Source organism: Heloderma suspectum, chromosome 6 (genome assembly GCF_057233095.1).
Source record: "Heloderma suspectum isolate Gila_16-S chromosome 6, 16-S_ref, whole genome shotgun sequence".
Lineage (NCBI taxonomy): Eukaryota > Metazoa > Chordata > Lepidosauria > Squamata > Helodermatidae > Heloderma > Heloderma suspectum.
In genome coordinates, this window is record NC_139463.1 from 31,245,926 (window position 1) to 31,318,014 (window position 72,089).

The 72,089-nt window shown below is 47.4% G+C and overlaps 1 protein-coding gene across 1 annotated transcript; it reads right to left on the bottom strand.

Moving 5' to 3' along the window:
• Positions 1–28,784: 28,784 nt before the first annotated feature.
• Positions 28,785–44,988, bottom strand: LOC146340611 (prolactin-releasing peptide receptor-like). Its single transcript, XM_084808175.1, has 2 exons — positions 44,570–44,988; positions 28,785–29,418 (listed from the first exon to the last, which is right to left on the bottom strand). The coding sequence occupies exons 1-2, from the start codon at positions 44,986–44,988 to the stop codon at positions 28,785–28,787; spliced, it is 1,053 nt and encodes a 350-aa protein (XP_084664301.1).
• Between the last annotated feature and the right edge of the window lie 27,101 nt (positions 44,989–72,089).

Sequence of the window (72,089 nt, forward strand, 5' to 3'; positions counted from 1 at the left end):
CCCTACCCTTCCTCTAAATACAAGATGCTCAAGTTCAAATCTGCCTGCAGTCCACACCCTCTGACTTTGCCAGATGTTTGGAAGTAAGCTGAAGGAGTGGACTGTCATCCCCCAAAAGCATATGCCTGAACAGATTTGTCAGTTGTTAAGGTGCCACAAGACTCTTTGTTGTGGTACAACATAGCTCACCCTTCGGGAAACCAGTGCTGCAGGAATTGCACTCTGTACATGCTCTGATACATAGCTTTTCACTTTTCACAGATGGAAATAGATGCCATCGTTGCCCAAGTCTTGCCTTCCAATATTAAGCATTGCAGAAAGCTCTATTTCAGTTTTCTCTAACCTGGGCCCTCCAGATGTTTTGGCTTGGAATGATGGGAGTTGCAGTCCAACGCATCTGGAGAGCACCAGGTTGCAGAAGGCTGTCGTGTTCTGTCTGCCCTGTTCCATATTCACTGTTTTGCAGTAGCCTACTCTCCATTAATTTCAAAGCCGAGCAAGTGTTTGCTTTTCTGGTTACAGATATATTTGACAAAAATGTATTGTTCCACAATATGCTATTAGCAGTTCAAACTCTAACCATACCATCTGCAGTCTGTGAAATGGCAGTTTGTGCATGGCATGGCCCCTTAGTGTTCATACACATACATTGATATGCACACACACTACAGACAAGATGTGTCCAGCCTTCATTCTGAGATTTAGCCTCTGGAGATCCTAAGGAAGGACCTTTGAGCTAGCTGCACCACTCCTCAGAGGAAGAGACCAAGGAAAATGGTCTCCTCCTCCTTCCTGCCACTGCTTACCTTCTTAGAAAGGGCAGGTTAAAGGCAGCAACAGCAAGGAGAAGTAGCAAAGTCAGGGGACTTTGGGGGCTGGCAAAGGGACCCCTACTGGGTCATGGGCCTCAGCAGACACCCAACTACACTGACCTCTGACATTAAGCCTGGGATGTGGGGAGGACACTCAGCCAAGGATCCTCAGTTTGAGGATGTGCTGTGTTAGTATTACAAATATATAAGCCTGACCCTATTTTCATTGCTGAAAATGTTGGAGAGGTGATACAATGAGCTCCCCAAACCCTGGTAAACACAGCAATGTGTGATCTGATGAACACTAAAGCTATGTCGCTTCAGGTGCTGTGATGTTCTTTTGGGTCAGTTTGTTTGAAATAAAGTTCCAGCAAAAACATCTTGTCTTCAAACAACCTGGAAGGATGTGAGGAAATGGCTGTGTTTACTAGAGCGCTTGCTATTTGGCTTCGAGCTTTGTCCCAGGAATCAAGATTGCTTGCCAGCAATGACAAACCCCCGCAAGGGACTTTCTATATGTTGTCAAATCTCCCAGCTTTGTTGAAAGAGAAATGGCAAACATGGGTTACGTGATAAAGGCAAATTAGTATCAATAGACCCCCTCCCCCCTGCCCCTTGTCTAGCTGATACTTTAGCACCAGGAGGCCCTGTTCTTTCTGGAGAAAAGATTAGACGGGTGGAAAGAGTGCTGGGGAGTTTCGGTATTTGTTGGCTCATGGCTGTGCTATGCTTTGAAGGGTGTGGTGCACCTTGATTCAAGAATGAGGAGAGGTAATAGTCATTGGAGGCTGGTGGCTCCCATTTCGGCAGGGCTATAAATCCATTCTGGGTTTCAGTCAGAACCAGCCACTCTAAAGGAGCTATCTGAGATAATAAACCCCAGCTCCCAAATAGGTTGATAGCTCCTTTATTGTTCTGGCTGGTTCAGGCTGAAACCCAGAGTGGATTTGCGGCCCCACTGAAATTGAAGCCACCAGCCTCCACTGGAGTAGTTATTCATTTGCACATGGGTTGGTAAACAGTGATGCAAACTCACCTGTTTCCTTTCCCTCCTGGCAGTTGACCAATAAGAACCTTCTGTGCAGTGTCCACCTGGCATACAAAAGCTGTATACGTCTGCCGGACAGGCCCAGGAGACAGTGGGGTGTAGTCGGCAGAGTGTTGAGTTGGGACCACTTGGGTTCCATTCACTACTTGGCCATGAGGTTCAGGGCAGAATGACATGTCATCTCTGGAAACACGTGTGGGGTGAAACCTGCAGTGTTTGTAGAGGAGAATTAACAGGAGGGAGGAGTTCTGGCAATTCACCCCTGAATATGGCCATCTGAGGTAATGTGAATGGAGGAACATCTGAAGTGTGTTATAGTGAGTCAAATCATTGGTCCATTTAGCCCAGCATTGTTGACCCTGATTGGCAGCAGCTCTCCAGGGTTTCATGCAGGAAACATTTTCTAGCCCTACCTGGAGATGCCAGAGATTGAATTTGGGGCCTTCTACATGCAAAGCAGGTGCTCTTACACTGAGCTACAGTCCCAATTCTTTCTTGCGGGAATCAACAGGAAGGGTGCTTAACCCTTCCTGCACCTGCCACTTCTCCCCGGCAAATGCCCCTTTGGGGTGATTTTTTTCCCCGCCCCAGCAGAACTTACATCTGGTTTCATAGCCCAGCTGGCAGGGGAAGGGATGTTTTAAAATGACATTGGGGCACTCGTAGGGGAGAATTGATAGATGGGAGAAGGATCAAGTATTTAAGGATTAAGAATTATTTCACCACCACCACCACCACCACCACTTCCTTCCCCGCGTCTTGACAAAAGACCTGCTCCTGGCGGGGATGAAACGTGCTAGAATTGGTTTGATGATACGGATCCACACAGCTGTCTGAATTTTTGGACTCTCCTTGGTGTGTATGGCTGTGGGGACTGTCGTGATGAGTGTTTCCACTTCAAAATGTACCATTGCAGCACTGTTTGTGTGAACCCCCTAAGGCAGCATTCCCCAACCTGGTACCTTTCAGATATTTTGTATGACAACTCACAGCATTCCTGACTATTGGACCTGCTATGAGGGCTAATGGGAGTTGAAGTCCAAAACATTTGTAGAGCACCGAGTTGGCGAAGGCTGCTCTAAGGTCTCTCATAAGAGCAGAACTTATAACTCCTTCTTTTTCTTTTTCTTTTTTAAAAAATGTTTTATTGTAAATTTAAAAAAAAACCCACTCAAAACCATAAAAGAAAAAATGTAAATACATAATTAAATGTATCAATCTCAATTGATGTATATTTATTTATTTCATTTCATTTCTATACTGCCCGATAGCCGAAGCTCTCTGTATGTGTATACACACACAAATACACACACACTGATGTGGTTAAAGGTGCAGTCCTATGCATGTTTAGACAGAAAAATATCCTACAATTCCTAGCATTCCACAGCCAGCATGGCTGGCTGGGGGAATACTGGGAGTTGTAGGACTTTTTTCTGTCTAAACATGCATAGGATTGCATCCTTATTTAACTGAATGTAAAAAAAAAAAAAAGGATGTCGTATGCAACATGTAGAGAAAACTACAACTGACCTAAAAACAAGATTTCATAACCACAAATCTGCGATTCTTACCACCACCACCACCCCACAGCAGCCTGTTGCTGAAAGACATTTCAGTTCACCTTCACATAGTCTGTGGGATTTACAGTTGCTTCCAACAGAGCAAACAAAAGACAATGACATGCTTGACAAAGGGGAACATCCATTTCTGGATCTATAGACTGAGAACTCTTAGGCCCAATGACCTTAATCTGGAGGACAATTCATAGGCATTATACCACTCATACCTCCGCTTTTTCCTCCTAAGGAACTTTCATCTCCAGGCATTCCAAACTGCGACTCCCGATATCCATTTAACAGCTCAGCTACCAATGAGGGCAGAAGCTAAAACCTTTAAAAACCTTTAGCTTTTTAAAAATACTCTGAGTATTAAAAAAAAAGTACTCTGAGTATTCAGAGATTTTTTTGAATACTCTGTTGTTAGTCTTTCTGTCTTTCATATATAAAGTAAAGCTTTCTAGAAGAAAAAGAAATTATACATAAACTTCAACAAAAGCAATCCAAAAAACCACGTATGTATCCATTGGTGAGTGGCGCTTAGATACCACTTGTTCAAATGCTGACAGCATTGATAGGTCTTCAGTCCATTGTGTTATAAACAGTGGGCATTTATCCCCCCAATGCTGTAATATCAGTCTTTTAGCTGTCAAAAGAATGTATATTTCTTGATTTCACCCAGATTCAATTTCAGTGCCACATTCTGACTAAACCATATAATGACACTGTTCACACACTGCTTTATACCAAGTCAAACTATTTGTTCATCTAGCTCAGTATTGTCTCCCTGAGTTTCAAATACAAGTCTTTCCTATACCTAGGGCATCTCTACACCAGCCTAAAATCCTGAATTTAAAACGGGGCTTTCTGCTTCCATTTTAAATGCAGGATCACAACGACTCTCTTTTTCACATGCTTCCTTCTCCCCAACCTGCTTCCTGCTCCTTCTCCCCGTATCTGAGTCTTCCATTGTCTTTCATGGATCTCGCTCCTCTTTTTGCCGCTTTTACTCTTTTCAGGGAGGAAACTAAAGCGGAACACAGTGGGGTGATTTGATAGCTCATTATCTGGAATCTATTTAAAAATGGAACAAAGGGCATTTAGTCCAGGAGATGCCTTGAATGATCACAGCGTCATGTAAAGAGCCCGCAAACTTCCGTGAAGGAGCAATCTCAGTCACAGGATAAAAGCTCAGTGTGAAGCAGCCCCTACTCAGGGATTGTAACTGAGACCTTCTGCATGCAAACCTTATGCTCTTCCACAAGGATGGCCATGTGTCTTCTTTTACAGAGAAGAGTCCTCTATTTGAAGGGCTGCCAGAGGACTTCCCTTTGTTGTGAAGGGCTAACCAATCGTATTCCAGTATAACGATAAAGAACCATAAGAAGGGGGATCAGAGGCCTTTTTGTGTTTGGACCCTCCTCTGCCTTGTACTTAGGTTCTTGGACAAGTTTTCTTTTAGTCTCACGAGTTTGGCCTCTGGGAAATGAGTGTTTTGTGACCAGCCAAGGCAGCCATTTTATGAACCATCCCCCTATAGCAGCCATTTTGTAAGAGCACCGGGGGGACACTCTCAAAATTCCAAATGTGCCGACCCAATACATGTGGGTACCCCTGGAATAGATAATACTGGGGAAGATAAACCAATGACTAAGTCAATATAACGCACCTTCATATATGTTTGGTGATTTCACATTCTCCCTTTAAATCCTCCATTTTCAACATCATGTTTAGCTGGACACCTAAAGCCTTCAAACATATTTTCTCTCATGCATCACTCAGGTTCTCACATTATTAAGCATTTCATGTAATGCTATCTTCCCTCAAGGGCCTGCATCCTGTCAAACAGGAGTCATCCAACCAAAGCATGAAAAGTGTTTAGCATGATTTACAAGTCAGGCATGTGGCTGATGATCACCAGATGAAGTGATGGTGCGAAGCTAATTACGAGCGCAAGGAGGAAGGAGCTTTGTTTGTTGATGACTTCTCTCAAAAAGAAGAAAGAAGGTCCTCTGATATGGGTTTTAGGAAATTACTCTAAATTAATGGAAGCTGTTCAGCTAGGTGTTAAGTCCTGCAGAGTGACACCACTGGTGGGTTTGAAGGCAGGATGCCTCTCTGAGGGCTAAACTACATGCTATGTTAAATGCGTAATGTGCAGCCAGTCCTCACAATTTTCTTTACCTTCATGTAAGTGCAGGGGAGGCTGATCTGGATTTGGATCACCACGCATGGGTAGGGGAGGTTTAAACCTTTCCACCCAGCCACTTCTCCCCTCCCTTCTCAGGGGCTTAAAAAGCAGGGGGGGTCTCCATTGGTGCCATGGACCCCCCTGTTTTTTTTAGCTCTGGTGGCTTCCAGGTGTTATTGCTGTTATTGGATTGCCACTCAATCACCCCTGACCATTGGCCATGCTGGCAGGGGATGATGGGAGTTGGAGCCCAACAGCATCAGGAGGGCCTCAGGATCCCCATCTTTAGACCAGCCAAATCTTTGGTCAAATCCAGCAGGGCTCTTCTTAGGTTCACCTGATATACAGCGTAATCCTATACATATCTACGTAGGGGTTCATCACACAGGATCAGAAATCTGCATCAATACCAGGGCTTTCTCCATATGGTTTCATTTAGGGATGTACGAAATGACTTACCTGTTTTGATTCGTGACATCCGTGGGGGGGGGAGGCGCTCCGTCCCTCCCCCCGAAATCCTCGCCGGCTGGCTCCGCTCTGCGGCGACTCCGTGGAGCCACCGCCCAGGGCCGCCCACAGCAACATCCGGCCGCTGCTGGGCTGCGCAGGGATGCAAATGGCGGCCGCCATAGCCGCCGCCATTTGCGTTCCCTTTTTTTCCCATGATAGGCTACGTAAATATTTACATAGCCTATCACGGCCTCCGCAGGGATGCAAATGGCGTCCCCGCGTTAGCCGTGATAGGCTACGTAAGTATTTACGTAGCCTATCATGGGAAAAATCGTGAAGCGAATGGCAGCCACAGACGCGGCCGCCATTCGCAAAGCAGCGCAAACGGCACCGGGTAGGTGCTCCGTTTCGCGCGCCTTTCGCGGGGTGGTGGGGTGGGGGGACTTCTTTCCTCCACAGATTTCAGGGGGCTGAATGCACTGGCATTCGGCCTCACCGAGATCCGTGGCGGAACTCTCCACCATCCCTAGTTTCATTGCAGGATTAGATCAGGCTCCTTTATGCAGTCATTTCTATCTCATTATATTCTGTTCCTTCCATTTTCATGGGGTGGCTGCTTACGCACACTGGAGGCATCCCAAAATTTCCTCCCTGGTTCCTGCCCCTTTCCCTCCCCTAGCAGATTACTGGTGGTTTGATTGTGATTGACACACAATGCAAGTGGACAGCAACGTCCACCGAATGACCCGAACCTTGCCCCTGCAGGCACTGGTTTCCCAGCGAACTACTGGAAGCCAGCAGTGCAGCAAGCTGGCAGGTCAGTATACCGACATGCCCACCACCCCGAAGTCACTGCCATTGTCATCATGACCACGCCACCAACAACCGCAAACAAGCGGGTTTTCGCACTATGGGAGAAGTACACGTGCAGGCCATGACGCTTCTTTTGCGCAGGCTGAAAAAATACTGCATTGTTTTCCATTTGGGGATCACACGGGATAGGCAGGGGGAAATGGCGGGGAAATCCCTGGAGGATTACGACATCGTGTAATGGACCTGCAAACTTTTGTGAGTGGCCAATCATGAATGTAAGATAAATTGCAGGTATAGAGATACCCTTAGCAGTAAGTCCTATTGAGTTCAGCGTGTTTTCCTTCAAGGGACGTGGATATAGGATTGCAGCCACATGTATATATATGTTATAGGATATATGTAATGATATCATTGGTGTGATGCATTCATTTGTTATGTAACACGTCATGCACTAAATTGCCTGACTGAGCGTCAACAAAGCAATTTCTTATGCAGATTTGGATGCTTTAGTTTTCCAACCACTGAGCTACCTTTGGAGCCAGTGCCGGCTCCAGGTTTTGGAGGGCCCTTGGGTGAGTCACCCTCAACAGGCCACCTCCCTCAGTGAGTCTGCATTCTCACCACTATTGTCACCAGCTGCTATTGTTCCTCCTTCTCATCGCTGCTGCCACTTGGTTGCTTGACAGGCAGAGCGCCACGGAGCGAGTAGGCAGTGACATCTGCTCCTCATCCTCACCACCACTGTTATCTGGGCCAAAGCAAGAGGCACGTGAACCAGCAGCTTGCAATGGTGAAGGGGTGGAGCAAGTCCAAGGGCAAGGGCTCTTGTCACTAGGCCCCTGCTGGGGCATGGGCCCTCAGTAGGTGCCTGAGCATGCCTACCCAGACACCAGCCCTGCTTGGAGTTTATTTCAACAATGCAAATATCTGAAGTCCATCAACCCCAGTATTGCCCCCAGGAGAGGCTCTCTGCAGTTTGGGGGCTGGGGGGGGGCGCTTTCTGTGTCCTGCTGCTGCTTCCTTCTTAATTGGAGATGCCGGTATTTGAATCTGCGACCTCCTGCATGCAAAGCATGTGTAGGGGGTTCTGGCTTTAATTGCATAGAGCAGTGGCCAGCTGGGGGGGGGGGGCACTGGGCAAAGTCCTCTTTGATGGTCCCTCTCTTCTGACATTGGTCCCTGGAATGCTGCTCTGTATTTAGCTAAAATGGCACCACTTATGAACAAGAGTAAGATATGCTCAGGGGAGACCCAAGATTTGTGGAAGTACAACAAGTCTTTAGGGGTGGGGGGAATCCTTAAGGGCCAAAGCTCTCAAAATGGCCCAATGAGGACTGAGCATAGAGTAGGACCATGGCTCAGTGGGTAGAGCACATACTTTGCATGTAGAAAGTCCCAGATTCAATCCCTGGCATCTCTAGGTAGAGCTGGAAAAATTCCTGCCTGAAACTCTGGAAAGCCTCTGCCAGTCAGTGTCGGCAATACTGGGCTAGATGGACCAACGGTCTGACTTAGTACAAGGCACCTTCCTATGTTCCATGCTTCATGTTGACTGTCTGATGAGAGGTGGGGGAAAACAAAACCGGCTGTGTATGTGTGATGGAATGGAGTATTCTAGAAAAAGGCATGGCTGGCTGACACCCTGAACAAGAGCACTTCACTGCAGCATTATAAGTTTTTCTACACGAGGCTGATAATGGCTGTATCTACTTTCGGTTTCGTCACAGAATTGAGATTGGAGCTCTGCACAAAGAGCTGTTCCTTCCTGCTTTTCTGCTACATAACCTGTAGGTGGAGCTATGCTATAGCGGAATAGAGCAAATACATAAGTAGAAACAGCGCTTTCAGAAATAATACTCCATTTTCCCCTCTTTAAAAAAACCTGGGAAAGTGCTCTGAAAAAGCAGAAGTGAAACTAGAGGACCATGATGTTGTCTAAAGAATCTATAAACAACCGTGAGTCGTGATTCCATGAGGAATCAGAGCGCATAATAAATGTGTCATGTAGAAAAATTCTATGTTGCTACTCCCACTTGTCTAACTTAAGATCATTGCACAAAACCTAACCTTCTGTGCCCCTGTCCCTGCATCATTATGTGTAGATGGGATAGCTGAAAAGCTTCATGGGAGTATCACCGAAAGACGACAATTTTTGATGAGAAAAACCACTGGGACGCTGGCCCCAAATGAGACCTTTTCCGAAGCCCCTCGAGATCATGCTGTAGTACAGTATTACAGCTGATCAACCATCTCTTTTGCAATTAGATGGCTTCAGGTTGCAAAGTCCAGATGTGCCGTTCACAGCCACCGTGGAAAATGTCTGGACTCAATAATAAACTTGCGGGACACACAGCTTCTGCAATCAACTGCCATTGTTCAGGGAGTTCTGCAAAATCATTTCATGACTCAGAGGAAATTGTGAGCCTCCTTCTCTGCAGAATAGTTTCCCATTTCCTCCTTTGTGCCATGGACTGTGCTTTGCTTGTAAGTCACCTGTTCACACAACTCTCCCTCCCTCCCTCCCTCCCTTCTCTCACCCATCAAGTTCCCTACTTGCCAACAAGTTATATGAGGCTCAGTTATATGTGCAAGGTGCTCTATAGATTTAAAGTACTGCAAAATACTGTCATCATTTCTTTATTCTTCAGAGCCCAACTGTCATCTTCCTTCATCTCTGAAAGCTTCAGAAATCATGTACTGGTGCCTTCCGTTGTGGAAGTGGTGTTGCAGCTGAAACAGAACAATCCCTCCCCCAGCCCTGGTTGGATTTTATTCAGAAAATCAGTGGTTTATTGAGAACCAGTGTAATTGAGGGGGGGGGGGGCAGAGAACTCAGACTCTGATAATAAAAGAGGATGTGTGCCTATTTGTCTGTCAGCAGCATAGCACCAAGACCATGAAATCTAGACACCAGAAATCTGGCACGTATACTAAGGGAAACCCAGGGGTGTAGACCTTGTGGTTATTTAGTTTTTTAAATGCATTAATTGATTTAAATGTGTCAGCATGCAGTAGCATCTTCAGTCACTAGGTGGCAAACATCCCTTACCAGCACATAGCTTTGCTGTCAACATAGTTAGAAGCCAGGGGGAGTAGCCCAAGGGACAGAGTTATACGGCTTCCCCTCCGCATTACTCTGGGGCATCTCCCCCTCTCAGGAGAATGGAGTGCACACACCCCTCCCTCAGGGGCTATAGGGATGCACCAAGCCTAGGGGTGCCAGCGGGCATGGCTTCACCCAGGCAGGGTGGGCATGATGTGTCCAACTCTGACAGCTACGCAACTGTGCTTGAAGGCATTGCTGTATCAAACTAAGGGCAATTTCAGGCCTTGAGAAACTGGGCCTATATGCTACTGGGTTACATCGCTCAGTGGCAGGGCAGACGCTTTGGGTACTGGATGTTCCAGGTTCAACCCCTGGCATCTCCAATAATAGGAAATGGTGTCAAAAAAGACCCCTCTCTGCCAGAGCTGTGGAGAACGACTGCATCAGAATGACAGATAGACCAGTGGTCTAATTCAGTTTAAGTTTGTTTCATATGCTCATTGAAATGTGCAGTGGAGGAACGTAGGAAAATGCCCTAGAACATAAGAACATAAGGAGAGCCATGCTGGATCAGGCCAAGGGTCCATCTAGTCCAGCATTCTGTTCACATAGTGGCCAACCAGCTGCCTACGGGAAACCCACAAGCAGAACATGAGTGCAACATCCTCCCGCCCATGTTCCCCAGCAACTGGTGTACATCAGCACACTACCTCTGATACTGGATGTGCCATAAAGCCATCAGGACTAGCAGCCACTGATAGCCTTCTCCTTCAGGATTTTGTCCAATTCCCTTGGAAATCCATCCAAATTAGATGCCATCACAGCATCTTGTGGAAGTGAATTCCATATTTAACTATGCGCTGTGTGGAGAAGTCCTTCCTTTTATCTGTACTGAATGTCCCACCAATCAGCTTCATAGGATGACCCCGGGTTCTAGTATTATGAGAGAGGGAGAAAAATGTATTTCTAACCACTTTCTCCGCACCATGCATAATTCTGTATACCTCTCTCATGTCTCCCCCTTACTTGCCTTTTCTCCAAGCTAAATAATCCCAGCTGTTGTAACCTCCCTTAAACTGAATCGGACCATTGGCCCATCTATCTCAATTTTGTCTACACTGACAGGCAGCAGCTCCCCAGGGTTTATGACAAGAGTATTTTCCAGCCCTACCTGGAGATGCAAGGGACTGAACTTGGATCCTTACGCATGCAAAGCAGGTGCTCTACCACTGAGCCACGCCCCTTCTTTGTAATCATAAACTCAGGGTCACTTTGAGAGAGACCTTTGCAAAGGGTCCTCTGGCAGGTCCCCTCCTATGTCAGTCCCCCCCCCCAAGCAGGTTGACCTTCAAAGAACACTGGGTCAAGGAACTGATGCCGTTTAAATTTCCCACAGCGCCTGATACGGCGTGACTCTGGGCCAATGCGGTAAATTAAAATGGTGCCATCTCCCAGACCAGGTGACCTGGCAGCCATCGGAAAGCCAGGAAAAACAAATGCATTATTTTAAAACAGGGTCCAGGACAAGTGTCAGAGGTATTCCTTGGAGTGGTTTTTTTTTTGGGGGGGGGAGGATAAATCTGTGCGAACTCCATGTTTTTGAGGGCCCTTGTGCAAGACACCTTCAATGGGCCCCCTCCCTAACTGAGTCTACCTTCTCACCACCATTGTCAGCAGCGTCTTCAGAGTATAGGTCCAAAAAAATGTTATTCCTCCTCTTTCTCATCACTTGCTTTCTTGACAGGCAGAGAGACAGGAAGCAAGTAGGCAATGGCATCTTCTGATCCTCCTCACCACTACCATTGTTTGGGCTAGAGCAAGAGGCGGGTGAAGAAGCAGGTTGTAATGGTGAAGAGGAGAAGCAAATCCCGGGGGTTCTTGTCAGTGGGCCTCTTCTGTGGTGTAGGCCCTGGGCAGGTGCCCAACCTTGATACCAGCCCTGGTATAAGTACAGTTTTTTGTGGCCAAACCATCCACATTCATATGCAGGCCAACCTATTGCAGAATAAATGAATACTGTGTATGGTGAGAAGAGAGAATCTTCAGCATCTTTAATGGGGAGGGCGCCATAGGCAGTGGACTGATATTAAGTTTTGAATATTAAGTTTTGAAGATCAAAGGACATACGACAACATTACACCACCAATTAAAAAGAAAAAAGCTTTTGGATCTATATTCTGAAGATGCCATCCCCTCTGAAGTTGCCATCCCCTGGTGGTCCAAACAAAGATTGCAACTGAATAACTGCTTTGAAAGGGAGCCATGAAGAATAGAATCCATGAATCCAAAAGTTGTCTTTGATCCAGAAAGACGCAGGCTCTCATGGTTAAACATTTCAGAGACTCTGATCAGGATGAAAAGGATGTAAAGTTTTTGATAATAGAGAAGATTAAAGGATATGGGGCAATATTGCACCACCAGTTAAGAAGAATAGATGCTTTTGGGATCTATATTTGCAAGTCATTGTTCTGTAATGGTCAGGAGAAGGTGTGTGTAACAGTGTCTCTCTTTTCACCTGTAAACTGTGAAAGTGCAGGCATCCATTCCTGTGCAACGTTTGTAGCATGCATGGTAGTCAACAGGTTAACATTGCTAGCTTGCGCACAAGTGCTTTTAACATTGCAAAACAAAGCAATTAGCCATGCCTCCCTGGTTAGCTGTTGATGTTTCTGCCACCATCTGTCTGAGGCTCAGCTCCTCCATCCGGAAACATCAGAGACCACAAAACAATTTAGCTTTCACAGGGCTCCTCCATCATCATGCACTGATCATGCCTCAAGGCTTCCTGGTGCGGGAAACTTTGGCCACATGGCAGAAGGCCTGTGGTGACATGATGTTGCAAACCGTAAGAGTCATGGCAGAATAAGGCTGAGGAGCCCAAGCTGGAAAGGCTATTATTTGATAAGGAATGCATTAATGTGTCTACATATCTCCCCATGAACCTGGGGGAAGTTAACATGCATATATGCATAGACTACATTCATAAATACGGATCCTTGTTTCTGAAGAGTTCACACTCTAATTCAAAGAAGAATGAAGAGAGAATTCTAACATGAAATATAAAAATGTAGCAATAGAGCTCCGCCCCCCCCCAATACTTGGGGGAAATATAAAAGCGGCAACAGTTTTTGTAGCTATATATATAATTGGAAATCATAAGACCTAGAAAGAGTGAGCTGATAAGGAAGAACATCAGAAAAGGGGAGACCAACCTGGCCCCATAACCAGTTAGAGAGGGAGCAACTGCAGGGTTCTAGCCAATGTTAGCCCTACTTAGAGTAGACCCATTAAAATGAATGGGAATTAAGTTAGGCTAACATTGGGTAAAACCCCTAATGTTGAAGACTTGGTCGAAAGCCACCAAGCACAGGGGTCTCACTGAATGTATGTCTAGGGTCTGTGTCACCATCGTAGGCATATATCATACCTATATATCAGAATAAAATGGCTGTGTCTGGTGTGCTGTTTTTATGTCTTATTCTTTTCCTCTTTTTAGTGGTGTATTGGGGGATAGTCAATGTTAATGTTGGAGACTTGGGGCCGATCTACATTGCGCCCACCACTGCACTGAATTCGGTGTCCCGTCGGGTTAAACGCTCTTGCATTTTTATATGATTATCCTCACTCACCCATTTTCTCCGCTCCACTCCCTCCTCAAATGCAGGAGCTTGGTTCACACTCCGGAGACTCATAGTCCCTCAGCTCCAAAGCAGGGCCACCCTGATTGGAGGAGCAGCAACTCCTCCCGCCTCCGCCGATAAACTGCCCACCCTCCCATCAACTCCCCTCCCCTCCCCTCCCCTGTGTCCTTCCTCAGCCGTTCGCTGGAAACCTCACCGCGCCTGCATCACCGCGCCCCATTGATCCCCCGTTAGCTCTTTCTGGACACATTCTATCTTCTTTGGTGTCTGAATCCTGGCTGGAGCCATGGGTCCAGAACTGGCAATGTTTTACAGGCTGCTGTTTCTCTCTGCAAATGCCCTGATACGTACTCTCCAGGTACTGATCGCTCTGGAGAGGCTGTCATCCCAGTGGCAGAGGGCTTGTCTCTGGGTACTGCGCTGGTACCGCCATCACCATCAGAACTTGTGTTCGAGGATGCTTCGAAACACGTTGACCATGGTGCACAACGTGGCTCTTCTCCCCATGCCTTGGGTTTTCCGGAGGTATTGGGTGCGCCTGAGCAGCCAGGACTGGTGGGAGAGGCTTGTTCTGCAGATGTGGAATGACGAGCGCTGGATCAAGCACTTCAGGATGCCTCGTCGCACCTTCTTTCGGGTGGTGGGTGAGGTGGCCCTGCTCTTGGCCAGATGCTCGACAAAACTGTGCAGAGCGATCCCTGTGGAGAAGAGGGTGGCCAGCACCATTTGGAAGCTCGCCAATCATGCCTTGTACAAGAGTGCAGCGGAGCAGTTCGGGGTGGGGAAATCCACGGTCGCAGGAATCTTTGTGGAGGTGTGCCTTGCTCTGGAGCATGCTGTACTGTGGAGAACGGTGGCCCTTGGTGACGTGGATGCGGTGAGTGCGGCTCGGGGGTGGTTGGGGGGGTGCGCGGCTTTGGGGGGGGGGGAGGGAACTTCTTCAATACTTCAAATATTTGAAGAATTGAAGACCCGTCTAATGTGTTGGTTTTGAGATTGGGTTCACATCTTCGAAGAATCGAAGCTGCACTCACTGCAGCACAGTATAGGCAAGTTTCATGTCGGGGCGGGGATCTTGTCTGCGCGGTTTTTGAGCAGTACTCCCCCGTTCATGGTGATCATGTACCCCTGGACGTGTGTGTGTGTGTCAGGAGCGCGTCACACAACCCTCGCAGCAGGTGCTGTGTGCTTTGTGCTTGACAGGGCTTGTCCGGGCAAGTGTGTGGGGAGATGGGGGCACGAGCAGGATGCATCTGTTGCTTGGCAATGGCCAGTCATGCTTTGGCTGCCTCCCACCAAATATGGTCCCTCCTCTCTCCAGGCAATGCTCCGCTTCTCCGCCCTTGGTTTTCCTGGGGCATTCGCGGCTTGCGACGGGATGCATATCTCGATCGTATCCCGGTTAGACAGGGCAGCGAGTTTATCAGTCGGAAGCACTCAATGCTTCTGCAGGGCAAAACGGACAACACAGGACGATTCATCAATGTCGAGATGGGGTAGAGTGACTGAAACCACGACACCTATGTCTTTTGTAACTCCGCTCTGTGCGAAGCGATGGATGCAAGGAAGTTTGTGCCTGGGAACCCGATGTGGAGATCGGGCAGTGTGCTTATCTGATACTGGCCGACGGAGCTTACCCCATGCGACATTGGCTGATGAAGCCTTTTGGGGGACACCTCTCACCAGAGGAGGCTCACTTCAACCAGCGCCTCAGCAGAGCTAGAAACGTGGTGAAGCGCACTCTTGGCAGACTGAAGAGAAGGTGGAGATGTCTCGCGGAACAACTGGAGGTGGCGGAGGAAAATGTCCCATCGGTGATTTCTGCCTGTGTCATTCTCCACAACATCTGCGAGACTAACAGGGCTGCTTTGACAGAGGCATCTGGGGACAGTAACGGCGTTGTGTTGGACACCCTGGGGTTTCCCTACGTGAAACAATGTAGGGAAACGATGACCAGCTGCATAATGAGCAGGGGAACGAGGTCTGTAGGGCCCTGTGCAACTTCATGTGGGAGAACAGGGGAGGATCACGTTGAGGGGATATGTCCTGGGAAACCCATTGGGGCAGGTCGTGTGGTGGCGGTGGGTCAGGTTGTTGTTTCTAAGTCTGCCTTGTTGTTAATTCGCCCCGATTGCTTCCCCATTTTTGTTCATGCCTTTTCCTCTCTGATTAAAAGTGTTCAAACAACCATAATTGGCTCCCGCCCCTCTCTTATTCGTGCGTGCGAGAGACGGCGGCCGCCCCACCCACTTCCCAAACAGCTGCTTCGAAGAATCGGCGATTCGGAGCTTCATCAACAGGTGGCACTGTGAGGAAATAGTGGAGGTGGAATGCTCTATGGTCTTGCCAAAACTGCCCCACTATCATTCTCCTGCCAGAGAAATGGTGCCTAGGCGGCTCACCTACTGGCAGGAGAGGGAGGTGGAGCTGATGCTCCAGATACTGCTCCAGGTTCACTGCGCGGAGATGGTTATGAGGAGCTCCACCAGGGGGAACGAGGCGGTCTACAGAGCAGTAGCAAGGGGGCCTTGAAGGCCTGTTTCTTCGAGGCCCTGGAGCAGCACTCTGGGATACCTCCTCCTGTGGCGCAGCCTCCCCACTACAGGGAGATGCATGCACTGTGGGTGCGCGCTGGGCAGCCGAGCCCTGCCGATAGGAGCAGTGCAGGTCAGCCATGGGGTGTCTCCGCCACTGTGTCTTGGGTGCTGCGCCTGTGGAGTGTGTTGCATGGTGGTGTCTGGGAAGGGGTGGGTGGTGGCCCTCCCAGGGGGAGGGCTGGTGAGGGGCCCAAGCAGGAAGATGATGCCCGAGGTTAAGCCCCGCTGGTGACTCTGGCCGGGCCTGGTGCTGGTAGGCCCCCCTTGCTCATGTCTGCCACAGTGGTGCCCCCTTGCCCACGCTGAACATGCGGCGCACGCCAATACGCAACAGCCCGAATGGTACCCCCAACTGCACTGTCCCCAATGGGGGGGGCGGTGCTTTTCCCGGGGCCACCTGGGAAAGCGGTGGGCGAGCGATGGGGTGTGGCCTGGGCATGTGAGGACAATACCTGGGATTGCCCCTCTCAAGGGCCCCTCTGGACAGGGGCACAACACTCCTCACCTCAGTGCCACATTTCCGGGCAGCTGTGGCAGCACAAGCCAAGGAAACTGCGCACTCGCTCAAGCGTGTCGGAGCGCCAACGCCCTTGTGCATGTGCCCGTTTCCCCGTGCGTGTGCCTGTGGGGTGACTTGTGGGTAGATTGTTGTGGGGCTGGCAGGAATGCCACCAGGCCTGCGTGTGAGCTCAGTTGGGGCACCCCCCCAACCCTTGGGGCCACCCTGGTCCTTAGCACAAACCTCTCTTTTCCAGGACTGCAGAGAGCGCTGGCCGGGCAGCAAGTGATGCTGTCGGCGGCTCTGGGGGGGGGCAGTGCCATCCTCCTCCAGCAGTGGAGGTGGACCTGGGGCTGGGAGCCAACCAGCCCCTGCAGTGGCCACCATGGGTCAGGTCATACCCAGGAGGAGGACCACAGGTGAGCCTTGAAAGAGCGTGGTGGAGGCCCTTCCGGCATGTCGTTGTCCTGGGGACACCACTCCTGGAGTGGCATATGGCCCCTGTGGGTCCACGGAGAGTGGAATTTGGGTGGAGGAACAGCCAGCTGTCCGGGAGCAGCCCACTGCCACACAGCGAGGGAATGAGTGGAAAAGGTGAACAGGTTCCTTGCCCGCCGCAGGGCGAGCCCTCCTTCCCATGGGTGGACCTACGCTCTCTTCCCCGCTCCACTTACATGCGAAATTACTCCAAGAGCAGCCCACCAGTGTGGTATCACCTCCTCCGCAGGCATCCCATCACTGGAGTTGCGCTGACACCACTCCCCCTTCCACCAGCGCAGGTGCAGCCACTCCAGGGACGTTGGGGCAGCCCGGCCAAGGCTCAGCAGGGGCTGCAGTCGCAGGGCCCAGCGGAATGTCTTCGGGGCAGGTGGGGACAACCACTACTGTCCTCGGAGCCATCATCCGCCTGGAGGGCTCCGTGAAGAAGACCAGTGAGTATCTAAGGCTGGCAGCTTCCGTGTTTGGGCAACACGCAGGCTGTTCTTCGTGGGGGCCCTGATCGGGATCTTTCCCTTTTTTTCAGTGGGAAAGATGGAGAAGCAGCTGTCACGCCTTGAGAGGGAGAGGGAGGCCCAGGAAAAAAAGAAGACGGGAGGAGGCTCGGGGGAGGGAGGGGAGTGTTAAGCTGGGGTCAATTGCACCGGGGTGGGTGGCTGGGCACTTTTCTTCTGTAAATAGCACTTATATAACACAAGCACTTAAATAAAAATTTATTAAAAACATAAACCCGCCTTTGTGGTACCACACTGCTCTCATAATGTAACACAAATTGTGGGAGAGACTTGTTTTGTTTCTAAAGAACTTTACTATTGGAATGATGGGGAACACACAGCAGAGATACTTGAACGTAGGGATGTACGAAAGGCACTTACCTGGTCCCGCAGCTTGCTTCGCGGTGGGGGGGAGGTGCTTCGGTTCTCCCCCCGAAGTTCAGGCCGGGGGGGGAGGCGCCCTGCCTCGCCCAGCCGAAATTCAGGCCGGAGGGGGAGGCGCCCCGCCTCGCCCGGCCGAAATTCAGGCCGGGGAGAAGCGCCCCGTCTCCCCGGCCGTGGAATACAAAAGTGAAAAAAAAAAAACCCACCCGTGATAGGCTACGTAACGATTTACGTAGCCTATCACAGCTAGATTCCCAAAGTCAGCCGTGATAGGCTACGTAAATCGTTACGTAGCCTATCACGGGTGACTTTGGAAAAAAAAAAAGCGCGTATGCAAATGGCGGCGCCCATGGGCGCCACCATTTGCGTTCCTTATTTGGTCCCGGTAGTCTACGTAAAGATTTACGTAGACTACGGCGAAAATAAGGGCAACGCTATTTGTATAGTAGTCATAGATATAGTACTATTTGTATAGTAGTCGTAGACTACTGGGACCAAATAAGGAACGCAAATGGCGGCGCCCATGGGCGCCGCCATTTGCGTACGTGCTTTTTTTTTTTCTCTCCAAAGTCACCCATGATAGGCTACGTAACGATTTACGTAGCCTATCACGGCTGACTTTGGGAATCTAGCCGTGATAGGCTACGTAAATCGTTACGTAGCCTATCATGGGTGTTTTGGGGTTTTTTTACTTTATTTTGTAATGGCGGCAGCGGCAGCCGGTCAGAAGACCAGCCGCCGCCCCCGCCGAACCGCTGCCGAACTCCCGCCGGGACCCGCTGCCGAGAGGGACATTCGAGGGAGGTAAGTCCCATCCTGGGGGGGTGGCGGGGGGGTGGCGGAGAATTTCACCAACAATTTCGGGGTGCGAATGCGTTGGCATTCGGCCTCCCCGAGATTCGTGGAGAAATTCTCTGACATCCCTACTTGAGCGTGGTCCTGCACAGCAGTGCGGGGGACTTCTCTTTGGGCCCTCAAGTCTCGCTGGGGCATCTTTCCAGCGCACAGCCTATCCCGCCATCCAGGAAGCAACTCTAGCCAGCTCCAGTCAGGTTCTGTCACGGCATCCCCCTGAACCGCAAAGAGAACATAATAACAACATGGGGGCGAAACATAGCATGGGACAAACAACGTTTGGAGACAGTAATATGGCTCACTAGCTGTGGCGTTCATGTGCGGAACTTAGGGGGTGCCCTGAACAGAGGGGGGAAGCAGTGAACTTTCACGGAGAGTCCCTCATGGGGAGAATTGCCTGGGGCACTTGTGCAACCATGCAGGCCTCATCTGAGCACCCACAACACACCTTGGTGTGGATGTCTGGGGGGAAGGAACCTCCTCTTGACCCTGGGAGGGGGTCCCCGTGGTGGCCAACCCTGGCCTCATTGGGATCCTATCATGTTCCTGGGAGTCGTGGTGTCCCTGAGTGTGCCATTGTGGGGCTGGCCCCTGATGTTCCGGGGTATGCCTACGCCATGCCCCCTCCTCCCCCGGGGGCGAAGCTTCCCACCCTGAGCGCTGATCGGGCATCTTTTCAAGCATTGCCCGGAGAATGTCCGCATGGGCATCTATGGAGGCGATGAGTGCCCTCCTATTCCTGCTCGCAGCCTCCTCGTCCAGAGCGGATCTTCTTACATAATCCCTAAACACCGCCACATCTCCTTCCATGACTGCGAGGATGCGGTCATTCTCCTTGGTGGCGTGATGCATGATGTGGCGCTCCACACATGCCCCTCCGACATCTCCCCAACCTGCAACCAGGGAGTAATGTCGAGTATGTGGGTGGGCCCGGGCCTGGTTGGATGATAGGGCAGCCTGTGGCTGTAGGTGGCGGGGCTACATGCATGGGGCTACACCAGGACCATGCGGAGCAGAGTATGTGCCCATGCCCCCGGAGGACAGCCAATGTTCCATACACACCACCCCCAGACACTGACCACAGCACCTACCCACGTCATGCGCCTCCAAGAGAAGGTGATCTTCCTCTTCCTGCAATCTCTCTGGTGTCTCCAACGTTTCCCCTTCCAGGGGGTCCTTCTCCGGGGTCTCCGTGCATGCGGTGCCATGAGCAATCTGCAGACTTCCAACCACGCACTTGGGGCAAATGGTGGCATCCCCCCGGAGAATGCTGTGGAGCTCCGTGTAATATGGACAGGTGGCCGCGTTGTTACCTGGCCTGGAGTTATGGTTAACCACCCTCCAGTACTCCTGGCGCATGGACTTTGTCTTTCCCCTGCACTAAATGGTGCTATGGGTGTGGCCCCGCTCAGTCATCTGCCTGGAGATCTCCTCGAAGAAGTCAAGGTTCCTGTGGCTGCTATGAAGCTGCTCCTGGATCTTCTGCTCCCCCCAAATGTCCAGCAAGTCCACTATCTCCGTGCGCCTCCACGACACCCCTCTTCCCTTGCTAATGAACACCATCCTCTGTTGACAGAGATGGTGGAAAGAAGGGGGCCCCAATGCAGTAGATCTTTCCGAGAAATGTACTGGTCAAGATTTCCAGCGGCGGCGGTGAGATCTCCCTGCTGTCGAGGGTCACCCAGCGGCCCACACTGTAAGAGCGTAAGAAAGGAACACACGGAAGTAAATATCAGGGTGGGGGCTGGCCCACCTAGCTGTCACAGTCCATGGTGGGCATCACAGGGTAGCCACATGTCATGGCCCTGATCTGGAGCACCTTCCATGCAGAGGCCACCCTACCACATAACTGGCTTGGTACTCTCATGTCTGCCTGCGAAAGTGAGACAGAGCACGGCGCCAAAGCAGGGAAAAAAGGGACAGACGAGTGGGCGGGCTTTGCAGCCTTTTCTGGGGGAAGAGACGTGGGGGAAGCCACCCTGACTCACGCTCCAGGGCAAATGCCATCCCACAGAAACGTGTGCCCATACACGTCATGTGTCCCCTGAAGGCCGATCAGCCATCCAGGGCACCATCCTCATAACGCCAGTCCAACAGTCTCAGGCCACGTTGTTTTCAACAATGGACATGCCTCGACAGTCTCAGGGAGGGGAGGGGGAAACACACCCCTTGTGTCGAGGGGAATAACACCCTGAAAACTCTGGGGAAGGTGTTGGGGGGGGGACATGGCAACCTCGCGCAGTACACAGGGGCACATTGGAGAAGGGACAGCATTTGTGGTGACGAGAGCAGCATGGAAGTCTCCCCAAGAAAAATTTACCTGCGCTGCGGTGGAGGAAGCAACTCGAGGCACTGTGATACATGTCCGGGGGGGGGGGGGGCGGTGAGGAAGAGAGTGGTGTCCAGATGAGGGGGGGCAGGGTGGGTGCTGAGCGATAGCACCACGGGTGGAAGAGTAGAGGTGGGGGGGGAATACACAGGGTGGACTGCAACACGTGGACGAAAGGTGGGGGGCGGATTTTAGCCGCCCACCACATGATCCAGGGAGACGGGGAGGCTGCACCAATACCGCCAAGGCCCAAACTTCGATTCTTTGAAGATTCAAAGATGTTTCCCTTGTTTAAAAAAAAAAAGCCAAGGGCAGGGGCGCGGGGGGCCACATGTTTGCTCATGGATGCCGGCTGCTCAGGAAGGGACGTGAGCGATACCGGGAGAATACCTGGGGCAGTGGCGAGTAAACACAGGGCGGAATGTGCTGCGGACACGAGAGGTGGAGAGTGTTCTTTAAGCGCTTACCGTAAGATCCAGGCAGACGGGGAGACTGCAGCGATATCTACAAGCCCCAAACTACAATTCTTTGAATCTTCAAAGAAGTTCTCCTAGTTTAAAAAAAAAAGGCCGCGGGCGGGGGCGCAGGGGGGCTACCTGTTTGCTCACGGACGCCGACTGCTCGGGGAGAAATGCGATCGATGGCCGGAACATAACCTGGGGGAGTGGTGCGCTCTGGTTGGCCAGCAGGGAAATACAAACACTGCCGTATATGGGTGTGCATGGGAGGGGACAACGACCATATACGGTAGCAAAGGCAGAAAACTGGGGCACATTGGGGGGAAATCCCGGGATAACAGGGTGTTGAAAGCGGGGGCGTGGACCCCAGAAACTCCGGGTCCAATACGAGGTGGGTACTGCGTAATGTGAAAGGTGGGCAGTGAAACCAAATTGGAAGCGAGAAAAGGCGGTAAGTGTAGATCCAGCCTTGGTGGGCAGCAGTGGATTAAGAACCATATTAAGAACCATAATGGCCTTGTAGGCCCCTTCCAACCCTACTATTCTATACTATTCTATGATTTGGCATAGGACAATAATGAGCTAGACCATCCTTCCCCAACCTAGTGCCCTCCAGATGTTTTGGACTTCCACCCCATCCACTGTGGCCAATGGTCAGGAGTGCTGCGAGTTGTAATCCAGAACCTCTGGAGGGCACCAGGCTGGGGAAGGCTAAGCTAACCAGACCCGTGATCTGACTTAGTATAAGCAATTGCCTCTTGGGACAATGGTGGTGAGCCGGTAGGCTCCCTGAGGAAGGAGGCTCATTGTGAGTATATTGCCCAAGTGCCCTCAAAACCCGGAGCTGGCACTGCCTAATATCATAAAAATGATTGTTTACAAGGCCCCACAGCATTCTAAACAGCAACATGTCTTGGCCATAGCCAACGTACACAATTATCCTTTTGTTTGTTAATGCCCCTCCAATGAGTAGAATAAATTTGATGCGTTTTGGCGGTTGGCCTGCGGGTGGACTGAAAAAAGAAGCAACCCGTCATGTCTTTGTGTCTCCAACAGTGCTGCCTCCAGGGTTTTGAGGGCTTTGGGGCAAGATAGCCTCAACCAGCATCTTCCCTCAGTGAATCTACCTTCTCACCGCCATTGTGGACATAGCAGTGTTCTGGTGGGTGGTCTGTGGCATTGCATTATAGGGTATTAAAAATGGCAGCTGCTTGACTCCCACAGGAAGCATGCCAGCACCGTTGGGTAAGGCCGCAGAGCAGTGGGGGGTGGGGGTGGGATTGGGAGCAGTACTGTTGGAGGGGATCCATTTGGTGATATCTATCCTCATGTCATGTTCCCTTGCCCCCCCTTCCTCATGCACACACACAAGAAGAGAGGCTTCAGTCTCGCGCCTTTAATTCACTATCAACAGGTTCATTACAGATGCAAATCCCCAAAGACTCTCAGACTACAAAGGAATGGCAACAGGGGATCCAATGGGAGCTGTGATGATGCTAGCAATTTGAAATGAGTCTTGCTGGATAGATAACTTAGGGAAGGATGCCCCTACTGTCCAGTTATGCTCCCCTACTTTGACCCTCACGCATCGCTAACCGGATCGACCGTCTGAGCTCCGCCTCTAACTTTTCCATCTTAGCTCTGCGCTGCAGTCTAGCATCCCTCAGGTCACGCCCCGTGCTCTCCTCCTCCTCCTCCTCAAGGTGGTATAGAGATGCTACGAAAACTTGCTCATCCCAGGGTCTGAATTCCATTTCAGAGGAGCTCTCGGGGGGGGGGGTGCATTCCAGTGGGGCCAAAGGCAGAGGGGTGGGACTAAAATAGCAAAAATACTAGTATATTGTAGTTTCAAGCTCTTACTACCAGCCACTAAGCCTCGGGAGAGGCATTTCAACATTTAGAATGGGGAGAAATTTCACAAAAGCCAGGAAACCACCAAACAATCAGTGGTTGGGTGAAAGGGGGTGGGGCCAGGGAAAAGGCATGGCCTTCTGGGGAAACCCAAAGGGCTGGATTTGGATTCACAGAGGGCCAGATTTGGCCCTGGGCCTGAGGGTCTGCACCCCTGTAATGTAACGTAATATAATGTAATATAATATAACCTACAAGGAGGGATGGGTGAACCCTCTGACATCTGGTCAGGGTGGGCGTGTGGTTGGTTCCAGCAGGGAAATCCAGGCCACTTTGAGGGCCACAGATTTCCCCAGAGCCCTGGCACATCTGCCAGACTTCATGGGACGGCTCTCCATCTTTCTAAAAGGTGCGGGTGGCTGCAGCTTAGAGACAATGTGGTATAGTGGCTAGGGTGTTGGACTGGGAGCTGGGATTCTTGGGAATCCGGCCTCATTAGAGTCTGCAGTGGATTTCTCCAGCATCCCTACCTAAAAGCGGGTACATAATATTGCAGACCATGTGTTCCAGCCAGCCATGCCATTTCCAGGATATTCCATTCCCCCTCCCCTCATCATTCTCTCAACAGTCAGGGTGCTTCCAGATGAAGGACTTCTACTGCTACCAATTAAAAGGGATTGTGTAGCTCAGGCCAGGGGTCCCCAGCGTTTTTGGACCCATGGGCATATTTGGGAATTTGATAAACTACTGTGGGCACCACCACAAAATGGCTCCCATTGAGGATGTGATTAGTCATATAATGACTACCATGGGGGGCCTGGCTAGGCAAAAGTGAGCTAAAGAGGTGATGGGGCAGGGGAGAGAAATAGTGAGGCTAGAGGCTGGGAGGGAGGGGCAATCAAGAAGGCAAAGGGGTAGAGAAAGAACAAGTCTAGAGGCTAAGAGAGGGGAGGAACAGGGAGTTAAGAGGTGTGGCAGGGAGGTAGAAATAGTGAGGCTAGAAAGGGAGAGAAAGAAGACAGCCCTAACATTATCCGAAGTTTTTATCAAAACGTTTTTTTTGAAGGGGGCAGGGAGTGGCTTCATGGCTGCTCTTGGAGGTGCCCAAGGGTTCTGCACTTGAGACCCTTCTCATAGCTATTCTGTCTTTTCTTCCTTGATGGATTTTCTGCACTAAGAAAAAAAGACAGAAGAAGTGGTAGCAAAACACGGGAAGGCTCTGAATAGAAGCTGTCATTATCTGGAACTCTGGCAAAATTCTGTGAATGTGGCACTATAAAAGCCTTGTCTGGAAACACCCTCAGTCAGCATTCTGTGCTCACTGAGCATGCTCAGTCTTCATTGGGCTGTTGTTTCTGGGTTTTCCCTCCCACTTTAGAGTTATTTTTTTCTAAACCTTTTTTGTACTTCCTCAAACCTTGGGGTTCCCCTGAGCCTGTTGGTTCCACACCTTTGTGGGTGGGTGTTGTTGTTTTGGCTCCATAAGGATCCACCCTCAGAGAATGAATTTTCTGTTCGTATATAGGATAATCTGAAAACAGAGGGAATACCAGATACAAAAAAGGAGAACAGGCCAAGAAGAGGTGCATGGGAACACAGGCTTCTAACAAAGAGGAGGAAGTGGGGGGAATAAGAGACCCAAGAGTTAGACGTCAGATGAAAACAGAGGAACAATGCAGTGCCATGACACACCCCAAGAGACTTGCAGCAAGGGAGGCGACCCTGTGGAAAGACCCACCTTGAGGGCAGGATTTGGTAGCTCACTCAGTTTGAGAAGAGGGGTCCATAGTAGCCAGCAGCAGTTTAGTAGCAACTCTAATTCATAGTACTTTATCCTGGGTAGCCACCTGAAGTCTACTGCATTATACACTGTATATACTGCATTATACACTGTATATACTGCATTATACTACAGAGCCTACTAGGAAAGCCTCTTGCCAATTGCTGCATGAGGATACTGTCTGTAGCCTGAGGCAAGGCCTGTTTTGTTGCAATTTGCATAATAACGGTAATTGACTGAAAACACGGCTTGACTGGTTAACTACAAAGAAAGCCAGGGGCAGGGCAGGGCATCTGACAGACAGGTAGAACAGATCTGGCCTTTTTGGCGATGGCACCTAGGGATGTACAGATTTTGTTAAATCTGTTCCATCTGTGTTTCGCAGATTGTCAAGTGTCTTTGCTGTATCGTCCACTCATTGACAAGATCGGATTTTTAAAAGCCAGAATTTAATTCTACTTGTGCTAAAGTGCATTAGTGCTAATGCAGATGAATGCAAATCTCTCCCAAATGTGAAAAAACGGTCTGCAAGTCCACATGACCCTGGAAAAGCCAGTCTGCTGTGGAATCTGCAGGTCAGATTCATAGAAGTCCAAACCCATTTGAATCCATTGCAGATTTCTCTGACATCCCTAGTAGCACCACAGTTGTGGAACTCCCTTCTTGAGGATTTGTATGGCTGTGCCAAAATCTGCCCACCCCCAATTTCCTGAAACAATAAGAACCCTGAACCCCGTCCATGAGAACTCCTTCAAAAATTTCTTCTCCTTTGAACATTTGTTTCTAAAGCATTTTTCTTTTCTATTAAAATGAATGAGAATGTTAAAAAAATGTGCAAGACATTTTCAGCACAGCAGTACCTGAGACAGAAAATCCCATAAATGCTGCTCCCTGGAAATAATAATAATAACAACAACAACAACAACAACAACAACAACAACAATAATAATGGCATACACCCGCACACGCTCCTTTCATATCTTGTAGAACTTGCATTCTTACTTTCATTAGAAATTGAGCTCCTACTTAAGATTTATAATTAGTGAATTCCTTTGTTTCTTTAGTGATTGTGATTTATTATTATGCATGTTCTCCTCCTCCTCCTCACCTTTATTTTGTTAACCTAGTTTCAAAATAAAGTAAAATTTCATGATGATAATAATAATAATAAAACATGCAATAAAATAAATTAAGTAACCAACCATCTGCTGTCCTTTCATGTCATCTAAAATCAACTACCTAAAGGCACAATCCTATGCATGTTTAGACAAAAAAAAAGCCCTACAACCTTCCCCAGTGCTGGCTGGGGAATGCTGGGAGTCGTAGGGTTTTTTTCTGTCCAAACATGCATAAGATCGTGCTCTAAGGCAGCTGCCTCACTCTGCCTAATGGGAGGGCTGGCCTTGCTGTGAGGATACCCTGGCCATGTAATAAAGAGGTTTTGTGAAAAAAGTTCCATATGGGGTGGAAGGAGCTACAAAACAAGGGTTTCCCAGGATGTGGTAACTTGCAATCCTGTTTTACTGATGGATTGATTTTAGAATATCTCATTCTTCGAGCAAGGTTCCAAAGGCGGGTTATATCATAAAACAATCAAATAGCTAAAAAAAAATCTTACAAATGTACAGCCATCAACAGGATAAATCAGCAGCAAAATGAAGTGAATCCATTATTTTATCAGAGGGATGGTAGGAAGGTTGATGGGGATCTACTGGTTGATCTCTGGCTGATTCTCAGTTGATTGGCAAGGTTTTCTGCCTCCCAATTGTTTAACACGAACAACAGCGAAATGACTCCCTCCCTTCGCACATAAGCAAATAGTCCTGCTGAAGAAAGCTCAGAGCAATCAGGCCCAGTGGAGGCAGATGGTACCGATTCTGGTGAGGCTGTAAATCCATTCCAGGTTTCGGTCAGAACCAGCCAGAATGCCAAAGGAGCTGTCCAAGGTGCTGAACCCTGTCCCCAAAATAGGTTCAGCACCTTGGCTAGCTTCTTTAGGGTTCTTGCTAACCGAAACCCAAAATGGATTCACAGCCCCACTGAAATCGGAACCACCAGCCTCCACTGTTCAGCAGAAGAAGGACTGTGAGTGCAGTCCAATTCTGGACCTTGAAATAAATTCCCGAGCTCAGAAATCTTAAATTCTAAGTGTATGTCTTTTGCACTTGATTCAAGTTGATGGATCTCAGGGTTCTAGTAAAACAAAACAAAGTAGTTCACAAGCCTTTACTCTGTGGTCCACTCCTGCTTAATAAAGCAATTAAGTGCACAGGCAAAAAAGGGCCTGACCCAGAAAGTGATGATCATAGTTGATTTCATGAGACCATTCCATTACTTGATGGGGAGTGATGGTGTGATTTAGTGGAGGGACACCAAGATGAGGTAAATGGTTCATTTCCATGAGGGGGATTTCTATGGGGGTGGTTTTTGACGGTGAAAAGTCACGAAACAACTAACATGTTCATCTGTTACTGCTGTAGCTTGATCGAGGCTGCAATCCTGTACACACTTACCTGAGAGTAAGTGTGATTGAACTCAGTGGGGCTTGCTTCTGAGTAGACATGTATTGGATTGCATTGTAAAAGAATGTTAACTCTATTAATCCCATGAGTTTGAATCAATTAATCATCTAACCTTATCAGTTTAAAAATGTGCATAAATGTGCATATGAGGAAAAGATATTTCCAAAGCAAGAAGCGTAGGGTTTTGTTTTGTTTTGTTTTGTTTCTAGATGATGCACACATGTGTCACAGCCAGCATCATCTTGGAAGAGGCATCCCTTCTTACAAGAGAGAAGAAAGGCGAATACCTCTTTTGACGTGGTGCTTCCTATTTGCAGTTTTTATAAGCACTTTTATTGAAAGGAATATCTTCATAAAATATCAGCCCGTCTGTTAAATTCACCACATTTTGGGGAGGTCAAGTTAAAATAGTTTTTTAAAATCAGCTGATTTAGGGAACGATCCTATGGCCGTAGACAGCGTCTGGGCAGCCATAGGGTAGTTCAAATCCCCAGAACCAAGGTCAGAAGCAGTGCTCCAAACTCAGAGCTGGGAACTGGACCTCTGACCCCCTCCCCTTCTCAGCTACTGCGGAAAGAACCATGCCGCCTGCCTCTCTGAGGTCAGGAACACAACCTTGGAGAGGGGAAAAAGGGGGAGTTTTGATGGGCAAGGAGGGGAGGAGACTAGAGAGGCCAGGTTATGAGCTGTCCTGAGGCCTTTCTGACCTCCTTCCCTCCTGCTCGAAGACAATCTTGCTAGATGGGCAAAAAAAAGCCTGTCTAGCAAAAATGCAGGGCGGGAGGAGTGGAATGCAAAGGTTGCCTTCACTGCTCCTCCCACCCTGCATAGGATGACCGTAAGCCTCCAAATTTGGAGGCTTACGATCATCGTAATAGGATTGCACCCTTAGCTAATTAAACATTGTACTCATCCGCACAGACACCAACCACTATCTACCAGAGATCCCAGCCTGAGTCCTCATAGCATTACACTGACTGCAACACAGTTATTGGCAGGGATGATCTTCTGCTTGAAGGTGAACATCTCTTTCAGCCCGCTTCGGAAGCGATCATGTAGCCAGGCATAGAGGAAGGGATTGCAGCAGGAGGAGCTCATGGCAAACCAGTGACAGAGCAGCTGGACCAGAAGGAAGTAGTCCTTGTTGATGAGGTTGATGTCAATGTCGCGGATGATATTGAAGACGTGGATGGGGAGCCAGCAGATGGCGAAGGCGGCCACCACCAGCACAAGGAGGAGGAAGACCTTCCTCTTCCGCAGGCGGTCAACCTCAGCCTGGCTCTGCGTCGGGTGGCCGGGCAGCACACGGTTCTTCAGCTTGATGGTGATGCATATGTAGGAGAGAGAGACGGCCGAGAGGGGAAGGATGTACGTGATGATCAAGGTGCTGTAGGCATAGGCCAGCCGCTCTTTCTCTTCCTCCATCCAGAACTCCTCACAGATGGCAAAGCCTTCCTTCTGGAACTCCACGTGGTAGGTGTGGGCAATAGCCGGGGCCACCAGGGTGCAGGATAGCAGCCAGATCCCACCAATGACATACACACAGCTCATGAACGAGATGCGCTTCCTAAGAAGATGCACAGTGGTGTAGTATCTGGGAACAAAGGGAGAGAAATGAGTGTGACTGGTGCTGTAGTGGAGCCAGGGCTCACGGGGACGTCGCACCAGAACTGTTTTATTAGCAGGGATGCTAAGGAATGTGCCGTTATTTAAATTCAAGCACTAATCTGGCCATCATGGGGTCCCAATCCAGCCCTCTGGGGGTTTCCCTGATGGCCACACACTCCTCCTCTGACCCCACCCCTTTCCCCTGACTACTGCTTGTTTGGTGGGTTCCTGCTTTTGTGCAATCCTTTCCCAGTTCCAAAAAAGGCTGATATGCTTCTCCTAAGGCTTAGTTACTGGCGGCAAGAGCTTTAAGCTCAAGTATGCTAGTATTTTGTCTCCACCCATTTTGCCTTTGGCACCACCCACCACTGGAATGCGGCCTCTGCGATCTTCTCCAAAATGGAATTTGGGCTTTGAGCTGAAAAAGGTTCAACACCCTCTTTCAGTGCATTAACGTATACACATATTCAATCACCATGCTTGCGTTGTTTGGATGTTTTGTGATGGTTACTCTCTCAATCCGTGTCAGTTGGTTCTAGATTTGGGGGGGAGGTGGCGGCTTGGACAAGATGCCCCATTGGGCCCCCCTCCTTTAGTGCTCCCTTCCTTGCCGCTGTCACCACTGCCCATTGCTTGCTCTCTCCTGGGTCCAATTTGCACTGCAACGCAGAAGAAGAGGGCAAGGCTAATGAGGCGGCTTCTCCTTGACTTTGCCTTTGACACTGCTCATGGGCTTGGAGGAGCAGCCCCCCTGCTGAGTTGTGGGCTAAGCAGATGCTTGGTGATGCCACCCCTTGACACCAGCACTGGTCTCAATTCATACTTAGATTAGGTTATGAACTGGGACCGGACGATTTGATCATGAGATGCCAGTGCTTTGTCAGCTGTACTGGCTTCCAGTCCATTTCTGAACCCAATTCAAAGTGTTGGTGTTGATTTTTAAAGCCCCAAACAGCTTAGGAACAGGGTATCTAAAGGCATGTCTCCTCCTGCATGTACCTTCTCAGACCCTTAGGCTGTCTTCAGAGGCCCTTGTCAGGGTTCCCCTTATGACCTGGATGTCAGGGTGGAAACTGAGCCCATAGAACCCCAGAGCAGTTCTGATTCTGAGGAGGAACAGCAATCCGTGGGAGAGGAGCCCGCTCATCCCTCACAGGCACAGCAGCTGGCAGAGATTCCTCCTGCCAGCATTCCTGAGATAGATAGTGACCCTGGCAGTGAGAGAGTGCGGGAGGGGGGCTTGCTAGATGCTTGACGCAGACGCAGGGAGCGACAAGCGATGGAGGGTGCGGAAAGGAGGTGTAGCGCCCGTTTGGCGCACAAGCAATGGTCGCGTCCCGTGGACCCAAGGGAAAGAGGGAGGAACTCTCCCTAGCCCATAAGTTCAGGGTCTTCAAGTGATTCTCTTTCAAATGGGGACCAACTGCTTAACCTGGAGCTTAGGCTACTCTGCTGTTCCTTGCTTAGTCGCTGGTGATTAGCATCTGAAAGAGTCATTAAGTTGTAAAAGGATTAAAGCCTTGAAAAGAATCCTTTTGTCTGTGTCTTGAGTTAGCTATTGGAGTAGACTGAAAGAGGCCGCTAGGGTGCTCCTGACACTGGACCCCCTGAGCAAACTTAAGGATCTTTTGCCTCCCTAAGAGTCCCACCTTTCTTCTTTTAAACTTCCCCTTCCCAATAGCATGGGGTTTAGGCTGTAGACGTGGGGTGACAGATGCTCTAGACACAGGGTTTAACTGCAACAGTTGACTGGTAAATTAAAGCAAGCAAATCACAACTAAAGGTATTTACACAATAGAGCTGAGTGATACAAAAGGCATTAAGAGAAAATAAAGGTTGCAAAAATGCAAATTCCTCTACCCTAGCTACACTTAGACTTCTCCAGGCTGCTTCTTCCTGCTCCCTCTTCCTGCTCTGCTTGTTAGGGCTGTGCACTGCTTCGGCTCGAGGCCCAAAGCCTGAGTTGAAGCAGGCTCCTTGGGGTCACTTCGAGCCCTTTCCGAGGTGAAGTAGAGGGGGCACAATGCAACCCGGAGCGGGTCGGGGGCTCTCCAAAGCACCTCGGTGTGCTTTGGAGCTTTGGCACCCCCAGCCCAGCCATGCTGGCACCTCCAGGTCCTTACCTGAGAGCTGCCCATCACCACCGCCTCTGTTGCCACCGCCTCCGCTGCCGTCATTGCCGTTGCCACCTCTGTTGCCGTACCACCGCCGCCATTGCTGCCACTACCTCCTGAGGCCTGGATGCGCACCAGCTCTTATTGCAGGGGGTCACCATTTTTAAAATGGAGACCCCTTGCAATAAGATCCGGTGCACGTCCAGGCCTCAGGAGCTGGTGGAGGCAAGGGAGGTGGCAGCAGCGGCGGTGGAGGAGGCAGTGGCGGACAAGAAGGTGGCGGCAGAGGAGGAGGAGAAGGCGGCAGCAGCAGAGGAGGAGGAGGAGGTGGCAGAAGAATTGGAGGAGGCGGCGATGGAGGAGGCGGCGATGGAGGAGGCGGTGGCGGCAAGGACCTGAGGGTTTGCGCAGGCGGTGTCAGGAGGGGCCCAAAGTGGTTTTCAGCCATACAAATCCTGCTTTGGGTTCAGGGCCAAGTTGGGTCTGGGGCCCCCAGAATCAGTCCAAGCCAAATTGGGTCTGCCTCCAAAGCCACGAAGCAGTTTCCAAGTCAGATCAGGGGGTCCCTGCACAGCCGTACTGCTCTTCCTGACTCTGTTCTTTCTGCTCTGGTCTTTCTGACTCTCTCTTTTTATACCCTCTTCCCTCAAAGCCAAAAGTACCATTTCAAACCTGAAGAAATGAAACTTAATTGGGGACATGAAACTACTCTTCTCAGGGATACCCCTTCCCAACCAAAAAAAAATCAGGTCTCTAAGCATGACCTTTCCCCCCTCTTGCCTCTGTAGGCCTCAAACTTTTACAACCCTCCTCTGGGTGCCCCTGTGAAAAGAAGCTAGGTGGGTGGTTCCAAGAGAGAGGGCCTTCTCAGTGGTAGCACCCACTTATGGAATAAACTCCCCAAAGAGGTTCACCTGGGATTTAAGTTGTTGTCTTTTCAGCAGCAGGCAAAGACCTTTCTTTTCTCCTAGGCATTTTAGAGACCTAGTTCTAGGTTACTATGGCTGTTTTATAGATACCGGTGCTGTTTATTGTTTTACATTATATTGTATGTAATTATTTTAAATATCTGTACTGTATTTTATATTTTTGTTATATGGTGTTTTCATTTTTAACTGTTTCTAAGCTGCCCAGAGAACATTAGTTATTGGGTACATTAGAAATGTAATAAATAAATAAATAAAATGTTAAAGCAGCCTTTCCCTCCAGATGTTTTAGAAGACAACTCTCGGCATTCTTGACCAGTGACTGTGTTGGCTGGGGCTGATGGGAATTGATGTCCAAAACATACGGAGGGCACCAGGTTGGGCAAAGCCATGTTAAAGGTAAAACCAGATGTGTTTGCTGTTGCTCCAGAGAGCAGGACAAGAACCAACCAACTGGACTGGAACAAATGTGCAGGCCTCGAACCAATTGCAGAGAGTCAGATTTGGGCGTTAATGTTAGGAGAAACGTCCTAACGGTACAAGCTGTTTGACAGTGGAACAGACAGCCTCAGGAGGTAGAGGGCTCTTCTTTGTGGGAGGTATTGAAGCGGAGGCTGGATGGCCAACTGCCAGGGATGCTGTTACTGCATCTTGCATGGTAGATTCTGCACTGAGCAGGAGGCTGGACTAGATGCTTCCAAGGTCCCTTCCAGCTCTATAATGCTATATAAACAGCACTGAGCTCTTTGGAGGAAAGGTGGTATTCTAAATGTCATCCTCATCATCCTCACGGCACATCTACTGGTTCATGTGGTGTATATCCACCTCGAGTAACAAAATGACGGCGCAGTCCTATATATGTCTACTTGAAAGAGAGTTCCTCTGAGTTCAGTGGGGCTCACTTCTAGGTAAGGGGTATAGGATTGCAGTCTTATGCTGGCTCACTTGCACCATTTTGGACCTCTCTGTGCTCTTTGATGCAGCACAGGGATATGGCCCTGACCTCACTTGGATTCTGGTAAGCCTTGTTTTGATACCTGGCTCAGCCCATGGAATGGTTTCTAGGTTACCTTAGCTTTGGAAATGTTGCAATTTTTCATCCAGTTCCAAGAGAGTCACTAAGTGGATCAACAGCAGTTGGTTACCCATCAGCTGCCGAAAACCCCGGGCTTGAGCACAAAAGGCTCCAGTGCGCTCAACATCTATTTAGTGGAACATTCTGTTCCTCCTGCTTTGATGTCGTTAATATTTCATTTCTATAGTGTTTAATTAAACAAGAAAGGCCTGTTGTGAGGCAAAGGTGGAGAGGGAAATTACACCTTTCCATCACAGAACAGCCCCAGTTCCCGGGAACTGCAATTATCACATCAGAAACTGTATCACAGAATTAAATCATGAGGAAAGTATATATTGTGGGAGGATGAAATAACAGAGACTGTTCTTTCCCTTCATCCCTGGCAACCAGTATTACACAGCAGGTTCCTACCGGCCTCTCCAGAAATTCACCAACCAACCGGAACACTCCTTTAGGTCTGCCTTTTTAAGAAAGCAACCTTTTTCTTCTGAAGTGTGCTAATGCTGGGTTTTAAGAGATAAATAAAGCAAATGTCTGTTGCTTGAAGTCTTTTCTCTGCTGTCACTGCATGAAAGGTCTCCAGCTCTCTAGCGTAGCCAGTTATGCCAAAAGAGGAAATTCATAATCAAAAAGGAAGACAAAAGACACAGCTCTGCAAAAATGGAGCATATGCTTCTTTATATGTAAAGATGCAAATTTAGAAAGAATGACTAAAATGGAACTAGAAATGCAACACATCTCACCTTAGTTGGGAAGACTGTGACCAGGAGAACTGTGTCTGCCCAGCCTGCTGCCCAGGTGCTAACTGGGTATGGACAACATAGAACCATAGAATCACAGGGTTGGAAGGGGCCTGCAAGACCATCAAGTCCAACCCCCTGCTCAGTGCAGGAAGCCTGATTCCCAGGCGGTCTCCCATCCAAGTACTAACCAGGGCTGACCCTGCTTAGCTTCCGAGATCAGACGAGATCGGGCGCACCCCACCCTGTAGCAACTGGTGTACATAGGCATACTATCTCTGATCCTGGAGGTAGCATGTAGCCATCATGTCTAGTAGCCATCGATAGCCTCCTCCTCCTCTATCCATTTGTCTAATTCCCCTTTTAAAGACACCCCCTCCCCTTTCAAAGTCAGCAGCCATCACATCTAATGTTTTAATCAGGTCCTGGATTTGTTTTGTAGTCAATTACTTAAAGTTGTTTTTAGATATATGTTGTCTCTGTGTGTGTTTTTATGTAAATGGTTTTAAAACAGTGTTTACTGTATTTTTAATGGTTTTTAATCTTTGTAAACCACACAGAGAGCTTTGGCTATGGGGCAGTATAGAAATCTAGCAAATAAGGCCACTGCTCTCCTTTCTTATGGATCTTGATCTTTAAACCAACGTTGGACGGACAGCCTTTGAATTAGGGATGGCGGAGAAATCCGCCACAGACTCCAGTGAGGCCAGATTCTTTGGAATCCAGCCCCCCAGAGTCCGTGGCGGAACGGACCACCCCACCACCACCCTCTGAAATCCCCCTGGGACGGAACCTACTTGGCAGTGGCTGGTCCAGGTCACCATCTTCGTTCTGCAGCCATCCGCTACCTGGCTGCAGAACAAAATGGTGTCTGGCGTAGTGGACGCCATTTGTGTCCCTTCCCTTAGCCATGATAGGCTATGTAAATATTTACATAGCCAATCACAGCCAAAGGCAGGGATGCAAATGGCGGCCCTTACGCCGGACGCCATTTGCAGCCGCAGCCTGGCAGTGGATGGAAGTCCAGCTGTGGGCGGCCCTGGCTGGCAGCTCTGCAGACTTGCCGCGGAGCAGAGCCAGCTGAGCAGGATTCTGGGGGGAGGAACGGATCGCCCCCCCCCCGCAGATGCCCAGACGGAATGGTAAGTGGGTTTCGTACACCCCTACTTCGAATACAGGATGCTTCCAAACAGGACACTATTCTCTGACAGCTCTTCTAGAGGACTGTCCTTGGAGACCTCAGTTCTGGTAATGGAAACACACTCCTGGGCTGTGCAGCAGTAAAGGCTCGTGGCTCTGATTTTGTGTGTGTGTGTGTGGGGGGGGGGGGAGGCTGTAAATCCATTCTCAGTTTCCATTAGAACATGCCAGAACTCTAAAGGAGCTGTCCAAGGGGCTGAACCTACTTTGAGGCTTGGTTTCAGCACCTTGGGTAGCTCCTTTAGATTTCTGGCTGGTTCTGACTGAAATCTGGAATGGATTCACAGCCCCACTGAAATTGGAGCCAACAGCCTCCACTGCTGAGCACGTCACCCAGGGTACCCTTTGCCCTTCAATATTTCTAAGTGTATGTCTGCCCACTGAGCCACTTTGCCAGGGGTGCTGAACCTCTTTCAGCCTGAGGGCCGAATTTCCAGATGCTCTTGGGAGCCACATTCCAGTGGTGGGTGGGCCAAAGCAAAAGGGGGTGGGGCCAAAAATGCCAGTAACAAAGCTTTATGAGAGGCACTTCAACCTTTTAAAATGGGGAGAAAACTGCACAAAACCCAGGAAACCACCAGATGATCAGTTTTCAAGGGAAAGGGGCATGGCCACCTGCGAATCCTGGACAGCCAGATTGGGACCCCAGGCCAGCCTTATTTGGCCCCCAGGCCAGAGGTTCCTAACTCCTGCACTGTGCAAAACCTTGGCTCCAGTTGGTGGATTTCAGAGATTTGGAGCATCTCCACACTGGCCTAAAATCCTGCATTTAAAAGGGGACTTTCTGCTTCCGTTTTAAATGTAGGATCATAACAGGCTCCCTTTACTTGGGTTTCCTTCTCCCCCTTCTCTGAGTCTTCCATATGTTTCATTGGCTTAGCTCATCTCCTTGCAGCTTTTCCTTTTTAACAGAGGGAACTCAAGCTGAACACAAGTGGGGTGATTCGATAGCTCATTGGCTAGATCGACACTACTACTTTGTAGCACTATTGAAGTGCACTGATAACTGTTGGGGCACATTGCACATCCGATATATGACGTTTGTACTGTTATTTCCCACTTTTTATTCCATGTTATCCAATATAGGGCAACAAATGTCATTGTGTGTCCTACGAGGTATAAATGCGCAAGAGGGATATAGCGTTACCATGATGGGATCGTAGTGATATGACACAAAGTGTAGATCTGGCCATTATCTCCGATCTATTTAAAAATGGAATAAGGGTCATTTACTGCAGGAGACACCCTGCAGGTTGACAACGTCACCTAAAGGGCCTGCGAACATCCCTGAGTGAGCAATCTCAATAGCAGGATAAAAGCTCCATGTGAAGGAGCCCCTAGTAAAACAAGAAGCAAACCAAAGTTGCCATTGATAACTTTATCATTCATGAGATCTGGCCCATTGTCTTAAGTACTTTCCATTCCCTCTTAGATTTCTATTGCTATGGAAATATACTATCAACCTTCTGCCTCACCCCAGAAACCCCAGCTATTATATCTGTGTCCTGCTTTCCAAATGGAAGAGCTGCATTTGGCCAGCTGAACAATTTGTTTTTCTGTGGCAAATAAAATATCATGATATATTAACTGCTGGGCAAAAAATCATACCCAGTATGCTACAAGGGAACTGCTAGCCAAAGGCACTTTCCTTAGACGAGGTTGTGAGAAACTCACAGCATACCAAACACGCGTAATTCTCTGGTCTTATGCTCTTGGCACAGCCTGCCCAGTGAGAGGAAGGGGAGCTGTAAATTGGCTTATTCACCTACTCAGTTGGCTGCAAGTTAGAAATAGGGCAAGGGCTCAATGGTCTTGGGGGTGGGGAAGAGCAAAAAGTGAGGTGCAAAAGAGAGATGATGCACAAAGGGAAGGACAAGCTACAAGCAATCTCTTTGTGTTTGATTCCCAGTTGGAAACACAAGACGAGGAAGGACCAGTTTAACCTCTGTGATATTCCTTCCTGTTGTCGTTCAGTTGTGTCCGACTCTTCGTGACCCCATGGACCATAGCACGCCAGGCCTTCCTGTCCTGCACTCTCTCCCAGAGTGTGCTCAAGTCCATATTCATTGCATCGGTGATGCTATCTAGCCATCTCATCTTCTGCTGTCCCTTTCTCCTTTTGCCTTCAATCTTTACCAGCATCAAGGTCTTTTCCAGGGAGTTTTCTCTTTGCATTAGGTGGCCAAAATATTTGAGCTTCAGCATCTGTCCTTCCAATGAGCACTCAGGGTTGATTTCCTTTAGGATTGACTAATTTGACCTCCTTGCAGTCCAGAGGACTCATAAGAGTCTTCTCCAGCACCACAGTTTGAAAGTATCGATTCTTCGGTGCTCAGCCTTCCTTATAGTCCAGCTCGCACAGCCATACGTTGCTACTGGGAAAACCATAGCTTTGATTATACGAACCTTTGTCGGCAAGGTGATGTCTTTGCCTCTTACTATGCTGTCTAGGTTTGCCATAGCTTTCCTCCCAAGGAACAAGCGTCTTTTAATTTCATGGCTACAGTCACCATCTGCAGTGATCTTGGAGCCCAAGAAAATAAAATCTGTCACTGCTTCCATTTCTTCCCCTTCTATTTGCCAGGAAGTGATGGGGCCAGATGCCATGATCTTAGTTTTTTTAATGTTGAGTTTCAAACCAGCTTTTGCACTCTCCACTTTCACCCTCAACAAGAGGCTCTTTAGATCCTCTTCGCTTTCTGCCATTAGGGTGGTATCGTCTGCATATCAGAGGTTGTTGATAATTCTCCCGGCAATCTTAATTCCGACCTGTGATTCATCCAACCCGGCGTTTCTCATGATGTACTCTGCATATAAGTTAAATAAGCAGGGTGACAATATGCAGCCTTGTTGTACTCGTTTCCCAATTTTGAACCACTCGGTTGTTCCATGTCTGGTTCTTACTGTTGCTTCTTGACCCTCGTACAGGTTTCTCAGGAGACAGGTAAGGTGGTCTGGTACTCCCATCACTTTAAGAATTTGCCACAGTTTGTTGTGATCCACACAATCAAAGGCTTTTAGTCAATGAAGCAGGAGTAGAAGTTTTTCTGGAATTCTCTTGCTTTCTCCATGATCCAGCGAAAGTTGGCGATTTGATCTCTAGTTCCTCTGCCTCTTCAAAACCCAGCTTGTACTTCCGGTAGTTCTCGGTTCGCATACTGCTGAAGCCTAGCTTGTAGGATTTTGAGCATCACCTTGCTGGCATGTGAAATGAGCGCAATTGTACGATAGTTTGAACACTCTTTGGCATTTCCCTTCTTTGGAATTGGAATGTAAACTGACCTTTTCCAGTCTTGTGGGCATTGTTGAGTGTTCCAAATTTGTTGGCATATTGAGTGCAGCACTTTAACAGCATCATCTTTTAGGATCTTAAATAGCTCAGCTGGAATACTGTCATCTCTGCTAGCTTTGTTGTTAGTAATGCTTCCTAAGGCCCACTTGACTTCACTCTCGAGGATGTCCTGCTCAAGTTCAGTGACCGCACTATCATGGCTATCAGGGACATTCAGATCTTTCCTGTTTAGTTCTTCTGTGTATTCTTTCCACCTGTTCTTAATCTCATCTGCTTCTGTTAGGTCCCTGCCTTCTTTGTCCTTTATCATGTCCGTCTTTGCACAAAACCTTCCCTTGAGATCTCCGATTTTCTTGAAGAGATCTCTAGTCTTTCCCATTCTGTTGTTTTCCTCGATTTCTTTGCATTGTTCATTTAAAAAGGCCTTCTTGTCTCTCCTTGCTATTCTCTGGAAATCTGCATTCAGTTGGGTATATCTTCCCCTTTCTCCCTTGTTTTTTGCTTCCTTTCTTTCCTCAGGTACTTGTAAAGCCTCATCAGACAGCCACTTGGTTTTCTTGCATTTCTTTTTCTTTGGGATGGATTTCGTTGCTGCCTCCTGATCAATGTTACAGACCTCCGTCCCTAGTTCCTCAGGCACTCTGTCTATCAGGTCTAATCCCTTAAATCTATTTGTCACCTCCACTGTATATTCATAAGGGATATGATTTAGGTTTAGTGGTTTTCCCTACGTTCTTTAATTTAAGCCGAAATTTTGCAATAAGAAGCTCATGATCTGAGCCACAGTCAGCTCCAGGTCTTGTTTTTACTAGGGTTGGACGAAAGTCACTTACCTTTCGTCGAAGCTTGTTCGCGGTGGGGGGGAGGCGCTTCGCTGCTCCCCCCGCGAAGTTCAGGCCGGGGGGGAAGGCTTCCCGCCCCGCCCGGCCGCGAACTCCATTGTTTGTTTTTTTTAAAAAAAACGCCCCCGTGATAGGCTATATGACGATTAACGTAGCCTATCACGGCTAGATCTGCAAAGTCAGCCGTGATAGGCTACGTTAATCGTCACATAGCCTATCACGGGTGACTTAAAAAAAAAAAAAAAGCGCGTACGCTAATGGCGGCCCCCATAGGGAGCCGCCATTCGCGTTCCTTATTTGGTCGCTGTAGTCTACGTAAAGATTTACGCTATTTGCATTGCCCTTATTTTCGCCGTAGTTTACGTAAATCTTTACGTAGACTACAGAAACCAAATAAGGAACGGGAATGGCGGCTCCCTATGGGGGCCGCCATTATCCGTACGTGGTTTTTTTTTTTTTAAGTCACCCGTGATAGGCTACGTGATGATTTACATAGCCTATCACGGCTGACTTTGCAAATCTAGCCGTGATAGGCTACGTTAATCGTCATGTAGCCTATCACGGGGGGCGTTTTTTTTTTTCTTTTATTGGAATGGCGGCGGCGGCAGCCGGTCAAAAGACCGGCTGCCGCTCCCGCCCCGCACGAACACCCGCCGAACCGCCGGCCGGACCCGTCGCCGGGAGGGACATTCGGCGAAGGTAAGTCCCGTCCCGGGGGGGTGCGGGGTGCGGGGTGTGCGGAGGATTTCTCCCCGAAACTTGTTCGGGGGGCCGAACACATTGGTGCTCGGCCCCCCGAAGTTTCGGGGAGAAATTCTCCGCCATCCCTAGTCTTTACTGACTGTATGGCGCTTCTCCATCTTTGGCTGCAAAGGAGATCATCACTCTGATTTCGATATTGACCATCTGGTGATGTCCATGTGTAGAGTCACCTCTTGTGCTGTTGGAAAAGAGTGATGGCTATGATCAGCGTGTTCTCTTGGCAAAACTCTATTAGCCTTTGTCCTGCTTCATTTTGTACACCAAGGCCATGCTTGCCTGTTATCCCGGTGATTTCTTGACTTCCTACTTTAGCATTCCAATCCCCTATGATGAAGAGGACATCTTTTTTTGGTGTTAGTTCTAGAAGGTGTTGTAGGTCTTCATAGAACCGATCAACCTCAGCTTCTTCGGCATCAGTGGTTGGGGCATAGACTTGAATTACTGTGATGCTGAATGGTTTGCCTTGGATTCGTACTGAGATCATTCTATCGTTTTTAAGATTGTACCCCAGTACTGCTTTTCCCACCCTTTTGTTGACTATGAGTGCTACTCCATTTCTTCTAAGGGATTCTTGCCCACAGTAGTAGATACGATGGTCACCTGAATTAAATTCGCCCATGCCTGTCCATTTTAGTTCGCTGATTCCCAAGATGTCGATTTTCAGTCTTGCCATCTCACGTTTGACCACCTCTAGCTTACCTTGATTCATTGATCTTAAATTCCAGGTTCCTAAACAATATTGTTCTTTATAGCATCGGACTTTCTTTTCACCACCAGACACATCCACAGCTGAGTGTCCTTTCGGCTTTGGCCCAGTCGCTTCATACTTTCTGGTGCTACTTGGAAATTCCCTCTGCTCTTCCCCAGTAGTATATTGGACACCTTCCGACCTGAGGGGCTCATCTTTCAGCGTCATATCTTTTAGCCTTGTGATACATTCCATGGGGTTTTCTTGGCAAGAATACTGGAGTGGGTTGCCATTTCCTTCTCCAGTGGACCACATCTTGTCAGAACTCTCCACCATGGCCTGTCCATCTTGGGTGGTCCTGCACGGCATAGCATATGGCTTCACTGAGTTACGCAAGCCCCTTTGCCACAACAAGGCAGTGATCCATGAAGGGGATTCCTCCCTAGGTCTACAGAAATTAAAACAGCAGGACATTGACACAGCACCAAAGCCAAGAATGAGACTGGCTCATCTGCATCTGCAATCATCTTGATCATATAACTATCAGTTCTGGGAGGGGCTATAGTTTAGTGGAAGAATACCTGCTTTATATGCAAAAGGTCCAAGGTTCAATCCCTGATATTTCCAGTTAGGGCTGGGGGTGGGGGGGATTCCTATCTAAGACCAGGACTTTGAATTGTACCTGGAATGAATAAGAAAGCAGTGAAGTTGCCTGGCTGGGGGGCAAGGGGATGAGGGAAGGTTATTCTAGAGATTTATGAGGAGCCACCCAAACCCTCACTCCCATTGTGCAGAGTGCTAGATTGTAGCTAGAGATGTTGGAGAAATCTGCAATGGATTCAAATGAATTTTGATTTCTATGAATCTGAACTGTGGATACTGCAGCAAACTGGCTTTTTCCTAGTCATGCATATTCTGTGGATTTGCACACCATTTTTTCACTTTTGGGAGGGATTTGTGCTAATTTGCATTAACTAATGCGCATTATCGCCAATGTACTAATGCAGTCATGTGCATTAATGTGCATTAGTGACAATGCACACTTGTGTTAATGCATTAATGTGAATTAACACTAATGCAAATTAGCAAAAGTAGGACAAAATTCTGGTTAAAAAAATTCTGTCAATGAGGGGACAACAGAATGAAAACCACCTGGCAATCCACAAAACACAGATTAAGAACATCCATACATCTTTACTTGTAGTCTTAGTCACATTGTTAAGTGGTACTAATGCCAAAAGCGGAATCCTTTCACTGTCTCCTGATTGCCCCTCTTTGCACATGACTTCCTACTTGCTTGCATCTTTCCCTGTTTTACATGATCTCCCCTCTCTGCAAAAGGAATGATCTGCTGAGCCAGTAAAATTGTGGTTGCAATCCCATGCACAAATACCTGGAAGTAAGCCCATCTGAATTCAGTGGAGCGTACCTCTGAGTAAGGTAACCTTTTTTTAGTAACAATAAAGAGCCTTGTGGAACAAATGTGTTAGTCTTTAAGGTGCCAAAAGACCTTAAAAGACCAAGACAAAGACCAAAAAGGTTTTGTTGTTTTTGCTGCAATAATCTAAGATAGCTACCTTCTGGAAATGGTTGGCCTGGTGTCTTTTCCTACAGTCCATTTCAAGACTGTGACTCAATGCAGAGTTTGCGGCTACAGCAAGCCAGATTTCTCTCGCTCCTCCTTCCCTCCCTCCCTGAGCCCCCCTGTTTTCCTTACAATTCAGCCTGATGAAGAGTTCTGAAGATCTTGAAAGCTTGCTCACTGTTTTGTGATATTTTGATATTTTAAAAGAACGTTTCCTTCTTTTGCAGACAAAAATATGAATAAATTACCACTCTAAAAACATTGAAAATACTCAAAGCACAAAAAGACATCTCTCTTTTTGTGCTTTATGCATTTTTTAAGTTTTTGAAGGTTTGGAAACATTAGCATTGGCTCTTTGTACCTTTTTTGAACAGCAAATTGTATTTGGGGGTCATTCTGCTCTGTGACTCCTGCAGATAAGTGACTCCAGATAAAAAATTCCCATTTAGGAAAGACTAAGATCGATTTTATTTTCTAGGGTCATGAGTTTCCTTTCACAAAATGATGAGCCTAAGCTGCGACAAGCTGGGCTGGAACGAAAATATAAAACATCCGTGAAAACGTTTGTTAATGTTAGACAAATAAACAGCCTGAAGGGATTCAAATCCTTTTGAAGAAAACTAATGGATTCATTAACCTGGTTGCCCCACCATCCTACACAAAAGATGGATGGTATATATAAATAGACAGACAGACAGACAGACAGACAGACAGACACATAGAGATACACACTTACAAACTGTGAGTGCCTGTACTAGATATGTATTATAAATATATTTTTGCTATGCAAACCAGTTATGGTGTTAGTGGCAAAGCGATAGGAAACAAGGTCTTCCTACAGCAGCCATTTTGTGGTGGTGCCCAGGACAGTTTCTCAATTGCGAAATGTGCCCACGGCCCCAAAAGCTGCCTATCCCTGGATTAGAGTACCGGATGAGGACTGGGGAAGCCTGACTTCAAATCCCAAATCTGCTATGAAGCTCACTAAGTGCACTTGGGCCAGTTACTGTCTCTCAGCCCAACCTATCTCACAGGGCTGTTGCATGTATAAAATAGAGGATGGAGAGTTGTGGACGCTTTCTCTAGCTCCTTGGAAGGAAAGATTAGTTAGCAATGAAATAAATCAATACACCCTGCCATGGCTTAGACAGAAACTAGATGAATTGTTGATGCTCTCTGTGTGAATAATATTCTTGTTTAGGGCTGATAATTTGGACCTTTGTTAATTTGTTGTAGAAATTTGCAACAGAATTAAATGATTTCAGATTTCTATGAATCCAACCCAGGGATTTTGCCTTGGGCTGGCTTTTCCTGAGTCACACAGACTTACAGACTTTAACAAAAAAAAAAAAAATTCTGGATTTTAACACAAAGTTAGTTGTAGAAAAATACATAAATAAAAAAAATACCAGCCAAAAATGTACATTTCCTTAATAGGCTAAAGCATGAAAATGCACATTCTGTGGGGATTTGCTTATGGGGGGGGGGGGAGGGATTTGCACCTTTTTGTGAGTGCAAATTTGAGCAAATGCAAATTCAGGAAACTGGGAAAAATCAGATTCTGTCAATGAGCAGATGATGGAACAAAAGGTACCTGACAATCTGTGAAATACAGACACGGTGGATTCCACAAAGTCTGTACAACCCTAGCCTGTGTGCAAGGACTTTTCTTCTATGCCCCTTTCATGTACTCCTTTCCCTTTTAGAGTATGACCTTGATTCCTCATTTTTCATATGAATGGGGTAGACTCCTGAAAACATACACACCAGCATTTGGCCTGCAGCCCTGGAGTTCTACATCCCTGGGATATCCCATGGATAAGAACATTTGGCCTGCAGCCCTGGAGTTCTACATCCCTGGGATATCCCAATAAGACTACAGGGTCTGGATCAAACACATGGGGAGCAATTACCTGTCCACTGCGATAGCCGTGAGGGTGAAAACAGACACATACACTGTCATGGGCTGCATCAGGAACACAAAATAGCACAGGAACTTCCCAAAGACCCATCCCTGGGGGTTGAAAGCATATGCCAGAGTAAATGGAATGCAGGTTGCGCACATCAGCATGTCTGAAAAGGCCAGGTTTCCGATGAAGAAGTTGGTAACATTATGCATCTTCTTGGTCTTGCAGATCACGTAAAGGAGGAGATAGTTGCCGAAGATGCCCACAAGCACCACCAAGGTGTAGCAGGGGATGATCAGAGGTTTGAAAGCCTGGATCAGCTGCACACCAGTAAACTGAGAACTCGAATTGGAGCTGTTCCTGAGTGCAACCTGGTAGGTGCTGTCATTGGATGGGCCATTCTCCCAACGGCTGGTGGGTTCCATGAGTCCACAGGGATCCGCTTAAAAGCTCAAGCTGGAGGAATTGCAGCGCAATGGGTCTTCTGAACTTTACTTTGGGGACATGCCCATCATATCACAGGTTTGGGATCCTGGCCTCTCTGTAGGTGTGGTCTGTGTATGAACATTAGATCAGAGGTGGGTGGCCAATATATCTGCTGGGTAAAAACAGAGACTGGTTTTTAGCTTGGTTCATTGTCTCAGTGTCAGAAAGAGTCTTTTCTTCCCATGCAAATGTATTTTCTTGGACCATCCTTTGAGGAATGTCCTTCTGTAGCACTCAGCGTTCACAGGAGGACTGAGATGAAATGCTTTTAAAGATCATTAGCTTGCCTCCTTTACTCTCATTAAACTACTATAACTCACCTGCCACCCCTTTTGATGCCTTTTCCATTTTTGCCTGGGCTGCCTCTTTAGCTTCTTCGTAATTCTGCTCTTCCCTCTCAAAATTGCAAGATTTCCATTCCCTTTTAAGGGAATGGCTCGTTCCACAGCGGCCTGAGAAAGCAGATGAAAAAGGGAAGTTTAAGAATGACAGAGAATCTGATGAACAGCTTTTCCCTCAAGAAAGGCAAACTGGAAAAGATGTTAAAGAGATGACAAGCCCCAGAGGGTGTTAACATGGAGAGCATCTGGATTTTTGCAGTGAAGTGATGGCAGGGTGGGTCAAAAACATCCCAGTGACAAAGGTTGTGTTGCTTGCGCTCAGCCATGAAGTATACAAGGTGCCTTTCTATGGGCTGCTATCTTGCAGTTGCATCTATATCCCAGCATTGGGGATAAAATTTGATACTTGCATGGGGGGCGGGGTGCAGAACCTCAGGCCAGACTGCGGGGAACATGGGTGGGATGGTGCTGTTGCACTCATGTCCTGCTTGTGGGTTTCCTGTGGGCAGGGGCAGCTCGTTGGCCACTGGCTGAACAGAATGCTGCACTAGATGGATCCTTGGTCTGATCCAGCAGGGCTCTTCTAATGTTCTTATAAATGCAGCCCTCCTGCGGACCCACCGTGGCTCTTTGGGGTTCCCCAGAAGACCCCATCCCTGTCCCTCCCCCCACTCCCTTTCCCCCACCTACTGATTTTTGGTGGTTTCTTGGCTTTTGTGCAGTTTTTTTCTCCATTCTAAAAGGTTGAAATGCCTCCCCCAAGGCTGAGTTACTGTCCGTAAGAGCGTTACACTAAGACATGTTGGAATTTTTGGCCCCACACCCGATGCCTTTGGCCTCACCCATCATATTCAAGCTTCTCTGGAATGGAATTTGCTCCTCAGGCTGAAAGTGGCTGTATACCTGGGGTACGTGATTAGATAAAGGACTGGATGACGGCAAATAAACTGAAGCTCTGTCCAGAGGAGATAGAGAAATTAGAGCTCTGCACAAATGGCCTCTCAAAATTCTCCAGCCTATTTGTGGGCAGAGAAACAATTTCACTGAATTTCTCCTAAGGGAGGAGAAATTCTCCAACAGTTTCTCACAGATGGGGCTCACTGCTGGCAGGGATTGTAGCACAGGTTCTTCCTTTTTTCCTAAGGGTTTTTGGTTTATTGCACTGCTCCTGTAGGTGGAAACAGCATCAACTGTGTTGAGGCTTCCACTTTTTTGAGGCAAAATTTTGAATTTCTGTTGGTGGTATTTTTGAGCTTACCTCATCACTGCGAGGTGGCCGAGGGTGCTGTGTGTGTTTTCTCTCTTTACTGCACATCTTTCCATTGCTCTGCAGCCTCCCAGGCCACCTGCACTTCCTGAACTGAAAAAGCCCCATGGGAGGAATTGCATCATGACATCTTCCTCACAATGGCTTTCACTGAGAGATGCCAGGCTGCCAGAGAGAAGACTGTACAATGAAAGACAGGACACTCATGCACACTCCTCAGCCACCTTCTAAGTAAGGTAAGCCCAAGAACCCCAAACCCAACCCATGAGATTTCTCCAACATTTCTTCTCCTTTGAACGTATATTGGAAAGCAATTTCTCTTCTATCCAATTGAATGAGAATGGCCAAAAAATGTGGGAGAAATTTTTGGCACAGCACTAGGAGGAATTGCCCATGGGCATATGAACATACAAAGCTATCTTTTACTGAGTCAGACCATTGCTTAGAATCATAGAATAGTTAGGGTTGGAAGGGGCCTACAAGACCATCGAGTCCAACCGCAGATAGTTTTCCCAGTGGCAGGAAAGCCAGTAAGAAGGTCATTTGGTATGAATTCCAGCTCCATCTAACTCTGTACTGTCTGCACCAGCCTTCCTCAACCTGGTGCCCCCCAGATGTTTTGGACTACTGTTCCCTGTATTGCTGACTGTTGGCCAAGTCCAAAACATCTGGAGGGCACTAGGATGGGAAGGTTAATCTACACTCACCAGCAGTGGCTCTCCAGGGTTTGAGATGAGAGTTTTTCTCAGCCCTACCTGGAGAAGCCGGGGATCGAACCTGGGACCTTCTGCATGCAAAGCAGGGGCTCACCCAGTGAGCTACAGCTCCATCCGCAGTTTATCTGTCTCTGGGAGATTCTGGATGGGGTTGCACTCCTCTGAAAGAATCAGATTCTCTGTTTGGGGGTGCTGATGGAGCCAGCATTGTCCCTAAAAGCCCAGTAGCATGGAGCAGCTCTTCTGCCACCAGCTGAGGCTGGAGGCAGCGGGGGGGGGGGGGGGAGCTGCGGCCTCTCCTTGACAGAGATAGCTTGGCCATGGTGATCCACATCCTGGAAGCCCCCAGATTAGACTATTGCCTAGAGTGGCCATGTGTCCTCTTTTACAGAGGAGAGTCCTCTATTTGAGGGCAGTCCAGTCCAAGTCCAATTTAAAAGATCAAGAACCATCAGAAGAGGGATCAGAGGTCTTGAAGCTGCCCGTCAATTGTTAGTACCTGGACAGGAGACAGAGGAGTCACACAGGTCTCCTGGTATTACTTTTCCCCACTTTGGTGAGATTTTTTTTAAAAAAAATTCTGTTCAAATTAATTATTTCAAAATGTGCATCTATACATATAAATTAGGATATACACATTTTATACCAGTCTATGTCCTCCTTTTGGTGATGCGTTTCCTCTCCTATTGTATTGCATCGTATGTGAGGTTGCCTTTGAATACTGCTTGGAAACTGAAGTTAGTTCACCATACAGCTACTAAGCTCCTCCTGCTAGCTATAGGGAACATATCTGTCCAGAGCCTATTTAAACATGCACACTGGCTCCTATCTAGATGGGGGCACGGATCAAGACATTCCTCGGATGCACAAAAATATAGGCAGGTAAGAACATAAGAACATAAAAACAGCCATGCTGGATCAGACCAAGGGTCCATCTAGTCCAGCATTCTGTTCACACAGTGGCCAACCAGCTGTCAACCAGAAAACCACAAGCAGGACAGGAGTGCAACAGCATCCTCCCACCCATGTTCCCCAGCAACTGGTGTACCTAGGCATACTACCTCTGGGACTGGAGGTAGCATAGAGCCATCAGGGCTAGTAGCCATTGATAGCCTTCTCCTCCAGGAATTTGTCTAACCCTGTTTTAAAGCCATCCACGTTGGTAGCCATTCACTACATCTTGTGGTAGCGAATTCCATATAAGAAGACAGAGGTAAATAGAGGACTTCTTACTTCACACCAGCCTTCTTATTTCACAGTTTGGCTGAAAGCAGGCCCAGTGCCAGCACCCCACATTCTCAGGTGAGGAACCCCAGCACAACTGCAGAAGAGACAGAGAGCAGAAACAGCTCTTATAACATCTGGTTTGGCCCAGAGCATATCTGTTTCCTCCACAGAGCTTAAAATATGTTTTAACCTTTAGTAACAACTGCTTAATAAGTAATATCTGGTAGAAAGAAATGGAAATGCCCAGAAGAACTGCAATGATTAATCAACTGGAATGATAGAATATTAGAGTCGGAGGAGACCTTCGAGACCTTCTAGTCCAACTCCCTGCTCTGTGCAGGAATATGCAACATTTACATTAATTGCTTAAAAATGAATCCACTAAAAAGGTGCCCTGATTAATTGGCCAGCACACAAATAGATAGATAGATAGATAGATAGATAGATAGATAGATTAAAAAAAAAAAATACAACTACTTTTAAAGACTGCAGATGTAACACAATGTTAGGATGCCCCTGTTGCCTACTGAATCCTCCAATAGCCAGAATCAACACTCAGACAAAAAGGCTGCTTTCCAAGGCTTTAATTCCATTCATCCTAATGAAGCATACAGATGCTAATTGCCTGAGACTCAGAGGAACTACAAAGGAACAGCCATCTAGGGGTTTCTAAGGTTTAGGACATCAGTTGATCTCCATTTGGGAAAAATGAGGCAACTCTCTGAACTTAAGGGGTGGGAGGGGAAGATCTCCCCCTCTCCCGTGGGGCCTCAGGGTGCAGCTGTTGATGTCGAGCTAATCGGGCTAAGCGCCTAAGCTCGGCTCCTGCAATCTCTCACTTGAGCCTGCGCCTTGCATCTAAAAGCTCAAGTTGTCCCTCTCTTTCCATGCCTGGGTCACTGTTGCTCCCAGGGATGTCAGCAGGGGGGGGCTCCCCCTCCAGCTGCACCTCTGAAGTCTTGAGAGGGTTCCTCTCCCACGAATTGTATCTCCTCCTCAGAATCAGAGCTGCCTTGGGACTCTGTGGGCTCAGATACAACCCTGACACACAACATCTTAGGAGAAGCGTTTCTCTTTCTGGTTCCCCCAGGATGGGGTGCCACTTCTGAGATGATGCCTTCTATGGCACACTTATACGTAATCAAAAAATGAAGAAAGTACACCTTTTTAAAAAAGGTTACAACACTTGTTTTTACTCATATGCAAATATAATCAATTAATTGACTAGAAGTCATATGGATATGATCAGTGAAGGGTTTGTTTGTTTTTTAAAAAAATAACAACAGGTAGCGACTCTAATTCTCAGAGATCTAAGGGATTTGATCCCCACAGACCAACATGGATTTTTGCATAGTTCCCTACCTTTCCAACACTTGATGGAGACAATCAGCAGCACCATCAGGGAAGGACTTTGGGGCAGACGTCTAGGGTCGCACGAAGCAGAATGAACAGAGCGGGGGGGGGCGCATTTATAGCAGTGCTGGCTTACCACAATTGGAAGTAATTGAAGTAACACACATGACTACCTAGAAAGCTCCTTTGCTCTATAAGAACATTATATCCAGAGTCTAAAATTATTTACATGCACCACTGGGGACAACCACAGGGCTAACAAGGCTGGGTTTTAATGCAGAGTGTCCAGGAAGAAAAGGGATCAGTCTTTCTCAGGTATATTTACAATGTTTTGGTTGTATGTTTGCTACAGTATTTGACTTAGAGCTTTTCTTCACGAGGCATTTATTGTGCACTCATCATTCCCAATTCACAGTTGCTTATGGGTTCTTTAGACAAAGTTGTGGTCCTCCAGTTTCACTTCTGTTTTTAAATAGCACTTCTTTTTAGAGCAGGGCAAATGTGGTATTATTTGTGAACATGAAAGAAAATGCTTTTTCCTACTTGTGCAATTGCACAGCACCACCTAGAGGTTATGTAGAAAAAAGCAGCAAAGGAAACACTCTTCTTGTAGTGCTCAGATCTCAATTCTGTGGCAAAACTGAAAGTAGATGCAGCAGATTAACACCCCATGTAGAAAAGCTCTTAGAAATATGGGCCAGAGGTGGGCAGAAGATATATGTGGATATAATGGTAGATCTCTGGGTGATTTGTAGTAGATCAACAAGGATTTCTGACTCCCAATTGTTTAACAGTAACTGCAACAAAATGATGCTTCCCCTCACCTCCCGGCCCCCAAATTATTCTGCTAAAATGAAGAAAGCTTAAGGTAATCAGCCAGTGTGGCGTAGTGGTTAGACTGTTGGACTGGAAGTCAGGAGATGTGGGTTCTAGTCCCCACTCTGCCATGAAAGCACACTGGGTGACTTTAGGCCAGTCACAGACTCTCAGCCCAGCCTACCTCACAGAGTTGTTGTTGTGAGGATAAAATGGAGAGGAGGAGGAGGATTATGTAAGCCACCTTGGGTTCCTTAAGGAGGAAAAAAGGCAGGATATAAATGTGATAAATAAATAAATAATATGGGGTGGGTTTCTGCATGGAAGGACTGTTAGCCGCATTCATTTTTGATAGTCAAAACAAATTCCTGTGCTCAGAATTCTTTAATGCTACGTGCATGTCTTTTGCACCAGGCTCTCATTGGTGAATCTCAGCGTTCTAATAAAAAAAAAAAAAGTAGATCCTGCAACCCTGAAGTCTGTCCACCCCGGTATAGGCTAGGTCAGAGGCAGGGAACATGGCCACACACCTTTCTCCTGGGCCCACACCCCCTTTTCCTAACCACTGATCATTTGGTGGTTTCCTGGTTTTTGTACAGTCCTCGCCCCGCATTTAAAAAGTTGAAGTGCCTCTCCTAAAGCTGAATCGCTGGCAGTAAGAGCTTTAAGCTACAATATGCTGGTATTTGGGGGGGGGGGTGCCCCACCTCTTTTGCCATTAGCCTCATCCCCTTTGTCTTCAGCCTTGGCCACCGCTGGAAGGTGATCCCTGAGAGATTCTCTGAAACTGAGTCTGGTTCTCGGGCTGAAAGAGGTTCCCCCCACCCCTGGGCTCAGTGAACAATACCTTAAATTCAGCACCATTGAACACATATCGTGCAAAATTCTACACGCATACTCCGATGGCAAGCAAGCTCAGCTGATGTCATAACATTTCTACACATTTTGGCTCCATTTTATAAAATGGAATACAGGATTTTTGCTCTTGACACAGAGTCCTACAGACAGCTAAATACAAAAAAATAAATAAATTCTTCCATTATTGTTGCTGCTAAGTGGTGAGCTTTCTTCCCCAATACATGTCATGGTGTGCTTTTTTCTTTTCTTTTCCTGATACAGGGGACCGATCATAAGAGATTTCCTAAATAAAGGCTTGTGTGTGAGTGTGTGTGTGTGTGTGTTTAGCTTAATCCTGAACAAGGGAACTCAGAAGTCTCACTAAGGTCAGTGAGACTTAGTTCCACATTGCTGTTTTGATCAAGATTTCTTAGATGCCTTTCTCAAAAAATACTCAAGGCAACTTACAACAAAATTCAAACACAAAAAAATTAAAACAGCTTTAAACATAACATTTAAACTACTTAAAAAGTACACTATCCAAAGCATGTTTTCTCAAAAGTAAGTCCCACTGATTTCATTGGGACTCACTCCATTGTAAGTGTGCATAGAAGGCAGCCTTACAATCATGCCCTATGTTTTCCGAAGTGTGACAAGGTTCATTACAGACGCAGTCATCTTTTCAACCTATGCCCAAAGACACCTCCAAAGATGAACTCCAAAAGACCATAGTAAAATAAGATGAATGGAAGCAAATGCCTGCTTTCAGTTCTTTTCTTCTTCTATAAGAATACAGAACTTCTTTGGCAGGCACTTTGCACTTTCTGGACTTTCAGAAGACTTTTTACCAACAAGGTGCTAAGATAATAGATACCTGGGACACATTCTAAACCTTGCAATAGCTGACTACAAAACTTTGCAATCTTTTTAAGCATATCTCTCAAAAAATACTTGACTGACAATCTGAGATGGGGTGAGAGGGAGAGGAATAGAGCGGGAAAGCTCTCATTGCTTGGGCTCAGTTTGGCATACATGCATGCAAAATAGGAAACCATGCGTTCTCTTCTCTACTGACCTGAAACAAGCACAGCAAAGTCAGGATGCAAAGGCAGAATGAGAACTCCTAGCATGGAAGAGTTGTGTGAGAGAAGGGGTATGTGTGTGTCTGTGTGAGTGTGTGAGAGAGGCAGAGAGAGAGAAGAGAGAATATTCGGGTTATATTCTGAGACACTATGTTCTAACTGTGTACATGTCGGCTTGGTGAATCAGTTCCAGGGGAGCTTTCAGCTCGCTAGTACCCTCTGGTGGATGCTTTTTCTTTCTTTGCTGATTTCCTAACAGCACCCTAGGGAAGATTTACCTTGGAGCCTCTCTCATTTGTGGGGGGCTGCTGTGCCAGTATTTTTTGCAAATGTAATTGCTGCTCTGCAGGCACACATTAATGAACACAAGACAATATCTGCTGTGTTTATCATGCCAGGAACTGCCATGCACCAATGCAGAGCTTTGCAATTGTGCGAGGAGGAGTAGGAGTAGGAGTCTGAAAGTCACGCATGTTTTATTGTTTGTGTTTATAGTGCAAACACATGCCACAAGCCACAGTATAGTGCTGTAATTGTGAGAGAATTAGGAGGGCATGCTGCTGCTTCAGGTTGCTTAAAAAAAAAAAAAGTCTGGTTACCACATGCGCACCTTCTCAGCTGCGCAGGAATGCCGGTTTCAAAATGCATTGTCTAATTGTATAGGTGCCATACACTTGCACAGCTTTATAAGCGCACAGTGAAAAACAGCCTAATCCCCCCTCCCCCAACCAGGATTTCCCACCCACAGCGCCATCAAAATCCACATGAAGAAAGATAAGAAAGAGGAAGAGAAGGGTGTGGTAAGGGGAAAAAGGTGAGAGAATGTGTTGCAAAACAGGTTCACAAACCAAGAAGGAGAAGATATCTCTGGTGCTGGATGATAACAGTGCCCTTTATTGTAAGCTTTAGGCCAGGAGTGAGAAACCTCAGGCCTGGGCATCAAATCCAGTCCTCCTGGAGCCCCACTTTGGCCCTCTGAGGTTCTTGCTCTGAGGTTTTCCTGGCCCCCCTCTCCCCCATCCACCTATCATTCAGTGGTTTCCTGGCTTTTCTGCAGTTTTTCCCCCATTCTAAAAGGTTGAAGTGCCTCTCCTAAGGCTTAGTTATTGGCAGTAAGATTAGGGATGTACGAAAGTCACTTACCTTTTGGAGGAATCTTTCGCAGTGGGGGGGGAGGCGCTCCGTCCCTCCCTCTGGAATCCTCGACTGGGGGGGGGAGGTGATCCGGTCCTCCCCTCCGGAATCCTCGACAGCTGGCTCCGGGCCGTCCGCAGCCGGATTTCCAGCCACGGACAGGCTACTGTGGATGCAAATGGCGGCTGCTGTAGAGCCGCCATTTGCATCCAGACAGGCAGCCGTGATAGCAGATTTCGTGATAAATCGGCGAAAAATAGGGAACGCAAATGGCGGCCACCGTAGCCGCCACCATTTGTGTACGCTGGGGTTTTTTTTTAGGGGGGTAGCTGTGAGAGGCTATGTAAATTCTTATGTAGCCTATCACGGCTAACCCCCCCCCAAAACCCAGCATACGCAAATGGCGGCGGCTATGGCAGCCGCCATTTGCGTTCCCTATTTTTCGCCGATTTATCTTATGTAAATATTTACTTAAGATAAAACAGCGAAAAAAAGGGGAATGCAAATAGCGTAGTGGGCGCTATTTGTGTTCCTTTATTTTTCGCCATTCTAGCCTACGTAAATATTTATGTAGGCTAGAACGGTGAAAAATGCAGGGACGCAAATAGCGCCCACTACGCTATTTGCATTCCCCTTTTTTTCACCGTTTTATCTTACGTAAATATTTATGTAAGATAAATCGGCAAAAAATAGGGAACGCAAATAGCGGCTGCGGTAGCCGCTGCCATTTGCATACACTGGGGTTTTTTTGGGGGGGGGGTTAGCCATGATAGGCTACATAAATTCTTACATAGCCTATCATGGCTGCAAGGATGGCAATGGCAGTGGCAGCAGCCCAGCCGCAGCTGGCCAGGAGACCAGCCACTGCCGCTGGAGCTGCCGCCGCCGCCAGAACTGCCACCGCCACTGCCGCATCCGCCCCACGTAAGTGCTGTCCCAGGGGGATTCCGTGGGGGGGCAGGGGTCCGTTCCGCCACGGATTCCGGAGGGCCGGATTCTTTCACTGGAATCTGTGGCAGAATTCTCCGCCATCCCTAGTAAGAGTATAATGCTGGCATTTCTTGTATTTTGGCATCTCCCCTTTTGCCTTTCCCCTGCCCTCCACTGGAATGTGACCCCAAGAGCTTCTCTGAAATTGCCCTAGGGCTGAAAGAGATTCCCTACCCCTGGCTGACACATTTTGGAGTAAAACCCCTTCATTGGGAGCTCAAAGGAAAATATGTCAATTTTAAGGGTCTGCAGCTTTCTTGCCATCTATGATGGAAAAAGCCAAAGGAGACACACTTTCTTTCTCTCCACACTTGTAAAAGGTCTCTTCAGTGAATCAAGTGTGGAGAGAAAGAAAGCTTATCTCCTTTGGCTCTTTTCCTCACAGAGAGCAAGAAATTTGCATATTTTCCTGTTGTGCTCCTGACAAAGGAGTTTTTACTCTGAAATGCATGGAGCGTACAATAAAAGCTACTGTGATCATCCAGCACTGGAGATGTCTTCTCCTTCTTGGGTTTGCATTGCCGGTGCTATTGTTTCCTTTTCTCCTCCGCTCCACAAAACAGTGTCTACAACTTGAAAACCAGGCCCACCAGTAAGAATTATAATAGCCCTAGACTGGAACATGGAAACAGTAATCACAGGGGAACAAACATCAGAAAGGTATTTGTGGGGGAATGAAATACTGAGGGAGAAATAGCATCAGGACAACAGGTTGGAGTGTGTGTTGTGTGATACCCGAGTGAGCCAGACGTCACAGTACCAGGATAAAATGATAGTGTAGTTTGCAGTGGAGGCTGGTCACTCTGATTTTGGTGAGGCTGTGAATCCACTCTGAGTTTCAGTCAGAACCAGACAGAACTCTAAAGGAGCTGTCCAAGGTGCTGAACCTATTTGGGGGATAGAACACAGCATATTGGATAGCAGCTTTAGAGTTCTAGCTGGTTAGACTAGGCGTTTGCAGAAGGTAAGTTTAGAGTGCGTCCATATGAAATTTTATCATGCAATCGCTCTGCCTCACTCACAGAATTTTATGGGGGGTCCAGATGACATCATCTTCCATTTGTACCCCTCTTGTCTTTTCCTGCTCCCTCTTCCATCTTTTTTCTTTCCACAAAAAATCTGTTATGAAGGAAAAGATGGAATGCATATACAATGCTTTTTCACTAGAGGCCCTCCATCTTGAATCACCTGGTTCTACACACACACACACACACACACACACACACACAGACACACACACACACACACACAGAGAGAGAGAGAGAGAGAGAGAGAGAGAGAGAGAGAGTAGTTTTCAGAGGCTTTGCTGGTACACACCACTTTGGAATCCATCCAGACTGCAATTAAAACATAAGCCTCCCAGATCTGGGGGGATTAGATCTGTTTATAAATGAAAACCATAAATACAACTTCATAAAAAGAATCCTTCACCTCCACATTTGCAACATTGTTTTAAATCAGTATAAGCAAAATTAATTAGTGGTTTACTAATGAATCTATAAGCTAGAATAGTCTCATGTTTCTTTAGTTGTTATATGCATATACTGTGTGTGTGTGTGTGTGTGTATCTCTATATCTACACACATACATTTATTTATTGAAAACACTTTTTTACTGCTTTTTGGCCCCAGTGATGCCCCCCCCATTCTGTTTACAGAACAAAACAAACTATTCAGCACAAGAAAAAATAAAACCAGAGTCCTTATATCAAAAGGAAAGAGAACATAAGAACATAAGAAGAGCCCTGCTGGGTCAGGTCAAGGGCCCATCTAGTCCAGCATTTTCTTCACACAGTGGCCACCCAGCTGCCCACAAGAAACCCACAAACAGGACAGGAGAGCAACAGCACCCCCCCACGCGCCCTGTTCCCCAGCAACTGGCATATGTAGGCATACTGCCTCTGATCCTGGAGGTAGCATAGAGCCATCAAGACTAGTAGCCATCAATAGCCTTCTCCTCCATGAATTTGTCCAATCCCCTTTTAAAGCAATCCAAAGTGGTGGCCTTCACTACATCTTGTGGAAGTGAGTCCCATAGTTTAAGAGCTAAAACCTTCCACTAAAAACCACTAACAGAGCAGTGCTTTGACCCCTAGACAGTGTCTGGGGTATCACAGGATGCTGCAGATCCCCTCCTCCAAGGCTGGACACAGTGCTCTCATCTCAGAAGAGGAGATCCAGTCATAGAAAGCTCCATAGTGGCTTCTCACCCGAGGCTGGAGAGGGATGGAGGGAGGCATGGCAGTGGATGGGATAGGGATGGGAGAAGAGAGGCTGAGGATCTTCTGGATCCTTTCAGGCACTGCCCCCTGTCCTGGCAGTGCATGGCAGCTAGGCAGGCTCAGAGGCCCATGTAGCAATGTTACAGCAAAGGAGGTTGGTGAGGTTGTAAAAGCCTCTGCCTTTCCTCTTGGCTTGCATGGCTCTTGCCAGCAGGGCATTGGATGGGCGGAGGAAGCCCTCCATTTAAAGAGCACCAATCCTTTAGGAGTGTGCTCTAAAAGCCCAAAGGAGTCAAATTAAAAGTAAGACCATCCATTAAAGACCAGTAAAAGCCATGCAGAATAAACACGTTTTCACTGCCTGCCTAAACGCCATGAGTGATGGGGCTAGTCTCACTGCCTTTGGGAGGGGATTCCACAGTCAGGGTGCTGCCACAGCAAAGGCTCTTTCTTGTCTTCCCACTGACTGAGCCACTTTTGGAAGTGGGACATATAACAGGGCCTCTGAGGATGAACTTGGCCTACACACTGGTTTACATGGAAGGAGGCAGTCCTTCAGATATCCTGGCCCTGAGCCATTGAGGGCTTAGGGTGGACACCACCACCTTGGGTCTGGAAACAAATTAGAAACTGGTGCAGTCGACAGAAGGTCAATGTGGTCTGAAAATGTGCACTAGAAAGCCCTCTGGCCACTGCATTTTGTATCAGTTTCAGTTTCCAAACACCCTTCAAGGGCAGCCCCACATAGAGTGTGTTGCAGTAATCTAATCAGTGGGGTGACCAAGCCAGATCTGCCTTTTCCAAGATCTGCCAGCACACCAGCCAAACCTGGCCAAAGGCACTCAGCCACCTGAACATCCAGGAACAATGCCAGACCCAGGAGCACCTCCAAGCCAACATTCACATTTGAAATGGTAACAAATTGCCTTGGAAGTAGCAAATAATAATAATAATAACTACAATATAGGGCTTTTCTACATGAAAGTTTTTAACGCACTGTCATAGATCCTTTGGTCCCCTTCGCAATCGCACACTCTTAAGATACCAGGCTTCAGGCTCACTGCTTTATTAGTTAAAGACCAGGTTCTTTACAAATGCAAATCCTCAGAGACTCTCAGGCTACAAAGGAAAACAGCTACTCTACACAATTATGAATATCAATAGATAGGCTGACCATATTCCGTTGAGACAAAAATGGGATGTTGGGATGACAAAAACGGGATGGGGTTATGTAATATTCCGCTGTAATAAAAAAAAGCTAACAGCCTGTTGAACCAAAATATGAGTCTGAAAAGTCCGAATCAAACTGAATGTAGGGCAGAAAGAATCTCTGTGGGCGGAATGATGGTAGAAATAACAGTAAGACTCACCTTCCTGGCTCCCACACGCTGAATGGGGCTTAGCGACCGCCTCTTGAATTCCCCGCCACTGCAGTCAAGCAAGGGGGCGGCATCTGATCGTCGCTAGCTCATGAAGCCTGGCCCTGACTGGATAAAGTAAATGGAACTTCCTCTTTTGTCACACTAGTAGTTTTACTGCACGCATTGATTAGCATAGAGCCTTATGATAAATGCGTTCAGTTTTTACAAAAAATTAAAAACGGGACAAAATTGACATTTATATTAAAATGATGGGACGGTCAGGAAATATGAAAAAAAAATGGTACTGTCACGTTTAAAACAATATGTATGGTCAGCCTATCAATAGAGGAGCCAAGTGGGTGTTAGAGACATTGCCGGCAGTTTGAAACAAGAACTTGCCAGCCAGAATAACTTGGGGGGATGCCTCTCCCTTACAGTTGTGCCCTCCTATGTGGGCTTTCACGCATAGCCAACCAGGTGGAACGTCTGAGCTCTGCCTCTAACATTTCCTGCTTCGCTCTGCGCTGGACTCTAGCATCTCTGAAGTCATGCCTTTCGCTCTTCTCCTCCCCCAAGACCTGAGTTCTCATGGAGGAGGAAAGGGGGGGGCTTCAGGTCAAGCCATCTGTGTGCCAACGTCCTGAGAAGAACGCCTATCCATATCTGAGCTCTCTAGGGAGGGAGCCTCCCCTGGTTCTGGCTGTTCCCATTCTGAGTCTGAGCTGCTAGCTACTGTATCTCCACATGCTCAGATTCATTCCTGGCATGCACCACGTTACCGAGGCTTCTGCGTCTGGATTCTTTGTGGGATAAAGATCTGATCCTCTACATATGTTTTTCCATGGGTTTTTTTTCTTTCTCTACCTTTCTATACGTTCCATTATATAACCTCTAGGTGGCACTGTGGTATAGCAGAATTTCAGAACTATACTAGGGTTTCATTCCACCATTCTCAGATTTACCACACTTTCCTTGGTAAATAAAAAACATGCTAAACTGATTACAAAGAATGGGAGAGACCCTGGAGAATGATGATATCATATAAACCACCTGCAACCTACCATGAGTAAAGCATCATGAGTGCACAATAAATGCCTTATGTAGAAAGGCTAATAATCAGATCTGTGAGGCTTTCAGACAAGGGGCTCCTAGTGCTACTAATGAAGAAACGTTATTCAGCAATTCACTCTTGTTCTCCTTAAAGTAAGAAAAAAGACAGAAGAAGTGGTCAGAAAACCTAGGAGGGTTACAAGCGGGAGATGTCATCATCTGGATCCTCCATAAAACCCCATGAATGCAAGCAGGGCATTGGTGCCATAAAACCCTTGTCTGGAAGCATCCCGAGGAGTGGGTGTCATATCCTTAGCTGCTGCTATTTTTATTTCCTATAACACACTTCTTCAGAAGATGAATATTTCTCTTCTAAATTAATGTTAAGCTGTATGTAGACAGGAATGGAATGATGTCCAGATGCCAATCCCATCCCAGCAGGGCATGCTTCCTTTCTTTAGCCTGTATTTCTTATGAAGCTACAGGAAGAGAGATTTGGACTGGAGTGGGATTTTAGAAGAGCAGACACCATCTGCAGAGGAGGAGGGGGGTAGAATTACCCTTGGAGAAATGTCAAAATCTGCTTCTATCTTATTGCATCTTCATTAACATCCCCCTTGCCCCCTGGTGTGTACCAACAGCAACTTGTTTATGTTTTCTTCTGCATTAAAATAGCCACGCTGATGTAGTTAATTTATGCCACACACTGCCTGTGATCTTGTCTACAAGGTGCTTGAGGCATATATTCCTAACCTGCAGTAGAGCCGATCAAGTGACACTCTTTGTTAAGTATTCCACTGCTCACTCCACCCTCCCCAACCCCTGCAAATCCTCTCTCAAAATAAGTTCTGCAGGGTGGCATCAGTCATTAAAAAGGTTTCATTCTCTAGTGTGGTTCATCTCGAAGGATCGCATTGCCATTTCCAACAAGGAGCTGAATATACACGTCACAAAAGGAATGTGCATTGTAACGTGGGAAGGGCAATGCAAGCGTCTGTTTGTGTCCAATAAGCACTAGTACACAATTTTCCGTTTCAATCATGTTGAGACAAACTGTCTCAACGGCGGTTTGCAGTGACATGCAGGAGAAGGGTGGCCACATGTCCTCTTTTACAGAGGATGTTCTTTATTTGAAAAGTTGCCAGAGGACTGTTCTCTGTTTTGAAGGTGGCCTCTGTTTGAAGGTCTGTCCTGCCCAATTCTGGTTTAAAGATAAAGAACCGTCAGAAGGAAGAGCTGGGCCCAAAAGTTACCCATCAACAGCACCTGGACAGCAGACTGAGCAAGGCACACACATCACCTGGTCACAGTCTTCCACACGATGGAGAGATGTACTATATTTCTATTTCAATTAAAATAATAATGTCTAAATTTGCATGTATACATATAAGTTAGCATATGCAAAATATATGCAAATTGGTGTCCTTTGGGGGGGGCAAGGCATGTCCTCTTTTTGGGTGATTCACACGTGGCCATCTTATAGAAGGGGCAGCTTTTGCTTGTGGCAAACCTGTCATAGAACCCTCTCGTAGGGCTGAGCAGAAGTGCCCCTCCCAAATTTACCACCCTGCCTAAGAACATAAGAAGTGCCATGCTGGATCAGTCCAAAAGCTTATTTAGTGCAGCATTCAGTTCACACAGTGGCCAACCAGATACCTGTGGGAAGCCCACAAGTAGGAGATGAGTGCAATAGCACCCACCCACTCATGTTCTCCAACAACTGGTACTGAGAAGTAATCTGAGCATGTGGAAGTGTCTGGCAGCTCAGATGCAGATTCAGAATGGGAATAGCCAGAACAGGGTGAGCCACCCTCCCTAGTGAGCTCAGATATGGCAAGACTTTCTTCCCAAGGCCTTGACATACAGATGGCCCAACCTGAATGCCCTCCCCCACTTTCCTCCACCATGAGAACCCAGGTTTCAGAGGGGGAGGAGAGAGAGGGGCGTGACTTGAGGGATGCTAGGGTCCGTTGCAGAGCAAAGTGGGAAAAGTTACAGGCAGGGCTCAGACTCTCTGCCAGGTTGGCCACTCATGGAAGCCAATGCAGGAAGGCACCACCCTAAGGGAGGGGCATCCTTGCAAAGCAAGCCTGGCTGAGAAGTTCATGCCCAGGCTGCTGGCAACTTCTCTAACTTCCACTTCATCTCCTCTCTTGATATTCGCAGATGTGTGGATTAGCTATTTCATTGTAGTCTGGGAGTTTCCTAGAATCTGCATTTGTAAAGAAGCTAATCCTTAACTAATGAAATAATGTAGCCTGAAGCCTTGTTTCCTGCAGTGTGTTGATTGTGAAGGGGGAAGATGAAGGAACATGACATACTGTCTCTGCTACCATTGGATATAACCATCAGGACTAGTAGCCCAAAGACAGAAATCCATTTCAGAGAGGCTTGGGGTGGGGCAGGGTGGGGTCTGCATTCCAGTGGTGGGTGCGGCCACCTGAGGGCCAGATTTGGTCCCTGGGCCTAAGGTTCTACTCCCCTGATTTAGCTTTATTGGATGACCCTGGGTTCTAGTGTTATGAGAGAGGGAATAAAACTTCTCCCTCTGCATTTTCTCCACTCCTAGTGTAATTGTATGCACCACTATCATGTCCCCCATACTTGTCTTTTTTCTAAGCTAAAGACCCCCCAAAGTTGTAACCTTTCCTCATAGGGGAGTTGCTCCAGCCTTTGGATCAGCTTTTTGCTGTACCTTTACTAGCTCTTGCCCTTTTCACAAGTGATGAATTTTGTGGAGACACATTTTAGCAATTATTTGCAAGAGGGTTTTTTTTAGGGGTGGGGGCTTACTCAGTAGCGGTGGCAGTGGAGCTTCTCTCAACTGCTACCATTCCCCACCACTAGACTTGGTTAAATCCATTCCATCTATGTTTTGCAGATTGTCAGGCAGCTCTTGTTCCATCACCCACTCATTGATGCAATTGGGTTCTTTTTAACCAGAATTTAGTTCTACTTGCACTAATTCACACTGGTGCTAACTGCTAATGCACATCTGTGCACTTGTACAGATGCACTAATGCACATCAGTTAATGAGAATTAGCGCTAATGCGAATTAGCGCTAATGTGCATTAGCACAATATCCCCCCCCCAACCATTGAAAACCGGTCTGCAAGTCGGCAGAATCTGCATGACTTGGAAAAAGCTGGCCACTGCGGCATCTATAGGTGGGATTCACAGAGATCTGAACTCATTTGAATCCATTGTGGATTTCTCCAACATCCCTAACACACACAAAGACCCTTCAGAATGAAGATACATCACAACATAGCATCATTCTAAGGGCGTTGTAGTGGGTGGGAAATGGCAAGCATCCTACACATGTTTAGACAGAAAAAGAGTCCTACAACTAGGGATATCAGAGAATTCCACGACGGATCTCAGTGAGGACGAATGCTGGTGCATTCGGCCCCCTGAAATCCATCGCAGAACGAAGCCCCCACCCCCCACCCCACGAAAGGCGCGCGAAACAGAGCACTTACCTGCTCCCGTCCGCGCTGCTTTGCGAATGGCGGCCGTCCTGTGGCCGCCATTCGCTTCCTCCTCTTCAAGCTGTGATAGGCTATGTAAATACTTACGTAGCCTATCACAGCTAACGCAGGGATGCCCTTTGTGTCCCTGCGGAGGCCGTGATAGGCTACGTAAGTATTTACGTAGCCTATCACGGCGGGGGGGGGGGGAGAACCCCAGCGTACGCAAATGGCAGCAGCTACCGCCATTTGCGTATGCTGGGTTTTTTTCCCCCCTGTCATGATAGGCTACGTAAATACTTACATAGCCTATCACGGCAGGGGGAAAAAAAACCCAGCATATGCAAATGGAGGTAGCTGCCGCCATTTGCATATGCTGGTTTCCCCCCCCCCCCCGCCGTGTTAGGCTACGTAAATATTTACATAGCCTATCACGGCTCAATACAGGGCTGCAAATGGCGGTGGCTATGACAGCCGCCATTTGTGTCCCTGCAGGGCTGCCCAGCGGCCGGATGTCTGGCTGCGGGCGGCCAGAGCCGGCCGGTGGCTCTGCGGCTTGGCCGCGGAGTGGAGCCGCCCAGGCAGGATTCCGGGGGGACGGACGGAGCACCTCCCCCCTGTCGAGGATTCCAGGGGGAGGGATGGAGCGCCTCTCCCCCACCACGGATGCCCCTCAGCGGAGCAAGGTAAGGGATTTGTACATCCCTACCTACAACTCCCAGCATGGCCCAGGCAGCATGGCTGGCTGGGGCATGCTGGGAGTTGTAGGACTTTTTTCTATTGAAACATGCATAGGATTGTGACCTTAGGCACCATTTTCCATTGGAAGTTTGGAATTATGCTATGTCATGACCAGTGTAGGCTGGTGTCTCCAATGTCAGTGGGGTGATGAATATTCTCTGGGTTTCAGTCAGAACCAGACAGAACTTTGAAGGAGCTATCCAAGGTGTGGGTCCCATTTTGGAGATTGGGTTTGGCATTTTGGATAGCTCCTTTAGAGTTCTGACTGGTTCTGAATGAAACCTAAAGCAGATTCACAGTTCCACTGAGATAGGAGCCACCAGCCTACACTGGTCATGACATCAAATCATCCAGGTGGCCACTTACACAGCACCAAAGCAGAGGAAACACATCATCAAAAAAAGAAGACAAAAGAGGACCCAGATCTGAAGAAAGTGTGCCTATGCTGATTTATATGTGTAGTTGCAAATTTAGAAATAACTACTAGAATTTAAATTAAAAACATACAAGACATCTTGCCATAGTAGGGAAGACAATGGCCAAGGGACTTGTGTGCCTGCTGTTCAATCTGCTGTCCAGGTGCTTACACACACACACACACACACGACATCATCAAATGAACAATAAAAAGTTACCAAACTATACCAACAAAATACTTCCAAGAAATGAACAACCTCCCTGTATAAAACTCATACCTTTATTCTTCTCAACCTTCCATAACAGAGGAAGATTCCCAATCTATGGAAAGATTTGGTGTATTGACAATGATTCTTCCATATAGAATTATTGTCAATACACCAAATCTTTCCATAGATTTACATGAGACATTGGTATACTGAATTCATCAGTATTCCTATTAGCATGAGAAATGAAAGGATGCCAAATTGCATAAAAGTCTCCCTGGTGTCTCTCATCATTCCCTAAGGAATGCACATATAACTTACATTTTTCCATGAATGTAATTGACCATAGTTTATCCCTCCATTGTAGAATAGATAAGACATTTTGATTTCTCCAGGTATGTGCGATAATTAATCTTACTGCTAAACAACAAAAACTGATCAGGTCTTTATGCAATAGCAATTTGTTAGTATCTGTAAACAGAGATAAAAGACCCAGAGAGGGAATTAGTTCTAGTAATTGGTTGGTAATTATCTCTATTCCAACCAACACTTTGTGCCAAAACTCAAACACCTGAGGGCAATGTCATCACATATAAATAACAGGTGCTAACTGTGGATGGGCAAATTCAAGCCGCCTGCTATTCCTTTTAAGTTTCTTTATCTTTAAACTAGACTTTGACTAGACAACCCTTCAAAGAGAGGATGTCTTCAAATAGATGACTCTCCTATCGGGCAGCTCTTCAAATACAGGACTATCCTTGGATAAGTAGGACACATGGTTACTCTAAGCATCATCCCGATCTGGCATCATGGAGGAAAATGGCAGCCTCTGAGAGAAGCTCCATTACCGCTGCTGCTCTCCTCACCCACCCAGTATTTGAACCCCTGAATTTCATTCCCTGCCCATTGCAAGCTAGAAGTTCTACACTGGGGGAATGTTTGGTTCCTCCCAGTAACCTAATCATTCTCTCTCATGAGTCCTCAAATATCTGCTTTCAAACAGCTGTCATAAGAACATAAGAAGAGCCATGCTGGATCAGAACAAGGGTCCATCTAGTCCAGCATTCTGCTCACACAGTGGCCAGCCAGCTGTGGACCAGGAACCACAAGCAGGGCAACAGCACCCTCCACCTCCCACCCATGTTCCCCAGCAACTGGTGTGCATAGGCTCACTGCCTCTGGTAGTGGAGGTAGCACATAGCCATCAGGACTAGTAGCCACTGATAGCCTTCTCCAGGAATTTGTCCAACCCCCTTTTAAAGCCATCCAAATTGGTGGCCATCACTATATCCTGTTGTAGCAAATTCGATAGTTCAACTATGTGCAGTGTGAAGAAGCACTTCCTTTTATCTGCCCTGAATCTCCCACCAATGTTCTCTTTTAAAGCCTAGACATAGCTGCCTCCTCCAAACTGGCACCCTCTAGCTGTGTTGGACTACAACTCCCATAATCCACACCCATGTGTCTGGGGAAGATGAGAAGTGTAGCCCAATGCAGCCGGAGAGTGCCAGTTTGAGAACAGCTGGTGTAAAGGTGGCAGCGGCTGCGCAGTGAATTCGGTAGTCCAAATGACGTTGACAATGAAGTCTCAAAATCACCGTCAGGGTGCAATCATCCTTGGTGACAAGTGTGAGCCATCAGACCAAGAACAAGCTCACACAGAGTTTGTAGAACTAGCCTGTAACTAATCCCTGCTGGATTCAGCTATTGTTCCTCTAGGGCTGTTATCTCAAAATGGGGTTCATTGATCTGGAAGTATCTGCATTTACACCTGAATTGATGTCCTTCTGAATTGGCTGCAACTACCTAGGAAAAAGAAGAGCTCACTTCTTTGGAATAATAGCAATATTTATTTATTTATTTATTTATTTATTTATTTATTTCTATACCACCCGATAGCCGAAACAATTTCCATGTGCTGTGGCCATGAAAAGGAAGAGAGAGAACTATATTAGCAAATGGTCTGAAAATGAAACAGCAAGTATTATGCCATCTTGTATAAGTCTGTGGTGTATCCATATTTAGAAAGCTGTGTGCTGTTCTGCTCACCCCAAGTCAAACTGTCTGTTACTATAATATTACAAGTCGGGCTAGATCCACACTACTGTTTTATAGTGGTATTGAAGTGCACTGATAACTGTTGGGGCACATTACACAGTAGATATACTGCTTTTGTAGTGTTTTTTATTCCACGTTATCCAATATACCACAACAAATGTCATTGTTCATTCTACGAGGTATAAATGCATGAGAGGGATATAGCATTACCATAATGGGATTGTAATGATATGACATAAGGTGTAGATCTGGCCTAGGGTGTGCAACAAATTGTTACAGCGTGAAGTGTTCCTGTTCAGAGTTCTAGGAAGCCAGCCATGCCCTTTTGCAGGATACTACATCCCACATCCATCCTGCCCCAGGTTTCCTGTTTCCCCTATCACCCAACAGGCAGCGATACTTGATTTCACAGCAGGATTGTGTACACCTTCATGGCTCTTCCTAACTCCTTACAGACTTTCTAACGAGTGAGACCTGCAACAAAAAAGCCTATTCCTCCATCGTATGAGGCCACATGGCAACCTTCTATTACATTGGCCATGCTGGCCATGAGGATGATGAGAGTTGTAGTTCAACACACCTGGAGGGTGTCAGGTTGTGAATGTCTGGGGGACTAGGAGCTTAATCTGCCCTTTCATATGAAGCTGTCCTACAATAAGTTATACCATTGGTCCCTCTAACCTGGTATTGTCTGCTCTGACCAGAAGTGGCTCTCCATGGTTTTAGACAGGGCTTTTCTGTCTAAATCCAGGGTGAAATTTCTCAGAAGACTTCTTTTGAGAAAGAAAATGTATGCGACTTTTCTTTTTCTCATTCCACTAGAAGAAGATGTAAGGCCAGTACAAAAATGCATACAAATCATTAAGCAATTGAATAAAAGAGGGATGAGGAAACCAATCCTCATCACTAACCTGCTGGGCTCACCTGTTTGATTTGGTTTCTATGGTGCCAAGCATCTTTTGTTAATTAGCATCCTGTTGCCATGGTTATTGGCATAGGAGCCTGGACCAAAGTGTCCTCCTTTTTCAGCATGGGCTCAATGCACACCAAGGACAATAGTGAAAAAGGCATTGAAGAATGGTTCAATGAAAAGGCAGAGAGCCAGGGAGTGAGTAGGCAGTGGCATCTCATGCTCCTCCTTCTCGCTGCCACTGTTGTCTGAGCCAGAATGAGAGGTAGAGGAACAAGAAGGTTGTAGTGGTGAACAGGAGGAGCACGTCTGGGGGGGTCTTTTCAGTGGGCCCCTGCTTAGGGTGTGGTCCCTTGGCAGGTGCCCAACCATGCCTACCCTTGATTCCGGCCTTGAATATACATCAGCCACATGACTGACAATTATCTTCTTTAATACAAGAAACTGGAAATTAGGTTGATAATTGTGCCTCCCTTTCTTTCACAGGATGTTGTCTTATTCCAGGTCAGACTACTTGTCCATGCAGCCCAATACTGTGTATTGCAGCATTCCCCAAATTGGTAGCATCCAGATGAGTTGGAGTATAGTTCTTATCACCCTTAGCCAGCATGTTTGTAGCCCAACTCATCTGGAGGGCACCAGGTTGATGAAGGCTGGGTCTACACTGACTGGCACTGGCTCTCCAGCAGCTGAGCTAGAGCTTTCCCAACACCTGTTATCTAATCCTGAAGATGGCAAGAACTGGACATGGGGGCTTCTGCATGCAAATCTTATGCTCTGCCTCCATTCTATGGCCCCTCCCTAAATATTTCATCAGACAGATATGGCAGCAGAAAAAAACAATGAAAAAGTGCCATGTTTCCTCAGAGAATTGTGGGAAATTTTGCCCACACCCTGCTTTTTGAAGCAGCGAGCACCACCGTGGCCTTTCATCCCAGAAGCAATACGTATTATTCTCAGACACAAACAAGTTTTCTCCAGTGTTGTCTTTCTTTTTAACTACAAGGCACTTCTGAGGTCATGCATTTCAGCAAGGTAATGCTGCATGCCAGAGCTGGCCCTACCATGAGGCAGAATAAGGCAGCCGTCTCAGGCAATAGATGCTGGTGGGTGGGGAGTGGCAGTGAGGTGTTGGCGGACAGAACTGTGTGTGCCACATGGCCAGCCCTGCACTGCCTAAAGCTAGCCTGTTGTTGTCAGGTATGGTGGGGAATACTGTCCCATCTCCGGTGCCAAAGATTGACAGTTGGTTGGCTTCTGTATGTGGAATGGAGGTGGGGGCACCATCTTGATCTTTGCATCAGGCAGCAAAATGTCTTGGGTGGGCCTTTTGGTGAGAGTTTCTTCATCCTTTCCCATCCAGCTCTTTCACTGCTCAAAATCATCCTCAAGTTGTTTTTCACCCTCCCACACGGGAAAAGCCAGCTTGCAGGGGCAATTTTGTGTGGAAATTGTCAGATGGGAAAGGATTACTCCATTCTTCCCCACACCATTCCTCTGGTGAACAGCCTCAGTAACAATTTTCGTTTTTTAAAAAGTGGACACACACACACAGAAATGTGAGAAAATGTCAAAGAAATGATCCATGTGCCTGTGTATAACATAAAGTTTGCTCTTTCAAAGTCCTGAAACCAAAGTTGGTTTTGTCCTGGTGGAATGCTAGAGCCAGAAAGAGACAACCACAAGTTTTAATGATTTCATGCTGGCCCACTGGTACGAATGATAATGACTGTCAATTTGTGGTGTGTTATTAATTTCCCTGTTTACCCCCCAATTGATGTGAGGTGGCAGAACAGATTTGTACCCTTTTATTGGTTTTATCCAAGCAAGAGCTGAAAAAGCCCAGGGTAGTGATGAGTGACAAGAGAGAAAGGTATGACAAAGTGATGTAGGGCTTTCTAATGCAGTTGGGAAAAGGTTTCAGTCTTCTGAACTTTAATAATGTATTTGGAGGTGTTTAACACATTACCCAACTGCCAAGCCAGCTTTGCCATTAAGGGCGCAATCTTATGCATATTTAGGCAGAAAGAAATCCTACAATTCCCAGTATTCCTCAGCCAGCTGGCTGGGGAATGTTGGGAGTTGTAGGATTTTTTTTTCTGTCTAAACATGCATAGCATTGCGCCTTAATTGAATAGAAAGGCATAACCGCTCCTGGCTCCTGTAGTGCACAGAAGAAAAGAAATGGCAACCCCAGAAAACAAACAGACAGATAAATTAAGAAACAAAGACAGGATGGAAAGCCTCAAACAGAGGCTCAAAAAAAGTCGCTCATCATTACCGGTCAATTGTCCAGCTCAGCGATTCATGTTAGGTGCTGGTGTCCCAGACTAAGATACAAGAAGACCCGTTGCCCTTGAGGAAGCTCACTCTCACTAATAGTGAACTCAGGTGCTGGGTGCCAGCTGGTGTGTAACCAAAAATGGGGCCACTGAGAAACAAGAGCATGCTCAGGGAAACACCTCGGTTTGCAGAAGTTAAAAAAAATATTTAGGGGAAAAAACAGGGGCAATGCTTCCCCCCCTCCCCCAACACAGCCCAACGAAGACTGAAGATGCTGAGTGGGCACAGAATACTAACCGAATTTAAGGGGGATGGAAAACTGGGAGCAGTGTGGGGGGACAGGCAGAATAGAATGGAGTATCCTGGGAAGGGATGTGGCTGGCTGGGTACTCTGAAGAGGAGCACTCCATACTGCAACAATGTGTTGCAGTCTGACTGCTTTATTTATATACTTTGATGATGATGATGTACTATATTATTATTATTATTATTTCTTGCAGATATATCGCCTTTCCTCCAAGGACCTCAAGTCAGCATCCATGGTTCCTCCCTCATTTTATTGTCACAACAAACCCAGTTGCTTCCAGACAGAGGGTCCTAGTGCTAGTGGTCAAAAGGCATCGTGCAGCTCTTCTGATCTAGTGGATTTTTTATTTATTTGTTTGTTTATTTATTTTTGGTGGGGAAAAAGATGGAAGAGCTGGTGGGAAAACATGGGGGAGTTACTAAATGAAGACTACGGGCCTTTCTACTTGTGGCTTTTAATCTGCCACCACTTTACCGAGGCTTCTGCTTCTGGATTCTTTGATTAATGTTGTCTCCTTTACATGTGTGTGTTTTTTTTCCTGGGGGTTTTCTTTTCTGCCTTTCTATATGTACCATGACACAAGCAACAGGTGGCGCTGTGGTAAAGTGGAATTGCACAACTACACCAGGGATTCATGCCACCATTCACAGAAATAGCAGACTTTCCTTGATAGAAAAATGCACATGCTATAATAGTTGCAAAGCACAAAGGAGGCCTTAGAGGATGACAACATTACATAAAGCACCTGCAAACTACCGTTGAGTGAGGACTCACTAGCGCACAGTAAATGCCTCATGCAGAAAGGCTCTACATCATCTGGATCCCCCCCGCCGCCAAATTCCATGAATGGGGCAGGGCAATTGCACATAAAAGCCTCATCTGGAAGTGCCCCCTGTGAGGCTGAGAGATGATGACTTACCCAAAGTCACCCAGTGAGCTATAGAACTGAATGAGGATTTGAACCTGGGAACCATCATTCATCATCTCACTCTCCAACCCAGCCTCCCCCGACCTGGCACTCTCCAGAAGTTTAGGACTACAACCACCATTATTGCTGAATATTGGCCATGCCCGCTAGTGCTAATGGGAGTCTTAATTTGTCAAGGATAACAGCCTGCTTTCCGCCATAAGATCCAGTCAGGCTGTAACGTTGGATGTTACCACCTGGGATTGTTTGTTATCTGGAGGCTCCTCAGCCCTTTTCCCAAGGCCAGATGCAGCCCCTGCCAGCTAGAAAGTGCCAACAGCTGGAGGTGGTGGGGAGTTCCAGCCTCTCAAAGGCCAGGGCAGTCCACCCAGGGACTGAGCCAGTGATTGGCTGAGGCAAAATCGGCCCTTGGTTGCCAGGGCTGGGCTTTAAAAGTGGGCTGAGGGCAAGGCGTGGGGTCTCCATCCTGGTGGTCCTGGACCTGCAGATGGCTGGTTGCTATCCAGGAAGATCCATACTTAGGTGTGCAAGGATAGGCCAGGTAGATTTATTATTTTGCTTGGGTGTGCATTCATGAAGATCTCTGTATATAGTTAAGTGATTTAGCTTTGTACCTTCTGTGTAACTTGCTACTTCCATTCTTCCCTTTCCCTCTACCCCTTTATTTTGATCTTAATAAACCTTTATCCAACCTTTAGTTGGTGTGATCTCTCTGCATAATCTCAGTTCTAATTTCAGTGCCTCTTGGCTTAAGAGGGTGGCTCCTGGGTATTTGGGGGGACTGAAGGCCAGGTTTGGCCAGCCCTGTTTTGGGGAAGGGGGTCCTGGGATTGGGTCCTCCTTCGCAGGGAGGTTGGAGCCAGTCCTGGCAGCGGGGATCCTGCTTCCCTTTTCCTTGACATAATTCAAATCGCTTTATTGAAGAAGGCTGCTGTAACCACTACACTGCACTGACCCCTATTTACATAGATAATTTCCAACCCATTTTAAACCAAAAAATGCTCAAACAACATATATTGATAAAACTATAAAAATAAACTGACTGCTGCCCTCATCGGGAAACCTTTTGGGGAATGGGGAGGAGGCAATAGGGGACTCGGGTGAAATGGTAGAGGTGGCAGCAGATGAATCAGTGGTGGACAGATAGGGGCAGGCACGAAGTGGAGCCAAGTGCCAACTCAGCTCCTGCTCAAGAGCGTAGCTGCCCTTGGCCTCAGGAAACCTTTTGTGGTGCGAGGGTGTGAGTGGCTGCTGCTGCAGGTGCTGCACTTTTAAACTGGAGCTGAGTCAGTGCTCAACTCCATTTTGCGCCTGCCATCTTTGG

Bases quoted from the DNA above. Each gene is read 5' to 3' on its own strand.
- LOC146340611 (XM_084808175.1), bottom strand. From the start codon at position 44,988: ATGGAACCCACCAGCCGTTGGGAGAATGGCCCATCCAATGACAGCACC. The intron at 29,419-44,569 runs GTAATTGCTCCC...CTTTGTTCCCAG, and splicing joins ACGGCTATCGCAGTGGACAG to ATACTACACCACTGTGCATC.